Here is a 72,089-nt window from a genome sequence, read left to right as displayed (position 1 = left end):
TTCTTTAAAGCCCGAACCGCCAACAAAGCATCTAGGACACCAGCAACACCTGCCTCCTCCACACAGCTACCTCAGCTTCCACTGGCAGCACAGACCCACCACTGCCAGCACAGACCCCACCACTGCCAGCACAGACCCACCACTGCCAGCACAGACCCCACCACTACCAGCACAGACCCCACCACTGCCAGCACAAACCTCACCACTGCCAGCACAGACCCACCACTGCCAGCACAGACCCACCACTACCAGCACAGACCCCATCACTACCAGCACAGACCCAACCACTGCCAGCACAAACCCCACCACTGCCAGCACAGACCCACCACTGCCAGCACAGACCCACCACTACCAGCACAGACCCACCACTGCCAGCACAGACCCACCACTGCCAGCACAGACCCCACCACTGCCAGCACAGACCCCACCACTGCCAGCACAGACCCCACCACTGCCAGCACAGACCTCACCACTGCCAGCACAGACCCCCCCCACTACCAGCACAGACCTCACCACTGCCAGTACAGACCCCACCACTGCCAGCACAGACCCCCCCACTACCAGCACAGACCTCACCACTGCCAGTACAGACCCACCACTGCCAGCACAGATCCAGCACTGCCAGCACAGACTGCCAGCACAAACCCCACCACTGCCAGCACAGACCCCACCACTGCCAGCACAGACCCATCACTGCCAGCACAGACCTCACCACTGCCAGCACAGACCCCACCACTGCCAGCACAGACCCACCACTGCCAGCACAAACCCCACCACTACCAGCACAGACCCCACCACTGCCAGCACAGACCCATCACTGCCAGCACAGACCCCACCACTGCCAGCACAGACCCCACCACTGCCAGCACAGACCCCACCACAGCCAGCACAGCCCTCACCACAGACCCCACCAGTACCGCCCCTGCCTCCTGTGACACCCCTCCACCATTGCTGCCACCCCCTCTCTAGTAAGACAACACCGGAGTATAAGACGGACCCCATTTTTTTTTACCTTTTTTATTTCCAAATTTGGGGTGCATCTTACAATTTGGTGCATCTTATAAAATGAAAAATATGGTAATTATTATTGTACAGATAAATATATCATAAATAATTTCATAAATATTTTATTTCTAACAAATACTATTAGTATATTTAACAGAAATATTGAAATAGTTAATCTTGCCCTCTGAAATCATAAGTTACATTATCATAAAAAAAACTAAAAAAATGTTGTGTTTAATGTTTTTTTTTTGCATAGTATTTCCTTTCTTATAAGACACATTTCACTTGTACATTTATTACACGGATCCTATATTGTTTTCCTTTTGCTTAGGAAATATGCCACGATTCTTTTAACTTGTCAGTGGCTCCGTGGTTTTCCACACTCACCTTAATGTTCTTTGACACACACCTTTATAAGTTCCCATACCTCTAGGTCCACAGTTTCATATCACACTAAATCTCTTCTTTTTAATTTTACCCATACGTATTATTTATTTTCTTCATTATAGATAACATGTTTGTTTATTGTTTGTATTTCTTTTTGTATTTTTGTAACTTTGAGACAATTAACTGTATTACTCGGCATTGCACAGAGTATTAGCTGTCTCTCCCACTCTCCTAGTCTCTGTCTCTCTCGGTCTTTGTCTCTCTCTCTTTCCCTGTCTGTCTCTCTCTACCCGTTTCCCCAACGATATCCTATTACCTCACACATAAGCTTCTTATACTAAGAATGTCCTTCGTTGCCTATAGCAACCAATCACAACTGCTATTAATAGCCTGTAGCTCCCAGCTCCATTGACTTTAAGTTAAGCAGTTCTTTTGGTGAATAACTGTAAAGCGCGGGGTTACATTTTCCCCTCAAAACATAGTCTATGACGTTCCTTTAGTCACATGGGGCGTCTGTGCAAAATTTTGTGATATTAAATCTGATGGTGCAGATTCCTTTAGCGGACATACACATATACATACATACATACATACACACACACAAACACACACACATACATACACGCACACACACAGACACATGCATACATACATACACCCACAAATATCCATACACACATATACATACATACACCCACAAACATCCATACACACATATACACACAAACATACATACACATATACACACACCCATACACATATACATCCATACACAAAAACAAACATACACATACATACACACATACAGTGCCTACAAGTAGTCTTCATCCCCCTGCAGATTTAGCAGGTTTACACATTCGGAATAACTTGGCATTGTGACATTTGGACTGTAGATCAGCCTGGAAGTGTGAAATGCAGCAAAAAAGAATGTTATTTCTTTTTTTTTTTTTTTAAATTGTGAAAAGTTTATTCAGAGGGTCATTTATTATTCAACCCCTCAATCCACCAGAATTCTGTTTGGTTTCCCTAAAGTATTAAGAAGTATTTCAGGCACAAAGAACAATGAGCTTCACATGTTTGGATTAATTATCTCTTTTTCCAGCCTTTTCTGACTAATTAAGACCCTCCCCAAACTTGTGAACAGCACTCATACTTGGTCAACATGGGAAAGACAAAGGAGCATTCCAAGGCCATCAGAGACAAGATCGTGGAGGGTCACAAGGCTGGCAAGGGGTACAAAACCCTTTCCAAGGAGTTGGGCCTACCTGTCTCCACTGTTGGGAGCATCATCCGGAAGTGGAAGGCTTATGGAACTACTGTTAGCCTTCCACGGCCTGGACAGCCTTTGAAAGTTTCCACCCGTGCCGAGGCCAGGCTTGTCCGAAGAGTCAAGGCTAACCCAAGGACAACAAGGAAGGCGCTCCGGGGAGATCTCATGGCAGTGGGGACATTGGTTTCAGTCAATACCATTAGTAACGTACTCCACCGCAATGGTCTCCGTTCCAGACAAGCCCGTAAGGTACCTTTACTTTCAAAGCGTCATGTCAAGGCTCGTCTACAGTTTGCTCATGATCACTTGGAGGACTCTGAGACAGACTAGTTCAAGGTTCTCTGGTCTGATGAGTCCAAGATCGAGATCTTTGGTGCCAACCACACACGTGACGTTTGGAGACTGGATGGCACTGCATACGACCCCAAGAATACCATCCCTACAGTCAAGCATGGTGGTGGCAGCATCATGCTGTGGGGCTGTTTCTCAGCCAAGGGGCCTGGCCATCTGGTCCGCATCCATGGGAAGATGGATAGCACGGCCTACCTGGAGATTTTGGCCAAGAACCTCCGCTCCTCCATCAAGGATCTTAAGATGGGTCGTCATTTCATCTTCCAACAAGACAACGACCCAAAGCACACAGCCAAGAAAACCAAGGCCTGGTTCAAGAGGGAAAAAATCAAGGTGTTGCAGTGGCCTAGTCAGTCTCCTGACCTTAACCCAATTGAAAACTTGTGGAGGGAGCTCAAGATTAAAGTCCACATGAGACATACAAAGAACATAGATAACTTGGAGAAGATCTGCATGGAGGAGTGGGCCAAGATAACTCCAAAGACCTGTGCCGGCCTGATCAGGTCTTATAAAAGACGATTATTAGCTGTAATTGCAAACAAGGGTTATTCCACAAAATATTAAACCTAGGGGTTGAATAATATTTGACCCACACTTTTATGTTGAAAATTTATTAAAATTTAACTGAGCAACATAACTTGTTGGTTTGTAAGATTTATGCATCTGTTAATAAATCCTGCTCTTGTTTGAAGTTTGCAGGACCTAACTTATTTGCATCTTATCAAACCTGCTAAATCTGCAGGGGGTTGAATACTACTTGTAGGCACTGTACATACACATACATACACACATATATACGCATACATACACACACATACATACACACATACAGTACAGACCAAAAGTTTGGACACACTTTGTCGTTCAAAGAGTTTTCTTTATTTTCATGACTTTGAAAATTGTAGATTCACATTGAAGGCATCAAAACTATGAACTAACACATGTGGAATGAAATACTTAACTAAAAAGTGTGAAACAACTGAAAATATGTCTTATATTCTAGGTTCTACAAAGTACCCACCTTTTGCTTTGATTACTGCTTTGCACACTCAAAGCATTCTCTTGATGAGCTTCAAGAGACAGTCACCAGAAATGGTTTTCTAACAGTCTTGAAGGAGTTCCCAGAGATACTTAGCACTTGTTGGCCCTTTTGCCTTCACTCTGTGGTCCAGCTCACCCCAAACCATCTCGATTGGGTTCAGGTCTGGTGACTGTGGAGGCCAGGTCATCTGGCGTAGCATCCCATCACTCTCCTTCTTAGTCACTTAGCCCTTACACAGCCTGGAGGTGTGTTTGAGGTCATTGTCCTGTTGAAAAATAAATGATGGTCCAACTAAACACAAACCGGATGGAATAGCATGCCGCTGCAAGATGCTGTGGTAGCCATGCTGGTTCTGTATGCCTTCAATTTTGAATAAATCCCCAACAGTGTCACCAGAAAAGCACCCCCACACCATCACACCTCCTCCTCCATGCTTCACGGTGGGAACAAGGCATATAGAGTCCATCCGGTCACCATTTCTGTGATGCACAAAGACACGGTGGTTGGATCCAAAGATGTCAAATTTGGACTCATGAGACCAAAGCACAGATTTCCACTGGTCTAATGTCCATTCCTTGTGTTATTTATGCCAAACAAGTCCCTTCTGCTTGTTGCCTGTCCTTAGCAGTGGTTTCCTAGCCGCTATTTTACCATGAAGGTCTGCTGCACAAAGTCTCCTCTTAACAGTTGTTCTACCGTTGTGTCTGCTGCTAGAACTCTGTGAGGCATTGACCTGGTCTCTAATCTGAGCTGCTGTTAACTAGAGTTGAGCGGGGTTCGTGGTTCGTGGTTCTCCAGTTCGCATTTCAAGTGATTTTGGGGGCTGTTCTAGATCGAACTAGAACTCGAGCTTTTTGCTAAAAGCTCGATAGTTCTAGTTACGTTCGAGAATGGTTCTAGCAGCAAAAAATCCAGCTAATTCCTAGCTGGCTTTCCGCTGTAATAGTGTAAGTCACTCTGTGACTCACACTATTATGAAATTTCAGTGTATAGTGTGCGGGAACAGCGCATTCAGATCACTGCTGTATGGATAATGGCGATCGCCATTTTTTTTTGTTTTTCCTTGTCTTCCTTCCCTAAGCGCGCTCGTGTAGTGGGGCGGGCCAGCATGTCAGTCAATCCCAGACACACACACAGCTAAGTGGACTTTTTGCCAGAGAAGCAACGGCATCCTAAAAGTAACCGTTGGACTTCATTAGTGTCCCACTGGTGCCAAGCTATTTCCAGCACCTCGGCATTGCACCGTCAAACTCATTTTTGCTAAGCCATTATAATAGCAAACGGTGAGGAAACTTAGTGGCATCCTAAAAGTGGCTGTTGGACTTCATTAGTGTCCCACTGGTGCCAAGCAATTTCCAGCACCTCTGCATTTCACCCTCAAACTCATTTTTACTAAGCCATTATAATAGCCAACACTGAGGAAACTTAGTGGCATCCAAAAAGTGGCTGTTGGACTTCATTAGTGTCCCACAGGTGATAAGCTATTTCCAGCACCTCTGCGTTGCACCCTCAAACTCATTTTTACTAAGCTATTAGAATAGCAAACTGTGCTGCCATTTTACGGGCCATAGTTGCATTGTTGGGGATATTTATTGTTGTTTATTCTGCTGTCAATAAAGCTAGACCACCACTGCAATCTACACCACCTCTCAATTTTTACTACCACATTTTAAGTGCATAATCTTGTCTCAATCAAAATGAGTGGCAAAAAGACAGATGCTGGTGGAAAGGGGAACAAGCGTGTTGGAAAAGGAAAAAAAGTTTGTGTCCATGGGGAAGGTGGCAAAGCTCCATTAACATCTGCTGAAGATAGGTCATCTACCAGCAAAAGGAAGATGTCTACTACTTTCCGTGGACAATCCGATGTGCTCCCTTTTTTACAGACACGAACAACTGGAACAAAGGTGGATGTTGCCCAAAAAAAGAAAATGCTTGAATGGATCTCAAGTGGTCCAACAAGTGCCCTCTCCTCCACCTCAACTACCAAATCCAAAAAACACCCAGTCCTCTGAGTTGTCATCCCAATCACACTTGCTTTCTCCTAGCTCTCAAGTCTCCATCCGCCCTGCACAGTATGGTGGAACAGAGATGGCTGAGTCTGCAGAGCTGTTCAGTCACACTATAGCCTGGGAATCAGTGGTCTGCTCCCAAGCTACAGTGAGTACAGACCAGGAAATGGTCTGCAGTGATGCCCAGAACCTTTGTGACTCAGATTCAGGCCGTGAGGGACACGTTTCTGAACATAATGTTGATCCTTATTCACAAACTGTAACACCTATTGGTGTAGACAATGAGGAACATACTGATGACGATAAGACGCAGATACCAGATTGGGATGACAACTTAAATATTTGGTCAGGGCAGGAAGAGGCTCAGTCTGAGGGTGAGGGGAGTGCAAACACAACAATTGATGAGGAAGTTCTGGATCCCACCTACTGTCAACCCGCAGTCAGGCACTCGAGGAGGTCAACAGAGGTGGTGGAGGAGGATGCAACTGACGACGAAGTTACCTTGCGCCTTCCTGGACAGAGGTTGTGTACTGGTAGAACGTCTACAACTGCATCCTCAGCCACCACATTGCCGCTGAGCACTAGTCGGGGTGGCTCAGCAGGTCGCATGCCCTCTAAGCCTTGCCTAGCCTGGTCCTTTTTTGACCTAGCAAAGGAGCGCCCAAATCATGTGATCTGTAAAATTTGTCATGAATCTGTTAGTAGAGGCCAAAACCTCAGCAGTTTGACAACTTCTTCTATGAATCATCACATGAATAAATATCATATGTCCCAGTGGGAAGCTCACCGTGCTGCAATGCGGCCTAGCGGAGTGGACCATCTACCACCTTCCCCTTCCAGTGCATCTGTGCGCTCTTCATCTTCTAGGACTGTGGGGACAGCTGTCTCACCTGGTTTTCCATGCACAACTTCCACCACTGTAACCGCAACAGGCAGTTTGCTTGGTAGGTCATCAGTTGGTTTGGAAGGGGAAACAAGTGCGTGTGTACAGCTCTCTCAGACATCGATAGCACCAACATTGGATGAAGGCAACATCATGTCTACGCCTGCACTTTCCTCACAAACCTGCATTTTTCCAGGGACACCCTTCTCACCACCGTCTACACACAGCAGCCAGATCTCTGTCACTCAGATGTGGACAAATAAAAGGCCATTTCCTGCGACCTGGCTACCGAAATGCTGCCTTTCCCCCAGGTGGACACACAGGATTTTAGAGACCTTATGTCTGTCACTGTGCCCCAGTACCAGATTCCCAGTTGCCACTACTTCTCTAAGAAAGGTGTGCCTGCGCTACACCAGCATATCACAAACAACATTACCGCTTCTTGAGAAACTCTGTGTGTGAACGGGTGCATTTCAACACCGATACTTGGACCAGTAAGCATGGACAGGGACGTTACATGTCGCTGACTGGGCACTGGGTAACTATGGTGATAGATGGTGAAGGGTCTGCTGCACAAGTCTTGCCGTCCCCACGACTTGTGTGTCAATTCTCTGTCTGTCCAAGTTCCTCCACTGCTTCTGCCTCCTCAAACTCGTCTGGGACCTCTACCTCCGCCCCAATCCTGCCTGGTCAGGCCACCAGCATTGTAACTGTGCAGAACGAATCACGCACCCCTTATTACTATGCTGGCAGCAGAGCGCAACGGCATCAGGCTGTCTTTATCTTGAAATGTCTTGGAACTAAGAGTCACACAGCTGAGGAGTTGTGGGCAGCTCTGGAGACTGAGTTTGGTAAATGGTTGTCTCCACTCAACCTGCAGCCTGGTAAGGTCGTGTGCGACAATGCTGCAAACCTGAGTGCGGCCCTTCACCAGGGCAAGGTGACACATGTGCCTTGTATGGCTCACGTATTGAACCTTGTTGTCCAGCAATTTTTAACACACTATCCCGGCCTAGATGGCCTTCTGAACAGGGCATGAAAAATGTCTACTCACTTCTGACGTTCCATCGCCGCAGCTGAGCGACTTGCATTGCTCCAGAAGTCTTTCGGCCTGCTGGTTCATCGCCTGAAATGCGATGTGCTGACACGCTGGAATTCGACTCTCCAGATGTTACAGCGACTGTGGCAGCACCGCCGAGCCCTGGTGCAATACGTCATGACGTATAGCCTAAGCCAACGAGATGCAGAGGTGGGGCAGATCACCCTGATGGAGTGGTCTCAGATCAAGGACCTATGCACTCTTCTGCACAGTTTCGACATGGCGACGAATATGTTTAGCGCTGACAATGCCATTATCAGCATGACAATTCCAGTCATTTACATGCTGGAGCACACGCTAAACACTATTCGGAGTCAGGGGGTGGGACAACAGGAAGGGGAGGAACTACAGGAGGATTCATATGCGCAAGAGACAACAACATCACCAAGGTCCAGACGTTCATCATCACTAAGGCGGCAGGCATGGGACCATGGGGGACAGGGATCAACAAGGGTGCATGGTAGCAGGCGAAATGGTACGGAAGGTGCAGGAGAACATGAAGAAATGGAGGACGCACTGTCCATGGACATGGAAGACTCAGCGGAGGAGGGAGACCTTGGTTAAATTTCAGTTGATAGAGGTTGGGGGGAGATGTCAGAGGAAGAAAGAACGGTTAGCACCTCTATGCCACAAACACAGCGTGGACTTGGTCCGCATGGCTGCGCCAGACACATGAGCGCCTTCTTGCTGCACTACCTCCAACATGACCCTCGTATTGTCAAAATTAGAAGTGATGATGACTACTGGCTTGCCACACTATTAGATCCCCGGTACAAGCCCAAATTTTGTGACATAATTCCAGCCATAGAAAGAGACGCACGTATGCAGGAGTATCAGCAAAAGCTGTTACTCGATCTTAACTCGGCTTTTCCACCAAACACCCGTGCAGGTGCAGGGAGTGAATCTCCCAGTTGTAACTTGACAAACATGGGACGGTCTCGTCATCTTCAACAGTCTAACCATACCAGTAGCACCGTATCTGGTGCTGGTAACAGCAATTTTATTAAATCTTTTCATAATTTTTTTAGACCCTCCTTTGCAAGGCCACCAGAGACAACAAGTCTGACACATAGTCAACGGCTGGAGAGGATGATACAGGAGTATCTCCAAATGAACATCGATGCCATGACTTTGCAAATGAAGCCTTGCTCATTTTGGGCTTCAAATCTTGAAAAATGGCCAGAGCTCTCCAGTTACGCCTTGGAGATCTTGTCGTGTCCAGCTGCCAGCGTTGTCTCTGAACGTGTCTTCAGTGCTGCTGGGTGTGTGCTGACAGATAAGCGCACGCGTCTGACCAGTGACAATGTGGACAGACTAACGTTCATCAAAATGAACAAGTCATGGATCCACAAGGAATTTACTGCCCCTGTGTCATCCTGGGGAGAGTAAATGCTTGTGGATTTGGAATGTGCTTGATGCAAATCAAAACATCCTGTTTGCAACTGGGGCACAAGTGCTGCCACTGAAGGGGTGGGTGTCTGTGTGGCTCAATTTTTGGAAAAAAGGGAGACTCCGCTTGGAGTAACCCTTGCTTGCTGTGTTTTTAAAAGAAGCCAAGATGAACAGAGCTGGGATCAGGAAAGACTTTGCTACCTACCCCGGTGTCATCCTGGGGACGGTTAAGGATGGCGTATTTTTGAATTTGCTTGATGCAAATCTAACTGTGAAGTGTTCAACTGGGGCACAAGTGCTGCCACTGAAGGGGTGGGTGTGTGTGGCCCAATTTTTTGAAAAAAGGGAGACTCCGCTTGGAGTAACCCTTGCTTGCAATATTTCTAAAAATGACCCAAGATGAACAGATCTGGGATCAGCAAAGACTTTGCTACCTTCCCCGGTGTCATCCTGGGGACGGTTAAGGATGGCGTATTTTTCAATGTGCTTGATGCAAATCTACCTGGAAGTGTACAACTGGGGCACAAGTGCTGCCACTGAAGGGGTGTGGCCCAATTTTTGGAAAAAAGGGAGACTCCGCTTGGAGTCCCCTTGCGTTGTTTTGCATTATTTTAGAAGGGCATGCCATGCCTATATCTGTGTCTTGTCCTCCTTTTCCTCGTCAAGCTGTTTTGTTTTCGCATGAGAATTTGTTCTTGTCACTTTCCCATGTGTTTGTGTTGTGTTGTGAGTTGTTTGTCACCTTTTGGACACCTTTGATAGTGTTTTCTAGGTATTTTTATGTGTTTGTGATTGCCGCCCATTATTTCCTATGAGGTTCGCCAAACCAAACGCGGACCAGACCTTGGTTCGTCGAACCGAACTCGAGCTGAACCACGACCGCTTCGCTCATCTTCACTGTTAACCTGCGATTTCTGAGGCTGGGGACTCAGATAAACTTATCCTCCGCAGAAGAGGTGACTTTTGGTCTTCCTTTCCTGGGGCGGTCCTCATGTGAGCCAGTTTCTTTGTAGCGTTTGATGGTTTTTGCCACTGCACTTAGAGACACTTTCAAAGTTTTCCCAATTTTTCGGACTGACTGACATTCATATCTTAACGTAATGATGGCCACTTGTTTTTCTTTACTTAGCTGCTTTTTTCTTGCCATAATACAAATTCTAACAGTCTATTCAGTAGGACTATCAGCTGTGTACCCACCAGACTTCTGCATTACACAACTGATGGTCCCAACGCCATTTATAAGGCAAGAAATCCCACTTATTAAACCTGACAGGGCGCACCTGTGAAGTGAGAACCTTTTCCGGTGACTACCTCTTGAAGCTCATCAAGAGAATGCCAAGAGTGTGCAAAGCAGTAATCAAAGCAAAAGGTGGCTACTTTGAAGAACCTAGAATATAAGACATAGTTTCCATTGTTTCACACTCTTTTGTTAAGTATTTCACTTCACATGTGTTAATTCATAGTTTTGATGTCTTTAATGTGAATCTACAATTTTCAGAGCCATGAAAATAAAGAAGACTCTTTGAATGAGTCTCTACTGTACATACACAGATACATGCACACATACACACACACATACATACACACATACACACACATACATACACACATACACACACATACATACTCGTACATACACCTTTATATATTAGATCTGTCAGGTGACTTTTCTGTTATCCTGCGCATTTTGTAGAATTTCACAAGATTATATATAGCTTCCAATTATAATGTGATCACGTACATGTGTGATTTATTCTGAGGAAGGAGACGTTATCTCTGAAACGCGTAATAAAAATATTAACCATTACTGGTGACTGCTTCCTTATGACAGCGCGGGAGTCCACTTCTATTCTATCGCTGACGCTATGTTGTGATAATCAGATGGAACTCTAATCTCATCTGACTGTGGCCCGATGTTTTCCAGGGATCCATAGACCTGCATTGCCGATTTTGATCTAATATTTGAATCAAAATTGGACAAGTCGATGATTTTGTCCTCAGACCGCTCAGACTTGTGCACAGTTGCATAGAGTAACTCGCTGTCCATGAGAACTAAGATGAATACTTCTGTTGAGTGTATAAATTCTAAGAAGGATAAAGAGGAATTGCATTAAAAGTGACAGTTACAAGGTCACCAAAGAACAAAACTAGACAAGGATTACGATACCACAAACAGGAAGTATTTGAAAAACAGATGTATAACATGGAAAGCAGAACAACAGAAATGATTGCTAAATGGTCAAGGTTAGAATTTCAGATTCATGTACAGATTGTTGGGCAGACACCCTTATGGCTCTCTCACACAACTGTATTTTTCATCCAAGTGCGATCCAACAAAACATCAGATCACGATAGGACCAACGATATACTATGGGACCACGCACGTGTCCAATATTTTACTCAGATTGACGTGGTCTGAGGAAAACATTGGAGCATGTCCAAATTTGATCCGATATTCGGCTTGCACTTGGCCATGCAAGTCAACCATCGAAATTATCAGACTGCTCTCAGATGACACAATGGAGAAGCTGGAGAAAGTTTGTTCCCATCTTCTCCTCAATTGTGCTCCAATTCTCCTGTTCAAAGGAATGAGATCACGCTATGCTGACACTCGGATCAAAGTTTGATCAGATTATTGACCTGATTGTGTCTCGTGAGAGAATCTAAGGTCATTTGATCTTGTCCTTAAAGTGACAAATGATCAGATCTTACAAAGATGATACAACCACTCTGGAACAACAAGTCACACAAGAGGTTGTGACGCCCCTGGACTATTCAGGGTGTCACAGGGAACTGCACCTCTTTCTCTCCTATACAGGACTAAACCCCCCATGATTCTGGGATTCTAACCTCAAAGTGTTGCTTCCACCAGCATTCAAATCCTAGCCACACCTTACACCACACCCTGTCAGGCACACCAGTGGGTTGCTAAGCTGGAATAGGGCCATCCACCTAGGGCTCAGGGAGGCTGGCGGGAGAGACCTAGTTAGTTGAGTGGTAGCTCTCAAAGGGAGAGGAGCTGGGAGTAGGAGCTCCCCAGAGTTCTGTAGTGGCCCTCAAAGAGTGAGGGGCCGAGGGAGTTGGACCTCCCTGTAGTGACCGAGGCTAGGTCGAAGACGGTGGTCTGGGACCGGAGGAGTCGGAGACCCGGTCACAGGGTATTGAGGCTGGGTACCTAGGCTCAGTCTTGGAGGACAGTCAGCAGCCCAAAGCCTAATAACCAGTTCGGGACCGAAAGCACGGCGGAGTACTGGACTCTAGATCAGGGAGTAGCTTCACGCAACCTGATAATTAACCTGGGAGGATAGTGTCTTCAGAAGCTATCCCCACGAGCTCAGAGATCGAAGGCATAAACACAATGAGGGGGATAGGGCTTTCCAGCTTATGCGACCAAATGAAATCTCAAGTGTCAGCCATCAGGGAGCGGGACCCCAACAGCTTCAGGCTGAGGGGTCACAAAGAATGTTCTGAACACGGTGCACGGAGGAAGGTCAGGGCCACTTAGAAACACCTGAGGGGACGGATCCCAGACGAGCTCCCTTCAGCGGCAGCGGTACACAGAAACTGTTTCACCCAGGTGTCAGTATCTGCTTACTGACTACACCATCCCAAAACCTCCACTATCCAGAGTCCCGGGGCCTCCACTACCTGTTGAGGGAACGTCATCTGGCTGTCCCACTCCATCTTCCCTGGGTACTCCCATTGGCAGTGGCGGTACTCCCTTTACCGCACACCACAAACTCTAAATCCCCTGTAATACCCCCTTCACATTTGAATTGCCGTAGGACTCCGGGTCCGGAGACCCACAAGCCGCAGCGAACCCGAATATGAGCAGCTCGGCTGCTTTCCAGGGACGGCACAAAGTGATAGAAGCTGAAATAACAAGGCAAACATCTATGTTGCTGATAATTTCAGAATAAATGCAGAAAGTATTCTACAAGGAGTCATCATGTGCACCAATAAAAACAGACATGGAGTATATATGGAACAATTAGAACGGTTTTCTCCAACTTCGGTCCTCAGACCCCACCAGCAGATCATGTTTTCAAGATTTCATTAGTATTGCACAGGTAATGGAATTATCCCATGCATAATGCTAAGCTAATCCTGGAAACATGATCAGTTGGTGGCTCTTGAGGACTGAAGTTAGAAAACACTATGCTAGAGTATACAACAGCTGCAGGCTTATACTGGTGATTATCTTGAGGAGAGCACAATCAGGGATGTGTTCATTTGTAGAGTTTGTTAATACTGTGCTGTGACTTCTTCACTTTGTCTAATTCTGTCTTTGTAATCTTCCATATTGTTATGACAGAGAGGGGAGCCGGCACGATCTGAAAGTGGCACGCATCATATAAAAAGTGAAAATTCATAGATTTATTCCTACTGTACTATAATAAAAAATGAGATTTTTAGCAAACAATTGATCAATTCTTTGAGCCACCCCAGCCACGTCATGGCAAATCTCAATAGGGGAGTTCTACTCTATATTATGTATTTCATGTGCCATGCGGCCTCCTAGGTAAACTAAAAGCAGAACCATATTACAGCACACATACTTGTAACCTGTATATAGCCGCTTCCATGTTGCAAAAGAGGAAATAATGGAAAAAGAGCAGCGCATGTCCCAGCATGTGGAGCAAGCTCTACACATACCAGGACTTTATTAGAACTGACCCTCCCAGTGGCAGACAGCAACCAAAGGGGTGAGGCAACTGAATGTGAACAGCTACCAACAGGAGGAATATATTGCAAACCAAAATCAGAGGCGCATGGTATCAGCCACCAGAGAAATGTTACATAACTACAACCAAACAGAGAGAGAGTGGAGCCAGCACGATCTGGGCTGCCCTTCATCCACAATTGCCTCTTTTGCAACATAGAAGCGGCTATATACAGGTTACAGGTATGTGTGCTCCATTATGGTTCTGCTTTTAATTTTATCTAGGAGGCCGAATGGCACATGAAATACATAATATAGAGAAGGGCCCACCTATAGAGATTTGACGTGACATGGCAGGGGTGGCTCAAAGAATTGATCAATTATTTGCTAAAAATCTCTTTTTTATTATAGTACAGTTGGAATAAATCCGTGAATTTGCACTTTTATATGATGCATGCCACTCTAAGCTCGTGCTGGCTCCCCTTTTTCCATATTGTTATTGTACCGCCCCGTGCTCAGCGGCATACAAGCCGCTCAGATCCGGCCCTTCTGGTAGGTGGCTGGAGGGTCTCCGGACCCAGGGGGCCTCACGGTCACTTTAAATGTAAAGGGAAGGTGATGGGATGGTAGGTGTAGGACGTAGATGTACGGGCTGGGCCGTACGGAGTTCATGACACCACCCACGGTGTGTGGTGATATTGGACACCACCGCTGCAGTTACGGGGCACCCGGGGGAGATGTTGTGCAGCAAGTTGTTAACCCCTCTATGGGCAGGGATGGTGGCCCCGGGACCGGTTGGCGCTTGGCGGTGCAGGGAGATGGGCGACGATTAGTAAACACACGAGTCTCTGGTAAACCAAGGTGATGATGGTCGGTGCCCGCAGCCGGCTGCACTCTGGTTCCCCCACCGGGCTGGTGGTCTCTGTCTTTCTCCTGCACCTTTTTAGAACGGTGGACTGCCTGTGCTTGCAACTCCAGGAGTCCGCTCCCGGCTTGTGACTGCCTAAGGAGCCCTTGCCCACAGACGCTGGCCTGTGGGATCTCTGAGCCGTGGCGGTGGCCTTTTATCCCCCTCGTTGGGATGTTGTCTTCAGTTGGGACTTTGGGTGGGCCAGGCCTCAATCAGTTAATTAGCTATTCCCCAGTGGTTTCTGGACCTAGCTTCAGGGTCTGAGTACCCCCCTTTGTGCTCTGGTTTCCGGGTCGGTTCCCCGGGTTGGTACCAGCGGGCCACTACCCTGTCCCGGTCCACCTCAGTTCCACCGAGCCGTCTTCCCGGCTCCTGCAGACGAGACCACCATCTGCCTCTCAGTCAAAAGGCACCAAGGCTCCAATTCTGGCACCTGTCATCTTGCCTCAGGCCTTGTCACAGGCCTGGCCTCCACTTTCCTCTCAAACTGCTCTCTCTACTTTCCCACCTCAGGCTCTCTAGACTCCTTGGTGGGCGCCTTCCAACCGCCTGGTTCCGCCCCCTGGTGTGTCCATCAAACCCTGAGGGGGTGACTAAGGTGTAAGTGTTTGGCTGTGTGTTACCTGTGAGGGAACGGTGTTGTGCGGGGCCCTATTTGGGACTACCTGGCCCGGCCAGGGTGTCACATTATGATGGAGATATAAGTTATATATCTCACATCAAACAGTTATTTCATGATTATCTGTGCAGAGCATCTCGAAGACTTTGAGATGCTCTGCAGCACTTACAGATCTCACAGTGTTTATACACAAAGTGCCCAATCAATATTATTTCCCCACATTAGTGGTAGAGCTTCAAAATCATCATTAGAGGGGATCTCTAGGAACAGATTTGAATATAGAAATAACGCAGATTCCTTTTCCTTATGACCACAAACTACATTCAGGGCCCAAGTTACCCCTCGCGCCGTGTGAAATAAGGTTTGAGTAAGATACATCAAACCAATAAAGCTACAGAAATAGATTATTAAAAAAAATCAATTTTTATTCAACAAAATTTATATATAAAAAATGTATAAAAAATTAATTTCAGGTAATACCACATTATAACAACCAGGAACGTAGACTGAATATAAATATAAATATAAATCGTGGTGGTTTAGAATAACTGTGATCCGTAATATGTAGCAAAATACCAAATTATAAATGTATAAAAAGTATATTAAAACTTTGCAAAATGCTCAATGCTAATAGCAATAAAAAGCAATATATATGTGCAAGTTGTAAGGTGTACAGTGCCAGTAACAGAATAATCGGTAATAAAGTGAGTAAAGAACAAAAAGCAATCAACCTAAATCAATAAACAATAATCATAGTGCTTCAAAACTGTATATCATTTCTTCATCCGAACATGAATTTCTGAGGGGATAATTACAGTTTCTAAAATTAAGAAAAGAAGAAGTTAAAATCATATTTTAATAACACTATAAAAAGAAAAAACCTCACCCACCCATAAAAATAATTGTCATCGCATCTATTTTACAAGAAAGCTCCAAAACCCATAGTTTCATTCAACCCCTGTGGACTTAATGAACCCAATCTAAAAATCCATTGACTTTTTACTCGTGCTAATGCTTTTGACAAATCACCTCCTCTAAATCCTAGGTCCACTGTGTCAATTCCCCTGAATTTTAGGGAGTACGGATTGCAATTATGTTCTTTTTTGAAATGTCGGGCTAATGTTTTAAGTTGGGACTCATCATCACACGTTTTCGCCTTTTCAATATCACGACAGTGTTCTCGTATCCTAACTTTCAGTTCTCTTATCGTTAGTCCTATCTATACCTTATTGCAAGGACATGAAGCATGATAAATGGTTCCCTTAGTTGAACATGTGATATGTTTTCGAATTTCAAAAATTCGTGTACCATCAAAATTGGGGAAAGTTTTGGTCTTAAGTGTATTTGCCCATGCTTTGCAAAGGCCACATGGAAAGAAACCAGATGTTAGAGGTTTATTCACATTGTTTTTAGGATTTTGAAAATGGCTGTGTCACCAAGATTGGGACCTCTCTTAGCCACAATAGATGGTCTTATAGGCAATATTTTCTTCAGTAAAGGGTCAGATCGAAGGATATCCAAATGTTTTGTAAAAATTCTGGTCATTGGTTGCCACTGATCATGAAAGTTAGTTATGAAGCGTACCTGATTGTTATCCTCATCCCTGTTTTCTTATTAGTATTGTATAGTAGTTGGTTCCTGGGCGTTCTCATTGCTCTCCTATATCTTCTCTTGATCCATCTTTTGCTATATCCTCTGTCCAGCAGTCGACAAGACAATTCCTGTGATTTATGAAAAAATTGAGGTTCATCAGAGCATATTCTTTTTACTCTTAAGAATTGTCCTATCGGTATACCCTTGATGGTATTTTGAGGGTGAGAAGAATTTGCATGTAGCAGGGAGTTAGTTGCTGTTTCTTTCCTAAATACTGTTGTTGATAGTCTCCCAGTTGGCATAACATCAATCAAAATATCTAAAAATTCAATTTTTGGACCAAACTTGTATGGAAGCTTATTATTTTGATTGTTTTCGTTCAGACTATCCATCAAAGTATGTAATTCATAAATTGGTCCATCCCAGATAAAAAGGATATCATCTATATATCAAATCCAATTGTGTACATTTTTAATACCTGGGATATCACTGTCAAAGAAGATTGTTCTTTCCCATGCCCCCATAAACAAATTAGCGTAGGACGGGGCGCATGATGCCCCCATAGCGGTCCCTTGAATTTGTTTATAAATATTTTGATCAAAGGTAAAGACATTGTGTGTCAAGATGAATTCCAGCAGGATCAGGATGAGTCTAGCCATTGATTTATCCACATTACTGTAAAAGGAATGACAGGCTGGCGAGTGACGTCGCACGCGTGCGCGGTAGTCGTCTTTGCCTGTGGTATAGAGGATGTAGTAAAAAGTGTTTAGAGTGACATCGCGCGCCTGCGCGGTCGGCTTTTCAGCATGTGAAACTGGGATGGAAGAGAAGGAGAGGTGGATAGGATATAATGGTGCAGAAAAGGTGCCCTGTATAAACGCAGACGCCACATCTGTACTAGAGGAATATAGCAGTGACTAAAACGGAGAAAGGTAAGGACAGGGGAATAAAGGAGGAGTGAAAAGAGAAAGTTATAGCTGATAGTATTGTAGTAGGTGACAAAGGGAAAGAGAGCAGGAATGTCGTACCAGTCTTACCCATCAGGACAGGATATGGGAAAAAGGGGGAGGAGATGAGGAATGGAGATCCAATTTATTGTAGGTCATTTATTCATGTCTGTTAGAAAAAATAAAATATGTTAGACACATAATCATATGGACCAATCCATTTCTCTGTTGAGACCAAAGGGAGTTAATGTACGGAGTGTATATATCCAGAAACTCTCTCTCTGTTTCAGAAACTGGATATGGTTGCCACCTCGTCTTGGGCGATCTACTCTCTCTAGGACTTGGAAACGCAATTGAGATACTGAATGTCGGGCCTCTTGAAAGTGATATGGTAGTGGGAGCCACGTTTTATTACAGCGTATTGTGGATTTATGGCTTGCGATTCTATCTCGTACATGTTGTGTGGTTTCCCCTACATAAAGTAGACCACAGGGACATTTAACAACATAAATGACAAAATTGGTGTCACAGGTATAAAAATCTTTTATGGGATAGAGTTTACCTGTCCTGGGATGAGTGACAGAACTGCCTTTAATCACGTTAGAGCAGGCAGCACAACTATGGCAAGGAAAGGTTCCTGTGCGTTTTGTGCCTAGAGAAGTTTGGAAAGGAGTACGGTGGATGGGGCCGAAGTCGGCTCTGATTAGGTGGTCTCGTAAATTCGATGATCGTTTCATGCACATGAGAGGAGGGGGATCAAAAGGGCCAATCTCCGGGATGAGCCTTCTTCAGAAGGGGCCAATGTTTTTTTTATAATATGTTGTACCTTGGGAACTATAGTGTGATATTTATGAACAAATGGGATACGTTGCGTTTGTGATTGTGATGTAACAGAACTTTTCACAGGGTTTAAGAACTCATTCTACTTCATGTTTAAGTAGGCTGGGGGATACAGTCTTTCCTGAAATTTTTCAGACATGGTGTTGAGTCGTGTAGGTAGGGTATCCTTATCCGTAACGATACGGCGTACCTTTGTGAATTGGGATTGGGGTAAGCTATTCTTGATGGACCTTGGATGACAGCTGTCAAAGGAAAGGAGTCCATTGTAGTCAGTAGGTTTAGTATAAATATCGGAGCTAAGTTGGCCCTGTTGATTTTTGGAAATCCTAGTGTCCAAGAATACTATTTCCATTTGGCTGTAAGTAAATGTAAAGGAGAGTTCATCCCTGATGGAGTTAAGATCATGAATGAAGGTTTCTAAGTTATCAGTGTCACTGTTCCAGATAAAGAAAATATCGTCTATGTAACGATACCAACAGACAATATTGGGAGAAAAGGGGATGGGGGTATACATGTGTTGTCTTGAAGGTGTTCATGTAAAGATTAGCATACGCCGGGGCCACATTGGACCCCACTGCGGTCCCGCGGGTCCGGAGAAAATATTCGTCACTGAAAAGGAAGAAGTTCTCCCTTAGAACTATATTAAGCAGTTGTAAGCATAAATCTCTAGTGTCATCATTAAGGTCGGAGCCCTCAAGTGTGGTTTTTACTGCCTCAATGCCGATATCATAAACGATGGATGTGTAGAGGCTATTTACGTCCATTGTGGCCAAAATGCTATTAGGAGGTATGAAATTGAATATGAGTGAGATTGAGAGACAGGCACTTCAGTCTATCCGCAATAATACCAATATAATTATCAAACCGGCTGATAAAGGGGGTGGAAAAGTAGTCATGAACAAGTCTTATCTAGATGAAATTAAAAGGCAATTATCGAACTCAAATACTTACATTAAAATACCTACAGATCCTACCCCTAGAATTCAGCGCTCAATCCAAAACATACTTTCTCATTATGCAACCAAGAAAACCATAGACACTAAAACCGTCTCATTTCTCACCAATCCTCATCCGATCACTCCTGTTTTTTATGTTCTCCCCAAAATCCACAAATCATTGCAGAACCCCCCTGGACAACCCATTGTAGCCTTGACAGATTCGGTACTAACACCCTCATCCATTTTCCTTGAAAAACTTCTCACACCTTTGGCCAAACAAACTAAATCCTTTATTCTGGACACTGGGGATTTTCTCCACAAGATTAAAAACCTCAATTTCATACCTCCTAATAGCATTTTTGCCTCAATGGATGTAAATAGCCTCTACACGTCCATCGTTCATGATATCGGCATTGAGGCAGTAAAAACCACACTTGAGGGCTCCGACCTTAATGATGACAATAGAGATTTATGCTTACAACTGCTTAATATAGTTCTAAGGAAGAACTTCTTCCTTTTCGGTGACGAATATTTTCTCCAGACCCGCGGGACCGCAATGGGGTCCAATGTGGCCCCGGCGTATGCTAATCTTTACATGAACACGTTCGAGACAACACATGTATACCCCCATCCCCTTTTCTCCAATATTGTCTGTTGGTATCGTTTCATCGTCATTATTTTCTTTATCTGGAACAGTGACACTGATAACTTAGAAACCTTCATTCATGATCTTAACTCCATCAGGGATGAACTCTCCTTTACATTTACTTGAAAATAGTATTCGGAAATAGTATTCTTGGATACTGGGATCTCCAAAAATCAACAGGGCCAACTTAGCTCCGATATTTATACTAAACCCACTGACTACAATGGACTCCTTTCCTTTGACTGCTGTCATCCAAGGTCCATCAAGAATAGCTTACCCCGATCACAATTCACAAGGGTACGCCGTATCGTTACGGAAAGGATACCCTACCCACACGACTCAACACCATGTCTGAAAAATTTCAGGAAAGACTGTATCCCCCCAGCCTACTTTAACATGAAGTAGAATGAGTTCTTAATCCCTGTGAAAGTTCGGTTACATCACAATCACAAGCACAACATATCCCATTTGTTCATAAATATCACCCTATAGTTCCCAAGGTACAACATATTATAAAAAAACATTGTCCCCTTCTGAAGAAGGCTCATCCCGGAGATTGGCCCTTTTGATCCTCCTCTCATGTGCATGAAACGATCATTGAATTTACGAGACCACCTAATCAGAGCCGACTTCGGCCCCATCCACTGTACTCCTTTCCAAACTTTTCAAGGCACAAAACGCACAGGAACCTTTCCTTGCCTTAGTTGTGCTGCCTGCTCTAACGTGATTAAAGGCAGTTCTGTCACTCATCCCAGGACAGGTAAACTCTATCCCATAAAAGATTTTTACACCTGTGACACCAATTTTGTCATTTATGTTGTTAAATGTCCCTGTGGTCTACTTTATGTAGGGGAAACCACTCAACACGTACGAGATAGAATCGCCAGCCATAAATCCACAATACGCTGTAATAAAACGTGGCTCCCGCTACCATACCACTTTAAAGAGGCCCGACATTCAGTATCTCAATTGCGTTTCCAAGTCCTAGAGAGAATAGATCGCCCAAGACGAGGTGGTAACCATTATCCAGTTTCTGAAACAGAGAGAGAGTTTCTGGATATATACACTCCGTACATTAACTCCCTTTGGTCTCAACAGAGAAATGGATTGGTCCATATGATTATGTGTCTAACATATTTTTTTTTCTAACAGACATGAATAAATGACCTACAAAAAATTGGATCTCCATTCCTCATCTCCTCCTCCCCTTTCCCATATCCCGTCCTGATGGGTAAGACTGGTACGGCATTCCTGCTCTCTTTCCCTTCCTCACCTACTCCAATACTATCAGCTATAACTTCCTTTATTCCCCTGTCCTTACCTTTCTCCTTTTTAGTTACTGCTATATTCCTCTAGTACAGATGTGGCGTCTGCGTTTATACAGGGCACCTTTTCTGCACCATTATATCCTATCCACCTCTCCTTCTCTTCCATCCCAGTTTCACATGCTGAAAAGCCGACCGCGCAGGCGCGCGATGTCACTCTAAGGACTTTTTACTACATCCTCTATACCACAGGCGAAGACGACTACCGCGCATGCGTGCGACGTCGCTCGCCAGCCTGTCATTCCTTTTCACCGCCCCCTTCATTCTATTCCCCCTCTTTCTCATCTCAGAACATTTAGATGCCGACGTCCTCTTATACTCCACCCACTGCATTCCCTACAACAGAGACGGTGATGACAGCCGCGCATGTGCACGACGCTGTCCACCGATCTTCAATTCCTTCCATTACTACTAGTATTGGGAGATCGCTGCGCACGTGCGAGACGTCATTTGCCAGCCTGTCATTCCATTTCACCGCCCCCTTCATTCTATTCCCCCTCCTTCTCATCTCAGAATATTTAGATGTCGACATCATCTTATACTCCACCCACTGCATTCCCTACAACAGAGACGGTGATGACAGCCGCGCATGTGCACGACGCTGTCCACCGATCTTCAACTCCTTCTATTACTACTAGTATTGGTAGATCGCTGCGCACGTGCGCTACGTCACCCTTCCCAGATACACATGACCCTGTCTCACAGTGTCAGTTAGTGTAATGTCACCATAGAATCCTGGCACAGCTAACTGCGCCTACGTTCTAGGCCAATGTGATTACTTCCTATCTCTATAACCTCAAGGGGCGTTACCACACTTGTTCGTGACATCATACTCCTCCCAGCATGCAGCACATGTAAAGCCACATGCTACAGCTGATTAGCAGCCTTCACACACAGCTAAGGCACGGCAGTGCCAGCATCCACATAGGCTCTGGTAAGTCTATACTCTCTGGAGTTTTTTCCTTTTCTGCCTGACTGGACTTTTCTACATGATTTACTTTTCATTCCATGCAGACTACATGCCATTGTCATACAGGACCCTATTGTCTAATTGTTCCACCCAAACCTATAGCCACAGGTAAAACACCCACTCACTATTTAAATTGTCATTTTCTTTTTTTTTTTTTCTTTTTTCGCTCTCTTTTTTTTCTTTTGTTTTTTCTTATTCACATTCTTTTTTCTTCAGCTATTTTCTTTGGAACTACGAACCATCGGGGACAGGTATAATACCTGAATTCATTGTCTCTAAACACTCCTTCCCTACCGATACTAACTGTTGTGCACATATCTCTCAGTATATGCTGATACCAGCTCTCTACCCCCCCTTTTTCCACTCTCCAGCCCCTATTTTTCCCAATGTTTCATGTTTAATGATAGTTACTCTGGACGTGACATACGGCTTATATATATGTATGTTTATTTGTATATGTACAGTTAGGTCCAGAAATATTTGGACAGTGACACAAGTTTTGTTATTTTAGCTGTTTACAAAAACATCTTCAGAAATACAATTATATATATAATATGGGCTGAAAGTGCACACTCCCAGCTGCAATATGAGAGTTTTCACATCCAAATCGGAGAAAGGGTTTAGGAATCATAGCTCTGTAATGCATAGCCTCCTCTTTTTCAAGGGACCAAAAGTAATTGGACAAGGGACTCTAAGGGCTGCAATTAACTCTGAAGGTGTCTCCCTCGTTAACCTGTAATCAATGAAGTAGTTAAAAGGTCTGGGGTGGATTACAGGTGTGTGGTTTTGCATTTGGAAGTTGTTGCTGTGACCAGACAACATGCGGTCTAAGGAACTCTTAATTGAGGTGAAGCAGAACATCCTGAGGCTGAAAAAAAAGAAAAAATCCATCAGAGAGATAGCAGACATGCTTGGAGTAGCACAATCAACAGTCGGGTACATTCTGAGAAAAAAGGAATTGACTGGTGAGCTTGGGAACTCAAAAAGGCCTGGGCGTCCACGGATGACAACAGTGGTGGATGATCGCCGCATACTTTCTTTGGTGAAGAAGAACCCATTTCACAGCATCAACTGAAGTCCAGAACACTCTCAGTGAAGTAGGTGTATCTGTCTCTAAGTCAACAGTAAAGAGAAGACTCCATGAAAGTATCAGATCTTAACCCAATTAAGCATGCATTTCACTTGCTCAAATCCAGACTTAAAACGGAAAGACCCACAAACAAGCAAGACCTGAAGGCTGCGGCTGTAAAGGCCTGGAAAAGCATTAAGAAGGAGGAAACCCAGCGTTTGGTGATGTCCATGGGTTCCAGACTTAAGGCAGTGATTGCCTCCAAAGGATTCGCAACAAAATATTGAAAATAAAAATGTTTTGTTTGGGTTTGGTTTATTTGTCCAATTACTTTTGACCTCCTAAAATGTGGAGTGTTTGTAAAGAAATGTGACAATTCCTACAATTTCTATCAGATATTTTTAGTCAAACCTTCAAATTAAACGTTACAATCTGCACTTGAATTCTGCTGTAGAGGTTTCATTTCAAATCCACTGTGGTGGCATGCAGAGCCCAACTCGCCAAAATTGTGTCACTGTCCAAAGATTTCTGGACCTAATGTATAGTCCCTCTAAAAAATCCCGTATCTCTACTATGGACAAGAGCTGTATCTGTGTTCTTCCCTAGTTGATTGTAAAGAAATGTGATTCCTTCTTTATGTAATTATTTTCGTTTATTATTTGCATCTCATTTCTCATAGTTAACTCTGTGAATAAGGCCATAGGCCGAAACGTCAGAGATTACTTGTTTACCCCAAAGAAGTTCTATTCCTTTGCTTGGCTTTTTTGATTCTGAATAAAATCATCATTTATTGACATTTGAGTGTGCAATGTAACTATATATGTACTTGTGTGGGACCTTCCCCATCACTAGCACCTCATCCCCCAATTAGTGTGCACGCCTTTCTTTCTATCATACCCCTGATGGGGACAGATATGTAACTAGAATGTAATACATATTTATATCTTTATACAATCTATTTATTTTCTGTTTGCAATTCACTGTCTGAGTCTTGTGGTGCCTCGACACTTTTTTCATTACTATCCCTTGCAGTTTATTGTTTTTATTATGATCTTTAATAAAAATGTTATATTTTACTATTGCATTGTCTTTGGCTACATTTTCTATTGATTTTGTTAGATCTGGCAGTGTGTCTGTTCCTTTCTGCAGAGCATCTTGCCTTTGGAGATGCTCTGCAGCACTTACAAATCTGGCAGTGTGTCCATTCCTTGTGCAGAGCATTTTGCCTTTGGAGATGCTGTCGCGGGCGGGGAAGGACACCGCTGCGCTGCGCTCGCTAACACTCGGATCCGGTGCTGCTGCGATGGCTGCTCGGAGGCTCGAGCGGTGGGCCAGATCCGGGGACTCGAGTGGCGCTCCTCTCCCGTGAGTGAAAGGGGGGGTAGTTTGGTTTGGGGATTTGGTCCGTGACGCCACCCACGGGTTGTGGTGAGGTTGGACACCACCACTGCTGGTGACAGGGATCCCGGGAGCGATGGCAGGGAGCAGCTGGGATGTTGTTTTCCCCCTCCGTGGGTAGGGGTTGGTGGTCCCGGGGCCCGGTGAGATGATGGGGAGGCAGGGTTGGATGGGTGCAGGGTCGCTTGGACTGTGCAGCGCGGTGCCAGATGGCACGGTTGTACTCACTCAGCCACAAATGTATGCAAAGTCTCTGGTAAACCAAACGGCTGGATGGACGGGTCCCGCAGCCAGCTGCTGTGGCTTCTCCTGGACGGTTAGTGGTGGCTGCCTTTCCCTGCACCTTTGTGTATATTCGGTCCCGATGGATTCCCACCGGTAACCTGCTCCCCAGCGTATATATGTGCCGGAGGAGCCCTTTTGCCCGCAGGCTCTTGCCCTTGGAACTCAAGCTGTGGCAGTAGCTGTATTTCCTTCTGTTGGTTGGACGGTTGCCTTCAATCGGGTCTTGGCTGTTAGGAAACCCCTGGGGTTCCGGTCACTGACGGATTTGACCTCTAATGGCGACTCCAAGCCTGGTCGGGGTCCGTAGGCCCTGCCTGTGTGTGCTGGCTTCACTTCGCTCCCCGGTTCGGTACCGGCGGGCCACCGCCCGTCCCTGGTCCTACGGTTTCGTGTTGATCCGCCTCTCCTGCAGACGGCCACCACCGTCTGCCAACCTTGTTCTTGGTGCCCGGGCCACACACCCGGACCCGGTCAGTCTGCTCCTCTACTACCACCTCACTCTTCTCCTGACTCCTACTCACTGCACTTCCCTAACTGATCTGAACTGACTTCCTTTTCTCGCCTCCAGGACTGTGAACTCCTCAGTGGGTGGGGCCTACCACCTGGCTCCACCCCACCTGGTGTGGACATCAGCCCCTGGAGGGAGGCAACAAGAATTTTATGTCTGGCTGATGTGCCTGTCTCAGGGTGGGGTGTATGTTGTAGTACCTGTGACGAGGTGGCTAGTCCGGGGCGCCACAATGCTCTGAATCACTTACAGATCTCACAGTGTGTCCATTCCTTGTGCAGAGCATATCGCCTTTGGAGATGCTCTGCGGCACTTACAGATCTGGCAGTGTGTCTATTCCTTGTGCACACCATCTTGCTTTGGAGATGCTCTGCGGCACTTACACATCTGGCAGTGTGTCCATTCCTTGTGCAGAGCATCTTGCCTTTGGGGATGCTCTGCGGCACTTACAGATCTGGCAGTGTGTCTATTCCTTTCTGCAGAGCTTCTTGCCTTTGGAGATGCTCTGCGGCACTTACAGCTCTGGCAGTGTGTCTATTCCTCGTGCACACCATCTTGCTTTGGAGATGCTCTGCGGCACTTACACATCTGGCAGTGTGTCCATTCCTTGTGCAGAGCATCTTGCCTTTGGGGATGGTCTGCGGCACTTACAGATCTGGCAGTGTGTCCATACCTTGTGCAGAGCATCTTGCCTTTGGAGATGTTCTGTAGCCCTTACTGATCTGGTAGTGTATCCATTTTTTGTGCAGACCATCTTGCCTTTGGAGATGCTCTGCGGCACTTACTGGTCTCACAGTGTGTATTCCTTGTGCAGAGTATCTTGCCTTTGGAGATGCTCTGTGGCACTGACAAATCTGGCAGTGTGTCTATTCCTTTGTGCAGAGCATCTTGCCTTTAGAGATCTTCTGCGGCACTTATAGATCTGTTAGTGTGTCCATTCCTTGTGCAGAGCATCTTGTCTTTGGAGATGCTCTTCAGCGCTTACAGGTCTGACAGTGTTTCTATTCCTTTGTGCAGAGCATCTTGCTTTTGGAGATGCTCTGCGGCGCCATTCCTAGATAATGAACGAGAAGCTTGGTTACTACAAAGGAGTCCAGGATGGTTCTAGGAGGTGCTGGTTACTCAGTTGTTCCATCTTCCGGGTAATTGCTCCGGTTTCTTTACTAGCAGTGCTCCCCCAGAACTCTGCCGGTTGTATCCTCTGGTTGTGCTGTAGCGTGTGGGTCTGCTTGTATTCTGATCATGGTATTCTGACTCCAGAAACGACGAAAATCAGGAACGACGAACAACCTGCATCCAGGAATGTGACCGAATTTATGAAAATGAGCGACGTGTCAATGAGCAATGATAAGGTGAGTATTTTTGCTCATTCACAGTCGTTCGGGGGTGTCACACGGTACGACATCTCTAACGATTCCGGATGTGCGTCACTAACAATGTGACCCCGACGACATATCGTTAGATATATCGTAGCATGTAACACCGCCTTAAGTTTGGTGGGATACTGAGTCTCACATCGCCACGGCCAAATTGCGCCTCCTCTTGCCCTTTTGTAGTCCTGCACATACTTCCCTTCTGCCTCTGGTTCCCAGAGCCTGTGCACACTACACAGGTCCCAAGGAGCATGCTTAGGGCGTGCATGCGTGCTTTATCTCTTAGAGGGCCAGATCACTAATTTCTGGAAGTGTCTCCTAGCCTATGGCTGGGAGGCACTAGGTCCTTAAGGCATCTTCCCACTAGGGGAGGTGCCTGATCAACATGGTCAGTTAGTCATTTTATGTTCTTCTAGCTAGCTAGTCATTGGGTCCCGTTTAATCCTATGCCGTTATCTGTACCAGTTCCCACTTTCCTGTACCTATAACACATTACTTTCTGTATCCTTTGTACCTTCTGGTCCCTGCCATCTATTCTGCATCAGCCATCCCAGCTCCAATAGAGACCCTGCCTATCCATACCTGCCCTGGAGCTCAGCTGCCACAGTCATGGACACAGTCATGGCACCTGGTGTCTACTGACATCCAAGCCCATCCTCATCATCTGAGACTTTGTAGGTGCTTAGTTAAGTCTCTCCCATGTCAGGGTAAGATCGGATCACCCTACGGTCCAGTGGGTCCACTCCCCCTCATCGCCTCTACACCGGTGAGCGTTACACTGTAAAAGCAAGTAGATAAATTTAAATAGTGTAGAGGATGTTTACTGTGAAAAAAAATGAGAAAAAAGCTTCTTCACAACTTTCTGAAGCCAATAAGCTAAGTATTGTTCCCTTTCTTTTGGTAAATATTTATTTCTTCTGATATTGTCCACATCCTTTGACTTCAGAATTCCCGGTAACCCCGCCGCATTACATGATTATTTTTTTTATTAGAACGCTTTTGTTTAGAATATCACATTCCAGAGGTTAACTCTTTCGTCCATGTTCCGAATTTTGTAAACCCAACTAATATAAGCAATAACTTTATTGCCAAGTTACAGAGAGTGGAAGGGTGTAAGCTGTAACTTTCGTTTCTTGAAGAAGGGGGGGGAATCTTTTTTGAGAAATGATGAAAACACATCTATGTCCCACCCCGTACAAAAAGCAATATATTCAGTGTTTCACGAAAAGTTTCCATTTCACAATAGAACTTGCTTTCAAGAACAGAACCATGACTTCCCTGATTGGAATTTTGAGCCTCCTTTCAACTTTTGCAGCAACAAGTAAGTCTTCTGAAAAACTGTAACGATTGTAGTATTGGTTGTTTAATTTTTATTTGGTTTAGCTTTATGGAAAATAATACTGTAATATAAACCTGATTATTACTTTTTCAGCTAATATTTTTTATTTGCAAACACATCCTATTTATGAGGACATGTAAACATCTGTGTCATCTACTTCTTAAATAAAGAACTTGTTGGCACATAGAATAGAAAGTGATTAATATATTGTGAATGACTTTTACTTATCTTACTCTCTCTTGTGTGACCTGTGTGTTTCTGCATCCTCATCATGCTCCGGCAGCAGTATGGTTAATATGTTGTGAATGACTTTTACTTAGGTTACTCTCTCTCGTGTGACCTGTGTGTTTCTGCGTCCTCATCATGCTCCGGCAGCAGTATGATTAATATGTTGTGAATGACTTTTCCTTAGGTTACTCTCTCTGATGTGACCTGTGTGTTTCTGCATCCTCATCATGCTCCAGCAGCAGTATGATTAATATGTTCTGAATTACTTCTCCTTAGGTTACTCTCTCACATGTAACCAGTGTGTTTCTGCATCCTCATCATGCTCCGGCAGCAGTATGATTAATATGTTCTGAATTACTTCTCCTTAGGTTACTCTCTCACATGTAACCAGTTTGTTTCTGCATCCTCATCATGCTCCGGCAGCAGTATGATTAATATGTTGTGAATGAGTTTTACTTAGGTTACTCTCTCTCGTGTGACCTGTGTGTTTCTGCATCCTCATCATGTTGTGAATGACTTTTCCTTAGGTTACTCTCTCTCGTGTGACCTGTGTGTTTCTGCATCCTCATCATGCTCCGGCAGCAGTTTGATTAATATGTTGTGAATGACTTTTACTTAGGTTACTCTCTCTCGTGTTACTTGTTTGTTTCTGCATCTTCATCATGCTCCGGCAGCAGTATGATTAATATGTGGTGTATGACTTCTCTTTAGGTTACGCTCTCACGTGCTCCGAGTGCGTTTCTACATCCTCATCATGCTCTGGCAGAATTGTGGTTTGTCCGTCAGGCTTAGTGTGTGGATCCGCATACAGCAGAACCTTGGCTGGTAAGATACAAAATAAATAAGGATGATCAAATACTTTGATTATTTGGCTTTGCAGATATTTTCCAAATACCTCGCCGCTATTCGCGAATATTCGATGTGCAATGTAATTCTATGGGAAACCCGAATAACAACTATTCAGTACTATTCGGGCTTCCCATAGACTTACATTGCGCAATGAATAGTCGAATAGCGGCGAGGTATTCTGAAAATATTCACGAAGCCGAATATTTGAGGTATTCGTTCATCCCCTCTAATCTTTGCTTTTAAGGGTATCTGTTCTATGAAATTAAATGCAACTACTGTATAAATTTCACAGTCTCGATTCATCATTTGTACCTGTTTTTTTGTCTAGTTTTGAATATTTTGTGCCTTTTTATTATGTTTGCATGCAATTTGCTCCTTTTTTGAATTCTATTTTATGTGCTCGCCTATTTTTTGTTGTTTGTTTTCTGCTTTGTGGAAGTAGATTAACAATTCCAGATCCTTCTGCCTCATTTATCAATACTGAATTTTCAAAAAGTCACATAATTTGGTGCAAAGTCAATCTTTCTTGTATTTTCCAGTAAGCCATACTTTTTTTTTTCACAAAGTTACAACTTTGATCAGTTTGGCAACAAAAAAAGCAACAAATACCAAATTATAAAAAAGTAAATATTGAATCTTTGTGATATATATATATATATATATATATATATATATATATATATTTATTATTATTATTATTATTTATTTATAGAGCACCATTGATTCCATGGTGCTGTACATGAGAAGGGGGTTACATACAAAATACATATACAAGTTACAGTAGACAGACTAGTACAGAGGGAAGAGGGCCCTGCCCTTGCGGGCTTACATTCTATAGGATTATGGGGAGGAGACAGTAGGTGGGGTGTAGGTGGGGCGGCAGCTCCGCACGGTGGTGGGGCGGCAGCTCCGCACGGTGGTGGGGCGGCAGCTCCGCACGGTGGTGGGGCGGCAGCTCCGCACGGTGGTATATTAGTAACTTTCTCATAATCTTTGTTTTATTTTGTATATTGTTACATTTACGTAAACATTTCTAGATATATTTTATGGCTTAAAACTATTTGGAGAACTAAAAAGAATCATAGCTGACAATTTGTTAAAACTGTATCTGGACTGAGCAGTTTGCAGTTCAACTTGATACAATTTTCATAGAGAAATAGGGGAACATTGTATATAAAGTAATGTGCACAATTGCAACCAAAACATCAATATCCCCATAATGTGTAGATTCCCAATCACAGGATCAACTCCTGCTAAACCATATAATATATGTGTTAAAGAACACACAATGGAGTACAAATAATCCAAAATATTTTTGTGTGGTGGCCTTTGAAAAAGGTACCCGAAACGTACGTCGGGCTTGGACCGCGAATCATCTCCCTACCAGTCACAGTCCCTGGGTATGTACTTATGCCTATGTAGGTTTGCCTCCCCATTTATTGTACACCTTAGGTGCTGTCAGTGCCAGCATATAGAGGGAAGGGCTTTACCTATCTGGTTTCCCGGACTATATACTGTGGGGGATTAATGTAAATGTCTTGTGGGAAGCTTATGTGAGACATATAGAACAAATGTTGGACACTTATGCACTTTACCTTCTTTTGACTATGGCATGAACATTATGTAACCCTCTTCCGATTTCGGTCCCCACTTAGTGAGGTATTTTCTCCTTATGTCCTTTAATTTGTTACAGGGTATCTTAAGTAGACTTTGGTATACTCCTTTTTATGATGTGATTGCTTAATAAAATATTTTGGATTATTTATAGTTTGCAGTTCAACTTGTATTCAGTGACATATTTAAGGGATGGGGTCAACCCAACCATGGCATGTGCCTCAGGTGTCTTGTTTAGGGCAATTACATTAGATACAGGGGTAGGCTTGTAAACTAAAATATTGACCATGATGAAAATACCTGGCTATAATTGTGTGTGCACAATGGATACAATATAGAAAAGAGCCTGGACACCATAAATATTTATGATACTTGGGATAACTTCCATTGATTACATAATTCGGATGTCTTCTCCGTCTTTAGGTTTGAAAAGAAACCATTCATTTCTTCGTAAGACTGACTTATTTCTTTTTGGGTGGGAGGTGGCTGAGGTTTCTTATCTTTTAGTTGCAGAACAGGGAGTAGAATGTTGGCTGCAGCCCCATTAACACTAGAAGTCCCAGAAATGTCGAGCTCCCCCCTGAAGTCCTGAAAGAGGGTCAAATGACCCTTAGTCCAAACTGAATAGAACTAATTAGAAACTAAATGGCTCAACTCAATGGGAAAACAACAACCTCCTGTGGTTCGACAGTAATGGCCTTAATTACAGAACAAAAGACGGTGATTATAGGATGTTAGCTAAAATCCTTCAGGTCATTCGACCCGTCTCTGGGTTCCAAAGGTAGAAATGTTAAATGACCCCTCTCTGGGACTTCTAGTGTTAAGGGGGATGTAATTTATGAGTTTAATGAAAAATACTCCGAAGAACAGACTGTTAATTCATCATGGGCATCAGCACGGGCAGTGATGCTGAGCACTGAATCGCATGCTCAGAAGGGCGTGCTAACATGCTATGCGGGTAGACTAGTGTCTTGAAATGTTCGGCTCTGCAAAAACGTGCTGGCATGGCATCGTCAGACTGTTCACACCACAGAACAGAATCTGACAAGCAAAACCTGAGGCTGGATTCTGGATTTTTCAGCCAGAGCCGGGCGTCGGCTGGTTCAGGTTCACTGGTCTTCAGCTCTGCAGGAGTTATTCCTGCACACTTGTGAGCAGGACTTAAGAGCTCAGGTTCCTAATTGCCACATGCAGCTGTGTCCTTCCTATTTAAGGCCCCCTTCAAAAAGTCCGTGAAAAAAACGAACCGTTTTTTCACAGACGTATTAAAGGGGTGGTTTGCTCCCCATGTTCCATGTTTGTGGCACATGCGTGTTCTTCGTGTGTTATACGTAATAATACACGGAGAACGGAAAGTCCCGCCTTACCTGATTCTTCCGTAGCTTTCTGTGGTGCTGAATGACAGTGTCCGGCACAGGCCACGCCCCGCTGACGCTGCTTCCGGCCCCCAGTGAAGAAGATGCGTTGTTCAAATTCACTGGAGGTCGGATGCAGGTGACAGCCGCGACAGAGACTGCAGGTATGGTGGAGGTGAGAGTTTGTGTTTTTTTTTTTTTTTTTTTTTATTTTTATAATGACGCATGTGTTTCTCCGGCGCGTGTCACGTGGGACCGCATCCACACTACATCCGTGTCTTACAGGTGTGGGCCGTGTGACACCAGTGCTGCCGGAGAAAAACGGACATGCCTCCGTTTGGAGCACAAGGGCACACGTCTGCTCCACACGGAGGCACGGGCCAATGGCTGAACACGTGCGTGCACATATACCCATTGATTTTAATGGGTAAACGTGTGCCCGTGTCTCCGGTACATGCAGAAATGGACCTAGCATGTACCGGAGGCACGGACGTGTGAAGGGGGCCTAAAGCACTGCTTTCTTCCGGTACTTGCCGATAATATCTACCACATAAGCTACAGTGATCCCGGTCTTGGTTGTTATCCTGTTTATGGTGATCCGTAATGTGCTTTAGGATAGCTGTAAATTTAGGTTGATATTTTTTTTTTATTTATTTGTAAAAATATGAGAAATTTAGCGAAAAATTTGCAATTTACAAACTTTTAATTTTTATGCTCTTAAATTCGAGAGTTATGTCACAGGAAATAGTTAATAAATAGGGATGATCGAATATCACAAATATTCGGCTTCGTGAATATCCGACAAATAGGTTGCCGCTATGCAAATATTTGATGCACAATGTAAGTCTATGGGAAGCCTATAGCAACTATCCGGGTTTCCCATAGACTTACATTGCGCATCGAATATTCGCAAATAGTCGAATAGTGCTGACCTATTCGGCGAATATGGGCATAGCCGAATATTCGACGTATTCGATCATCGCTATTAATAAATAACATTTCCCACATGTCGACTTCACATCAGTGCAAGTTATGAAACAAAATTTTGTTTGTTATGAAGTTAGAAGGGTTCAAAGTTCATTGTTGTGCAATTTCTCCAGAATATGCTGATACCTGACACATGATGGAAAACTACTGTCTGGGCCAGGGGTGGGATTCAGCCAGTCCTGTCCGGTTCTGGAGAACCAGTTGTTAAAATAGCAGCCGGTTCCCTGAAGCGGCAAGAAACAGCTGCGGTGATCCGGTTCCCTGTATTCATTTGTGTTAGTGTCTTTAAGACTCTAACACAAATGAATCCCCGTACCTCCTCGCCACACTTTCGGGTTCAGTGCAGCCTGTCTGCTCCCTGACCCGGTGTGCAGCGACGCGCTGATGCTGCAGAGAGGTCACGGCAGCGTGGGGAGGTAGCTGCTCCTCCTGCCATCTGTTAACGTCAGTGTGTCTGCTGAGTGCCACGGAGGACGGGAGATACAGGAGAAGCTGCCGGTGCCTGGAGCAGGTAAGCGCTCAGTGAGCCGAAGATGCAGGGGTGCAGGAAGATGAGCCGCATTAAGATGGCAGCTATATGGGGAGAGGAAGCCATATATGATGGGAGCTATATGTGGCTATATGGGGAGAGGCCACATAAGATGGGAGCTATATGGGAAAAGGAGCCATATGGGACAGGATTTGCAGGGGAAAAGGAGCACATGGGATGAGATCTGCTGGGGAAAGAGGCCATGATGGGATGGGATCTGCAGGGGGGAAAGAGGCCATATTTGGATGGGATCTATAGGGGGAAAGGAGCCACATGGGATGAGATCTGTATGGGGAAGGTCATCCATTCCAATTTTAGCAGGGCTCCTTTAGTAATAATTTTTAAAAACTGTAGAAAAACAGTTTAATACAATATGACTGTCAGTGACTGGAACAACTGGTGCTGGACAGGAGGGTGAAGGTATAGGAAGGGAAGGAGATTTTACTTTAAATTACTTGTATTTTTTGGTTGAGGAAAGTGCGTGAAAATGGGTGTGGCTAACAGAATGGGTGTGGTTACAGAATGAGTGTGGTTTTCAAATGGGCGGGGTTTACAGAGAACCTGTTGTTAAAAATTTGAATCCCACCCCTGGTCTGGGCAGCACACGGCAGGGCTTGGAAAGAAAGATTGCACCATTTGACTTTTTGAACTCAAATTTGTCTAGAATCTATAGCAGACACCATGTCACATTTGCAGAGCCCTTGATGTTCCTAAACAGTGGAAACCCCCACAAGTGACCATATTTTGCACACTAAGCCCCCTCAAGGAACTTGTCTAGATGTGTGGCGAGCACCTTGAACCCCCAGTTGCTTCACAGAATTTTATAATGTTTGTTCATGAAAATAAAAATCCTATTTTTCACAAATATTTTAACCCCAAATTTTGCTGTTATGGTTTGTTGGTGCCATGTCACAAAATAAAGTAGGTCAAAATTGCACAAAAAGTTTGTTACACAGTTTCTGCTGAACATGGCAATACTCAACATGTGGCTGTACAGTACTGCTAAGCCACACTGCGAGACTCAGGATGGAAAGAGCGCAATTTGACTCGGATTACAAATTTTAATACAATAGCTTTTGGGCTCCATATACAGAGCCCTTAAGTGCTAGAAGAGCAGAATCCCTCTCAAATGCCTCGTTTTGAAAATTACACCCCTAAAGGAATTTGTCTGGTGTAGCAATGATTTTGACTCCATGGATATTTTTCAGAAACAAACAGCAATGCTTGTTGCTGAGTAAAAATTGCAAATCAGCCCAGTACATTGTAGTGCCCAGTACATTGTAGTGCCAATAAATTGTGCCCAGGTCATGCTTTTGGAGACATGCACCCCATAAATTAACCAGGCTCCACTAACTACAGAAATGCCAAACATGTGGATTCTAAATATAGTTTAGGCACAGTATGGGACTCAGAATTTGGATTTGGAAGCACAGATTTTGCTGAATTTATTTTTTTGGGGTGGAGCCATAACACTTTTACAGAGCCTATGGTCTACCGGTAATGTAGAAAGACCCTATATTTCTATTAACATGACGGATCTGAGTAAGGACTAGTTTATTTGCGGGTTGAATGCTGTTTGGTGGCAGTTTGGGGTACAGAACATTTTGGATCAGTTCACATTTATCCTGCGCTCTATGCTGAGCACTTACTCCAGGGTTTCCATCTGCATCTCGGAATTACGTGATTCAGGTGGATTCATTCAGTAATGACGCAGCAGAGTTACTCCAGAATTCATTTGGTCTCAGTTCAGTGGTGTCCATTTTTCTGAGATGCAAAAAAATGATGTTGACTGCACTTTTGTGCACATCTAAAAAGAGGTGTACAAAGATGGACCACAGGCCAGACGGGAGTTTGAAGTGACTCCTCGGCCTCATTACATTGAATCCACTTTAGAAATCTTGTCTGAATCACATTTTTAAGAGATTTAGATATTATTCCTGGTTTAATCCCCCAATGTAGAGCGCAGTATAAATGTGAGCCGCCAGATACTACAATCTTTGGGAGACAGAATAAACAAATCATCAGCAGTTAAAGAATTGTCTTTATTACTATTTTTTATGCCATTCATCTTGCAGTATAAGTGATAGGGCAGCTTTATTCCTCCGATCAGTACGATTATAGCAATACCTGATTTATATAAGTTATTTTTTATGTATGGCTACTATCACATTTAAAAACGCTTTTTTACAAAAGAAAAATTTTTGCATCACCAAATTTTGAAAGCTATAGTTTTTTTTGTTTTTTTTTGTTTTTTTTAATTTTTATGTTGACAGTTACGTGAGGGCTAAGTAGTAGTTTTTATTGATACCATTTTGGGCAACAAACATATTTTGATCGCGTTATATTCTATTATGTGATGCATATCAAGAAGAAACAGCAATTCAGGAATTGTTTTTTTATTTTTTGGTTGTTTTTTTTTACACTGTTCACTGTGTCGTAAATGTGATAAGTCAGTTTTTATCTTAAAGCACACTAATCACCAGGATTTTCGTATATACCTAAAGCCAGTGCTATACTGACACTATCCGGCTGATTCTATACATACAGTGCTATACTGGCACTATCAGGCAGATTCTATACATACAGTGCTATACTGGCACTATCAGGCTGATTCTATACATACAGTGCTATACTGGCACTATCAGGCTGATTCTATACATACAGTGCTATACTGGCGCTATCAGGCTGAGTCTATACATACAATGCTATACGGGCACCATCAGGCTGATTCTATACATACAGTGCTATACTGGCACTATCAGGCAGATTCTATACATACAGTCTATACTGGCACTATCAGGCTGAGTCTATACATACAGTGCTATACTGGCACTATCAGGCTGATTCTATACATACAGTGCTATACTGGCACTATCAGGCTGATTCTATACATACAGTGCTATACTGGCACTATCAGGCTGAGTCTATACATACAGTGCTATACTGGTGCTATCAGGCTGATTCTATACATACAGTGCTATACTGGCACTATCAGGCAGATTCTATACATACAGTGCTATACTGGCACTATCAGGCAGATTCTATACATACAGTGCTATACTTGCACTATCAGGCTGATTCTATACATACAGTGCTATACTGGCACTATCAGGCTGATTCTATACATACAGTGCTACACTGGCACTATCAGGCAGATTCTATACATACAGTGCTATACTTGCACTATCAGGCAGATTCTATACATAGAGTGCTATACTGGCGCTATCAGGCTGATTCTATACATACAGTGCTATACTGGCACTATCAGGCTGAGTCTATACACACAGTGCTATACTGGCACTATCATGCTGATTCTATACATACAGTGCTATACTGGCACTATCAGGCTGATTGTATACATACAGTGCTATACTGGCACTATCAGGCTGATTCTATACATACAGTGCTATACTGGCGCTATCAGGCTGAGTCTGTACATACCTGTAGTGCTCAGCTCAGGTGTTTAGGTTTTAAAATCCAAGAAAGTAAAGTTTATAAAATCAGCAGCTTCTTGAGTGACAGCAGCTGTAGATCAGGTATCTGGAGGGGGGATTCATAGTTATCCACTCCTCCTGGTAGAATTAGCATAAGTATTATGCAATCAACCTAGCAGAGTTTTTGAGGTCATACCCATGTGACCAGAAGAGGCGGGGCCTCAGCTAACAGAAAAATAATGTTTCTTCCTGGTATCAGCTATGTTAGCTGAGGCCACGCCCCTTCTGTTCCCATGGGTATGACCTCACACAGGTCCTGCTAGGTCATCTGTACAATACTTATGCTAATTATAACAGGGGGTGGGGATAAGTATGAAACCCTCTCCCAGATATTATCTGATACTCAGCTGCTGTCACTCAACAAGCAGCTAATTTTATAACCTTTACTTTCTTGGATTTCAAAACCTAAACATCCGAGCTGACCACTACAGGTATGTATAGACTCAGCCTGATAGTGCCAGTATAGCTCTGCATGTATAGAATCAGCCTGATAACGCCAGTATAGCGCTGTATGTATAGACTCAGCCTGATAGTGCCAGTATAGCACTGTATGTATAGACTCAGCCTGATAGTGCCAGTATTGCACTGTATGTATAGACTCAGCCTGATAGTGCCAGTATAGCACTGTATGTATAGACTCAGCCTGATAGTGCCAGTATAGCACTGTATGTATAGACTCAGCCTGATAGTGCCAGTACAGCACTATGTATAGAATCAGACTGATGGTGCCAGTACAGCACTGTATGTATAGAATCTGCCTGATAGTGCCAGTATAGCACTGTATGTATAGACTCAGCCTGATAGTGCCAGTACAGCACTGTATGTATAGAATCAGACTGATGGTGCCAGTACAGCACTGTATGTATAGAATCTGCCTGATAGTGCCAGTATAGCACTGTATGTATAGAATCAGTCTGATAGTGCCACTATAGCACTGTATGTATAGAATCAGTCTGATAGTGCCAGTATAGCACTGTATGTATAGAATCAGCCTGATAGTGCCACTATAGCACTGTATGTATAGAATCAGCCTGATAGTGCCAGTATAGCACTGTATGTATAGAATCAGCCTGATAGTGCCAGTGTAGCACTGTATGTATAGAATCAGCCTGATAGTGCCAGTATAGCGCTGTATGTATAGACTCAGCCTCATAGTGCCAGTATAGCACTGTATGTATAGAATCAGCCTGATAGCGCCAGTATAGCACTGTATGTATAGAATCAGACTGATAGTGCCAGTATAGCACTGTATGTATAGACTCAGCCTGATAGCGCCAGTATAGCACTGTATGTATAGACTCAGCCTGATAGTGCCAGTATAGCAGTGTATGTATAGACTCAGCCTGATAGTGCCAGTATAGCACTGTATGTATAGAATCAGCCTGATAGTGCCAGTATAGCACTGTATGTATAGAATCAGCCTGATAGTGCCAGTATAGCACTGTATGTATAGAATCAGCCTGATAGTGCCAGTATAGCACTGTATGTATAGAATCAGCCTGATAGCGCCAGTATAGCACTGTATGTATAGAATCAGCCTGATAGTGCCAGTATAGCACTGTATGTATAGAATCAGCCTGATAGTGCCAGTATAGTACTGTATGTATAGAATCAGCCTGATAGCGCCAGTATAGCACTGTATGTATAGACTCAGCCTGATAGTGCCAGTATAGCACTGTATGTATAGACTCAGCCTGATAGTGCCAGTATAGCACTGTATGTATAGAATCAGCCTGACAGTGCCAGTATAGCACTGTATATATAGAATCAGCCTGATAATGCCAGTATAGCACTGTGTGTATAGACTCAGCCTGATAGTGCCAGTATAGCACTGTATGTATAGAATCAGCCTGATAATGCCAGTATAGCACTGTATGTGTAGACTCAGCCTGATAGTGCCAGTATAGCACTGTATGTATAGAATCAGCCTGATAGTGCCAGTATAGCACTGTATGTATAGAATCAGCCTGATAGTGCCAGTATAGCACTGTATGTATAGAATCAGCCTGATAGTGCCAGTATAGCACTGTATGTATAGACTCAGCCTGATAGTGCCAGTATAGCACTGTATGTATAGAATCAGCCTGATAGTGCCAGTATAGCACTGTATGTATAGAATCAGCCTGATAGTGCCAGTATAGCACTGTATGTATAGAATCAGCCTGATAGTGCCAGTATAGCACTGTATGTATAGAATCAGCCTGATAGTGCCAGTATAGCACTGTATGTATAGAGTCAGCCTGATAGTGCCAGTATAGCACTGTATGTATAGAATCAGCCTGATAGTGCCAGTATAGCACTGTATGTATAGAATCAGCCTGATAGTGCCAGTATAGCGCTGTATGTATAGAATCAGCCTGATAGTGCCAGTATAGCACTGTATGTATAGACTCGACCTGATAGTGCCAGTATAGCACTGTATGTATAGAATCAGCCTGATAGTGCCAGTATAGCGCTGTATGTATAGAATCAGCCTGATAGTGCCAGTATAGCACTGGCTTTTGCTTATATACAAAAATCCTTGTGATTGGTTCCCTTTTAAGGTCAGTATTATTACAGAGATACCACATTTATCTTGGTTTTTTTTTCTTTCTTTTGCCTCTTTTATGCCAGAAAAACAATTTTCTAGAAATATAAATAGTTTTTACTTTGCTGTATTCGGAGTGCTATACCTTTTTGTATTTTTTTTCACTGATGGAGCCGTATGGTAGCTTGTTTTTTGTGGGACAAATCCCGTTTTCAGTTATTCGATTTTTATTTAATTACAACCTTTTTCTCATGTTTTATTCTACTTTTTGTCAACAGTATTACGAAAACACATTTTTTTGCCATGTTTTTCTTTTTTTTATTTATTTTTTTTTACAATGTTAACTAAGTGGTTAACTAGGGTGACAGTTTTATATAGCAGGTTTTTCTGGACTCATGGACTCAACAGTACCAAATGCATAAACTTAGATATATATACATATATATATATATATATATATATATAATATATATAATTTCTATATATCTATCTGTGTGTGTGTGTGTCTGTGTGTATGTCCGCTAAAGGAATCTGCATAGTCCCATCTATCACAAAATTTTGCACAGATGCCCCATGTGACTCAGGAAACGTCGTAGACTATGTTTTGACAGGAAAATTTAAAGAAATGGATAAAGAGTCGGCTGGGGAGAGAAGCAGACAGACAGACATTGGGAGAGAGGCAGACAGAGACAGTTATATCCTTTTTTTTTTTTCCTTTAGTCTTTGAATGGGACACTAAGGGGTACTTTGCACGCTGCGACATCGCTACTGCGATATCGTCGGGGTCAAATCGAAAGTGACGCACATCCGGCGCCGGTAACGATGTCATAATGTGTAAAGCCTAGATGCGCTGATAAACGATCGCAAAGCGTCGAAAATCAGTGATCTGTGTAGCTTCGGTCATTTTCATAATGTCGCACCAATAGGAGATACGATGTTGTTCCTCATTCCTGCGGCAGCACACATCGCTGTGTGTGAAGCCGCAGGAGCGAGGAACATCTCCTTACCTGCCTCCACCGGCTATGCGGAATGAAGGAGGTGGGCGGGATGTTACGTCCCCGCTCATCTTCGCCCCTCCGCTTCTATTGGCCGCCGCATGACCCGCCCCCTTAGGAAGGAGGTGGGTCGCCGGACAGGGCGACGCTGCAGGGCAGGTAAGTGCATGTGAAGCTGCCATAGCGATAATGTTCGCTGAGGCAGCTATCACAAGATATCGCATGTGCAACGGGGGGGGGGGGCGGGGACAGCTAGCGATGTCACAGCGTGCAAAGTACCCCTTACTTTTATTACTCTGATTGCTGGTATAATGATGCAATGCACCAGCAATATAGCCTGTGTAAAAGCACAAACAGGGAATGTGTGAAGCCCCACAGGTGTAGTGTCGGTGCATTACCTTCAGGGACTCCACGCAGCTGGATCTGGTCACAGGTAGATCTTCTTCTTGTCGTGACGCCACTCTCAGTATTGCGGCCAGTAGGGACCGCCACTGCAGGTTGAGGGTCGCCTGGGGCTGATGGTATGTGCAGTTAGTTGGAATAGCCTCCTGAGAGTGAGGCAAGCCCCAGGGCCCGATGTAGGTGCGTAGTACCACAAGGCGCAGAATAACTCCACACAGGCAGAATGTCTTTCAGGGTTTTTACTCACTTCAGGTGGCAGGGTGAGTAACCCGGGCGTAGCTGGGATGAACCAGGTGGGAACCAGGTATCCTTCAGGCTGACTTTATGAGGGTGACTACCAACTCGCCTTCCTTAGCCCTTGGTGGTTTGGGGTGACCCCGACTTTGAGTCCCTATGGGGGTCACCCAGGGAAGATGCTGCAGCCTCTCTCCCCTTCGTTCGCCGTGTGCTTGTCGCCTGGGCCAGATCACTCCAGCTTCTTGCCTCCTGTGAGCTATGGGCCCTAACTGTGGCTACGTGGCTGCGGCTTTTTGTGGTGTTGTGGCGTGGGCTTTGAGAGCCCCACACCGGCAGGTTTAGCAAAAGAAAGCTGGATCTATCTCCGCTTCGGGATCTGCCGCCCGTTTGGGCCTGGTACTCTCCAGCAGTCTCCTTACTTCCCACTCCGTTGCTCTCTCTCTAGCTGAAGATGGATTTCGGGTAGCACTCCTAGTTGACCGTTCTCCCCCGTCAGTAGCCACTGCGCGGGCGCTGTTAGACAGCAACAGCCCCACAGGTCTGCTCCTCACTGAGCCCTATGGAGTTCTGCTCTAACTGACTCACTGCCCCTCCTCTCCTGTTCTTGCCTACGCCACCTAGCAACCAGATTCTCTTACCACACCCCTTGAGAGGAGATGGAGGCTTTTGGCCCCCTCCACTATTCCAGTGAAGGTCAAGGCTTTTCCCCCTCCTGGGATCCCCAGGGGTCCTCTCATGGGTACATGTGTGAGACCTGATCACTATGCGCCTGTGTTCCACACCCCGGTCAGCCTTCTGGATTACCTGTATTGTACTGTCCCCAGCATGGGTGCAGTACTCAGTGGTGCCTGACCAGGTCAGGGGCGCCACATTCCCCCTTAGTTATCACCAGCACGTCCTCGGGCTGCAAGACAACATTTTAAAATGCATAAAACAGTAAAAACATGGTAAAACATTTAAAACCACCAGGTACCATACATCACCACCCTCCACCCACAAGTCCGTTAACCCACCCAAAACCCTTTCACGTTGGCCGCGGCTTCAGCCACTTCTGGCAGGATGTAGAGGCGGCTTACTTGGGCTGGTGGTTTTCAGGGTATACCTGGCCTGGTGGATCCGCGCCTTCAGCCTCTTCTGGCAGGATGCAGAGGCGGCCTCCACAGTTGGTGCTGACCAGGTACCCTCTTTGTGGTGGAGAGCCAGGCCCCATAAACAGGCATGCTCTCTGGTTGCAGGTGAGCCAAGGCCCTATATACGGACGGGCTCCTCCTGGTTGCAGACGAGCAAAGCCCCTAAACAGGCTGACTTTAGTGGTGGTGGTGCCTTTTTGGTGTAACTATTTACACTGCGAGAGTTTGTGGCTATAGCCAGTTCATAGCCTTAAGGTTTATGGTTTTCTCACAATAGTTTTTGTGGGCACATTACTTGAACTTGAGAACGTTGCAAAACAAAACTTTTCGAAACTTTAACTTTCTAACTGCTGAACTTCTTACTTTCCTTTACTCCTCCATTTCACCAGGGCTTGGGCCTGTAGGGCTGCGGCACCTGTTGCTTTCTTGGCCTCTTTCTTCATCTGTTGTTGTCTCATCTGCAAGTTCCTTGTCTCTGCTTTCTCTATCTTCATCTGTTTCCTTTGCTGCATCTGTTTCTTTATCTCTGTCTTTTCTTTCTTCTTTGGAACATGGTGCTACATCAAGCGCATACAATCCTCTTTCGCCTTCATGCATAGTGAATTGCACTGTATTTCCCATCTTTAAGTTTCTGCCAGGGTGTCCTCTAGGCAGATGAGCGTTCACATCTCTTCTGTTGACAAATATCCCTTCTTTGATACCAGGGGCTACAATGAATCCATATCCACTTCTCAAATTGAAATCCTCCACTACTCCTCTGCAAAGGGGTCCTCTGACCTGTGCTTGGGCTCTTCTCAGGAACCTTTTTTCTTGTAGGTCTCTGGCCGTGACTTCTCTCTGCTCCGGAGACTGTGGTGCAGGGGACAGCGTTGTTCTGTTGCGACGCCTTGTCTTGCGGGCTGGGTTTTGCTGGGCTGTTACTTCAATGCCTGCAGGGCCCCAGGTAAGGTTTCTGGGCTGGTCTTCATCAGCAGACGGTGTCAAGTCCTCCTCATCCCAACGGGAATAGGGTAACATCTCCGGCTCTGAGTATTGCTCCACTGCCGGTGGCTCCGGAGTCAGCTCCTCAGCTGCCTGGCCTCCTCTCCCCCTTAGTTCTTCTTGGCACTCCTTTGGTGGCAGTGCTGGGGATGGGCTTTCTTCAGCTGGTCTGGGCGGTGGACTCTCTGGCGCGGCTGCAGGGGTTGCCTGAATCTCCTTGGGGGTATGCGGAGGGAGCAGATACCGATCCACCATCTCTTGTGGGAACTGGGCCTTTAGGTCAGCCTTCAGCTTCCAGTATTCGGGGTCCTCTCCTATCAGGGTCTTCCTAGCAGGGACCTCTTTGGACTGGGGAGCGGTGTCTGCTCTGGCCTTGCAGGCCGGGGTAAACGGTGATGCAATCTCTTTGCGGGCCGCGCCCTGTATGGCGGCGGCCTGGTCTTGGCGGGCCGCGCCCTGTTTGGCGGCGGCCTGGTCTTGGCGGGCCGCGCCCGGCATGGCGGCGGCCTGGTCTTGGCGGGCCGCGCCCGGCATGGCGGCGGCCTGGTCTTGGCGGGCCGCGCCCGGCATGGCGGCGGCCTGGTCTTGGCGGGCCGCGCCTGGCATGGCGGCGGCCTGGATCGGCGTCGCTGTCGCGATGGAATCGGTGCAGGCTGGGCTGGGCGTCGCTGCAGGGACCGGGTCTTGGTGAGCCGAGCAGGGCATCGCTGCGGCGGCCGGGGCTTGGCGGGCCGCGCCTGGCGTGGCTGCGGCCTGGTTCAGCACCTCACTTGCGGCGCGGACGAGCGTTGCTGCGGCGGTGGGGTCTCGGCGGGCCGGGCCTAGCAGGGCGGCGGCCTGGGTCAGCGTTACGCCAGCGGCGCGGATGAGGGTCGCGGTGGCAGCCGGTTCTTTGCAGGCCGGACTGGGCGTTGCTGCAGGGACCGGGTCTTGGTGGGCCGAGCAGGGCATCGCTGCGGCCGCTGGGACTTGGAAGGCCGCACCTGGCGTGGCGGCGGCCTGCTTCAGCGTCGCCGCACCGGACGCCTCTTCGGGGACCGCGGGCGTGGCAGCAGGGGTCGGGGCACTGGCGCTGGCCGGGGCATCACTCGACTCACCCACCGGTGGCAGCATCGGGGTCTGCGTCATCGCCGTCCTGTCTGGCACTCGGCGCGCGGCTCTCCTTTCATAGGCCCGAACCGCCGCGGTCATCTCCAGCATTTCCATTCGATCTTCCCGGATCTGCTCCACAACCCGGGTCTCCAGTCGGTCGCAGAACTGGGCCAGCTCCCGATACCACCAGGCAGCGGAGCCCGGTTCTGGATTTCTGCGGTCAGACGCCATTTCTTCTGCGCCCTCTTCTGCACGACTCTCCAGCTGTGGACTCGCCGTTGCCTCCGATAGCAAGCTGTTCAGTTTCTGCTCTGCCTCTTTCAGCAGCTCCTCTCCCAGCAGCAGGCTTCTGGCTCCCTTTCTGTCCCGACGTCTCTGGACGCTTCCACTCTCATAGCTGGCAAGGTCAGAACTCTGCAGGGGATCTCTGGGTAGCCACACCCCTTCGTGGGCGGTAACTTCTTCCAGCGCGGGCTGCTGTTGTTTTTCAGCGCGCTTTTCATGGTGGCAATATGGCGGCGCTTCCAATTTTCCAAGCGGACCGCCCAGGCACATGGTCACCTGTCTGAACAGGTCTAGTCCTTATCCTGTTCGTGACGCCAGATGTGAAGCCCCACAGGTGTAGTGTCGGTGCATTACCTTCAGGGACTCCACGCAGCTGGATCTGGTCACAGGTAGGAGATCTTCTTCTTGTCGTGACGCCACTCTCAGTATTGCGGCCAGTAGGGACCGCCACTGCAGGTTGAGGGTCGCCTGGGGCTGATGGTATGTGCAGTTAGTTGGAATAGCCTCCTGAGAGTGAGGCAAGCCCCAGGGCCCGATGTAGGTGCGTAGTACCACAAGGCGCAGAATAACTCCACACAGGCAGAATGTCTTTCAGGGTTTTTACTCACTTCAGGTGGCAGGGTGAGTAACCCGGGCGTAGCTGGGATGAACCAGGTGGGAACCAGGTATCCTTCAGGCTGACTTTATGAGGGTGACTACCAACTCGCCTTCCTTAGCCCTTGGTGGTTTGGGGTGACCCCGACTTTGAGTCCCTATGGGGGTCACCCAGGGAAGATGCTGCAGCCTCTCTCCCCTTCGTTCGCCGTGTGCTTGTCGCCTGGGCCAGATCACTCCAGCTTCTTGCCTCCTGTGAGCTATGGGCCCTAACTGTGGCTACGTGGCTGCGGCTTTTTGTGGTGTTGTGGCGTGGGCTTTGAGAGCCCCACACCGGCAGGTTTAGCAAAAGAAAGCTGGATCTATCTCCGCTTCGGGATCTGCCGCCCGTTTGGGCCTGGTACTCTCCAGCAGTCTCCTTACTTCCCACTCCGTTGCTCTCTCTCTAGCTGAAGATGGATTTCGGGTAGCACTCCTAGTTGACCGTTCTCCCCCGTCAGTAGCCACTGCGCGGGCGCTGTTAGACAGCAACAGCCCCACAGGTCTGCTCCTCACTGAGCCCTATGGAGTTCTGCTCTAACTGACTCACTGCCCCTCCTCTCCTGTTCTTGCCTACGCCACCTAGCAACCAGATTCTCTTACCACACCCCTTGAGAGGAGATGGAGGCTTTTGGCCCCCTCCACTATTCCAGTGAAGGTCAAGGCTTTTCCCCCTCCTGGGATCCCCAGGGGTCCTCTCATGGGTACATGTGTGAGACCTGATCACTATGCGCCTGTGTTCCACACCCCGGTCAGCCTTCTGGATTACCTGTATTGTACTGTCCCCAGCATGGGTGCAGTACTCAGTGGTGCCTGACCAGGTCAGGGGCGCCACAAATGCAGCAGCCATTTGTAATGGAGAATATGAATAACTAAAATATTTTACAGCTCACACTATAGCAATGGAGAAAGGGAGAGAAATGTATAACACATTGAATAAACTTTGCAGATAGCGTGTGACAGAACAGCACTTAAGACCAGTTACAATCCATTTACCTACAGCTAAATATTGGGAGGTTACTTTCACGATACTAAGGCTTCATTCACACCAATTTTTTTCACCTTCAAGAAAAATGGACCATGTTTAATGAGTGAATTTCAAAAGTGTCATCAGGATTCTATCAGAGCTTGATTCGAATTTGAAGAGTTTCAGTGTTACACACATACTATACATTTTATATATATATATATATATATATATATATATATATATATATATATATGTGTGTATGTGTAAAAATAATGTATAATTATATATATATGTATTTTTTTCCTTTCTACCAGTCCATAACATCGTTGGATCAAATGCAACTGCTGTCCAATTTTTGCACAAGCCCATAGACTTGCATTGTCGATTTTTTTTTTTGATTTTTTTTTTTTGATCCATTATTTGGAAATGACTCCACTGAAAATCATAAAAATAGAAAATACCTCATTCACTATTATAGGTACAAATGTTATCTGGGAAAAACTTAGATGGCACTTGTACACAAAAAAAACAACATCCAAATAAACCCTAAAGCAGGCTATACACGCTACGATATCATTAATGATTTATCATCGGGATCACGCCGTTAGTGACGCACATCCGGCGTCATTAATGATATCGCAGCGTGTGACACTTTTGTGCGACCTAAAACGATCGCAAAAGTGGCCAAAATCGTTTGCCGCGGAGAGGTCGTCCTAAAACAAAAAATCGTTTAACGCTCATTAGCGATCTTGTTCCTCGTTCCTGCGGCAGCATACATCGCTACGTGTGACACCGCAGGAGCGAGGAACATCTCCTTACCTCCATCCACCGGCTAGGCAGAAGGAAGAAGGTGGGCGGGATCTTTACGTCCCGCTCATCTCCGCCCCTCCGCTTCTATTGGACGCCTACCATGTGACGTTGCTGTGACGCCGCATGAGCCGCCCCCTTAGAAAGGAGGCGGATCGCCAGCCAGAGTGACGTCGCAGAGCAGGTAAGTCTGTGTGACGGGGGTGCGCGATTTTGTGCGTGGAGGACAGCGATATGCCCATGTCGCACAAAAGATGGGGGCAGGTACGCACGCTAGCGATATCGGCAATGATATCGTAGCGTGTAAAGCCCGCTTAACACTTTGTTTGAATTAAACAGCTTGGAAGGGGTTGAGCGAGTACCTAACTATTAGTACTCGCTATACTCAAAACGAGTACTGTCTAATATGCGCGTAATCATTCCGAATAGCGAGTGTCATGCAAGTCAATGGGGAAAAAAATCGCGAAGTAATGAGTTACCGGAATGCCGCACTATTCATGGGAGTAGCGAATAGTGCAGAATACGGGTTACTCGTTACATTGCGAGTTTTTCCCCATTGACTTTCATTGCACACACTATTCAGAATGAATACGCACGTAGTAAACAGGACACGTTATCAATGTAGCGAATGCGAAGAGTTGGGTACTCGCTCAACGCTAGTTGGATACAGTCCTGCAAAACCTCAGGGTTGTGCACAAATCTTTTTAGTACATTTTGAGTACTTTGCTGTGAGTTAAATTTTTGGGAAAAATTCTGTTACGCTGTTGAAATTGAATTATGAAACCCTCGCTCATCTCTGTTATGTTTTCTATGTAGGTGGAAGAACAATTGAATCCTTTGTCAGGTCGTGCACACCTACAAGCAAATGTCATCAAAAGGGCAGCATAAGCACAGAGCATGGAATAATCAAGATGGTGACCGCATGTTGTGACACTGATAACTGCACTCCTCAGATGCCTCCTTGTAAGTATCCATCACTGGGGTTTGGTTGTTGCTCTAGATATTTATTCTGATTGCCGTATTTGTATTATGGGTATATTTTTGTTCTCTATCAAGAGAGGAGCTTTTTGACGTAATTGACTTAATCTGGATCCATGTTTGGAGAACTGATTTACCAGGATGGACCTGTTTATTCAACCCTACCGAGTGCATTACAATGTTGCTTTGCTGCAAAGGTGCTGATTTGGGTTAAGGAGAACCCTACATCACGGATCCTATTGTCCCGCTGTACTCATATGACCTGGAGTAGTACAGCATAGTTACCACTAGGTGGCAGAAGAGTTGTCAGTGAGCTAATATCACGCTGTACTAAGAGATGACCTGAAGTAGTACAGCATAGTCACCACTAGGTGGCAGCAGAGTAGTCAGTAATCTACTATAACGCTGTACTAAGAGATGACCTGAAGTAGTACAGCATAGTCACCACTAGGTGGCAGCAGAGTAGTCAGTGAGCTAATATCAATCTGTACTAAGAGATGACCTGAAGTAGTACAGCATAGTCACCACTAGGTGGCAGCAGAGTAGTCAGTAATCTAATATCACGCTGTACTAAGAGATGACCTGGAGTAGTACAGCATAGTCACCACTAGGTGACAGCAGAGTTGTCAGTGAGCTAATATCACCCTGTACTAAGAGATGACCTGGAGTAGTACAGCATAGTCACCACTAGGTGGCAGCAGAGTTGTCAGTGAGCTAATATCAATCTGTACTGAGATAACCTGAAGTAGTACAGCACAGTCACCACTAGGTGGCAGCAGAGTAGTCAGTAATCTAATATCACGCTGTACTAAGAGATGACCTGGAGTAGTACAGCATAGTCATCACTAGGTGGCAGTAGAGTAGACAGTGAGCTAATATCACGCTGTATTAGGAGATGAACTGGAGTAGTACAGAATAGTCCCCACTAGGTGGCAGCAGAGTAGTCAGTAATCTAATATAACGCTGTACTAAGAGATGACGTGGAGTAGTACAGCAGTCACCAATAGGTGGCAGCAGAGTTGTCAGTGAGCTAAAATCACTCTGTACTAAGAGATGACCTGGAGTAGTACAGCACAGTCACCACTAGGTGGCAGCAGAGTTGTCAGTGAGCTAATATCACGCTGTATTAAGAGATGACCTGGAGTAGTACAGCATAGTCCCCACTAGGTGGCAGCAGAGTAGTCAGTAATCTAATATAACGCTGTACTAAGAGATGACAAAGAGTCGTACAGCACAGTCACCAATAGGTGGCAGCAGAGTTGTCAGTGAGCTAATATCACTCTGTACTAAGAGATGACCTGGAGTAGTACAGCACAGTCACCACTAGGTGGCAGCAGAGTTGTCAGTGAGCTAATATCACGCTGTATTAAGAGATGACCTGGAGTAGTACAGCATAGTCACCACTAGGTGGCAGCAGAGTTGTCAGGGAGCTAATATCATGATGTACTAAGAGATGACCTGGAGTAGTACAGCATAGTAACCACTAGGTGGCAGCAGAGTTGTCAGTAAGCTAATATCACGCTATACTAAGAGATGACCTGGAGTAGTACAGCATAGTAACCACTGGGTGGCAGCAGAGTTGTCAGTAAGCTAATATCACGCTATACTAAGAGATGACCTGGAGTAGTACAGCATAGTCACCACTAGGTGGCAGCAGAGTTGTCAGTGAGCTAAAATCATGATGTACTAAGAGATGACCTGGAGTAGTACAGCATAGTAGCCACTAGGTGGCAGCAGAGTTGTCAGTGAGCTAATATCAATCTGTACTAAGAGATGACCTGGAGTAGTACAGCATAGTCACCACTAGGTGGCAACAGAGTAGTCAGTCAGCTAATATCACGCTGTACTAAGAGATGACCTGAAGTAATACAGCACAGTCACCACTAGGTGGCAGCAGAATTGTTAGTGAGCTAATATCACGCTGTATTAAGAGATGACCTGGAGTAGTACAGCATAATCACCACTAGGTGGCAGCAGAGTTGTCAGTGAGCTAAAATCATGATGTACTAAGAGATGACCTGGAGTAGTACAGCATAATCACCACTAGGTGGCAGCAGAGTTGTCAGTGAGCTAATATTATGCTGTACTAAGAGATGACCTGGAGTAGTACAGCATAGTCACCACTAGGTGGCAGCAGAGTTGTCAGTGAGCTAATATCAATCTGTGCTAAGAGATGACCTGGAGTAGTACAGCATAGTCACCACTAGGTGGCAGCAGAGTAGTCAGTGAGCTAATATCACGCTGTATTAAGAGATGACCTGGAGTAGTACAGCATAATCACCACTAGGTGGCAGCAGAGTTGTCAGTGAGCTAATATCAATCTGTACTGAGATAACCTGAAGTTTTACAGCATAGTCACCACTAGGTGGCAGCAGAGTAGTCAGTAATCTAATATAACTCTGTACTAAGAGATGACCTGGAGTAGTACAGCATAGTCACCACTAGGTGGCAGCAGAGTAGTCAGTGAGCTAATATCACTCTGTAATAAGAGATGACCTGTAGTAGTACAGCATAGTCACCACTAGGTGACAGCAGAGTAGTCAGTGAGCTAATATCACGCTGTACTAAGAGATGACCTGGAGTAGTACAGCATAGTCACCACTAGGTGGCAGCAGAGTAGTCAGTGAACTAATATCACTCTGTAATAAGAGATGACCTGTAGTAGTACAGCATAGTCCCCACTAGGTGGCAGCAGAGTAGTCAGTGAGCTAATATCACGCTGTACTAAGAGACGACCTGAAGTAGTACAGCATAGTCCCCACTAGGTGGCAACAGAGTAGTCAGTAATCTAATATAACGCTGTACTAAGAGATGACCTGGAGTAGTACAGCATAGTCACCACTAGGTGGCAGCAGAGTAGTCAGTGAGCTAATAGCACTCTGTACTAAGAGATGACCTGGAGTAGTACAGCACAGTCACCAATAGGTGGCAGCAGAGTAGTCAGTGAGCTAATAGCACTCTGTACTAAGAGATGACCTGGAGTAGTACAGCATAGTCACCACTAGGTGGCAGCAGAGTTGTCAGTGAGCTAATATAAATCTGTACTGAGATAACCTGAAGTAGTACAGCATAGTCACCACTAGGTGGCAGCAGAGTAGTCAGTGAGCTAATAGCACTCTGTACTAAAAGATGACCTGGAGTAGTACAGCATAGTCACCACTAGGTGGCAGCAGAGTAGTCAGTGAGCTAATATCACGCTGTATTAAGAGATGACCTGGAGTAGTACAGCATAATCACCACTAGGTGGCAGCAGAGTTGTCAGTGAGCTAATATCAATCTGTACTGAGATAACCTGAAGTTTTACAGCATAGTCACCACTAGGTGGCAGCAGAGTAGTCAGTAATCTAATATAACTCTGTACTAAGAGATGACCTGGAGTAGTACAGCATAGTCACCACTAGGTGGCAGCAGAGTAGTCAGTGAGCTAATATCACTCTGTAATAAGAGATGACCTGTAGTAGTACAGCATAGTCACCACTAGGTGACAGCAGAGTAGTCAGTGAGCTAATATCACGCTGTACTAAGAGATGACCTGGAGTAGTACAGCATAGTCACCACTAGGTGGCAGCAGAGTAGTCAGTGAACTAATATCACTCTGTAATAAGAGATGACCTGTAGTAGTACAGCATAGTCCCCACTAGGTGGCAGCAGAGTAGTCAGTGAGCTAATATCACGCTGTACTAAGAGACGACCTGAAGTAGTACAGCATAGTCCCCACTAGGTGGCAACAGAGTAGTCAGTAATCTAATATAACGCTGTACTAAGAGATGACCTGGAGTAGTACAGCATAGTCACCACTAGGTGGCAGCAGAGTAGTCAGTGAGCTAATAGCACTCTGTACTAAGAGATGACCTGGAGTAGTACAGCACAGTCACCAATAGGTGGCAGCAGAGTAGTCAGTGAGCTAATAGCACTCTGTACTAAGAGATGACCTGGAGTAGTACAGCATAGTCACCACTAGGTGGCAGCAGAGTTGTCAGTGAGCTAATATAAATCTGTACTGAGATAACCTGAAGTAGTACAGCATAGTCACCACTAGGTGGCAGCAGAGTAGTCAGTGAGCTAATAGCACTCTGTACTAAAAGATGACCTGGAGTAGTACAGCATAGTCACCACTAGGTGGCAGCAGAGTAGTCAGTGAGCTAATATCACTCTGTAATAAGAGATGACCTGTAGTAGTACAGCATAGTCCCCACTAGGTGGCAGCAGAGTAGTCAGTGAGCTAATATCACGCTGTACTAAGAGATGACCTGGAGTAGTACAGCATAGTCACCACTAGGTGGCAGCAGAGTAGTCAGTGAGCTAATATCACTCTGTAATAAGAGATGACCTGTAGTAGTACAGCATAGTCCCCACTAGGTGGCAGCAGAGTAGTCAGTGAGCTAATATCACGCTGTACTAAGAGATGACCTGGAGTAGTACAGCATAGTCACCACTAGGTGGCAGCAGAGTAGTCAGTAATCTAATATAACGCTGTACTAAGAGATGACCTGGAGTAGTACAGCACAGTCACCACTAGGTGGCAGCAGAGTAGTCAGTGAGCTAATATCACTCTGTAATAAGAGATGACCTGGAGTAGTACAGCATAGTCACCACTAGGTGGCAGCAGAGTAGTCAGTGAGCTAATATCACTCTGTAATAAGAGATGACCTGTAGTAGTACAGCATAGTCACCACTAGGTGACAGCAGAGTAGTCAGTGAGCTAATATCACGCTGTACTAAGAGACGACCTGAAGTAGTACAGCATAGTCCCCACTAGGTGGCAACAGAGTAGTCAGTAATCTAATATAACGCTGTACTAAGAGATGACCTGGAGTAGTACAGCATAGTCACCACTAGGTGGCAGCAGAGTAGTCAGTGAACTAATATCACTCTGTAATAAGAGATGACCTGTAGTAGTACAGCATAGTCCCCACTAGGTGGCAGCAGAGTAGTCAGTGAGCTAATATCACGCTGTACTAAGAGACGACCTGAAGTAGTACAGCATAGTCCCCACTAGGTGGCAACAGAGTAGTCAGTAATCTAATATAACGCTGTACTAAGAGATGACCTGGAGTAGTACAGCATAGTCACCACTAGGTGGCAGCAGAGTAGTCAGTGAGCTAATAGCACTCTGTACTAAGAGATGACCTGGAGTAGTACAGCACAGTCACCAATAGGTGGCAGCAGAGTAGTCAGTGAGCTAATAGCACTCTGTACTAAGAGATGACCTGGAGTAGTACAGCATAGTCACCACTAGGTGGCAGCAGAGTTGTCAGTGAGCTAATATAAATCTGTACTGAGATAACCTGAAGTAGTACAGCATAGTCACCACTAGGTGGCAGCAGAGTAGTCAGTGAGCTAATAGCACTCTGTACTAAAAGATGACCTGGAGTAGTACAGCATAGTCACCACTAGGTGGCAGCAGAGTAGTCAGTGAGCTAATATCACTCTGTAATAAGAGATGACCTGTAGTAGTACAGCATAGTCCCCACTAGGTGGCAGCAGAGTAGTCAGTGAGCTAATATCACGCTGTACTAAGAGATGACCTGGAGTAGTACAGCATAGTCACCACTAGGTGGCAGCAGAGTAGTCAGTGAGCTAATATCACTCTGTAATAAGAGATGACCTGTAGTAGTACAGCATAGTCCCCACTAGGTGGCAGCAGAGTAGTCAGTGAGCTAATATCACTCTGTAATAAGAGATGACCTGGAGTAGTACAGCATAGTCACCACTAGGTGGCAGCAGAGTTGTCAGTGAGCTAATATTATGCTGTACTAAGAGATGACCTGGAGTAGTACAGCATAGTCACCACTAGGTGGCAGCATAGTAGTCAGTGAGCTTATAGCACTCTGTACTAAGAGATGACCTGGAGTAGTACAGCATAGTCACCACTAGGTGGCAGCAGAGTAGTCAGTGAGCTAATATCACTCTGTAATAAGAGATGACCTGGAGTAGTACAGCATAGTCACCACTAGGTGGCAGCAGAGTTGTCAGTGAGCTAATATAAATCTGTACTGAGATAACCTGAAGTAGTACAGCATAGTCACCACTAGGTGGCAGCAGAGTAGTCAGTGAGCTAATAGCACTCTGTACTAAAAGATGACCTGGAGTAGTACAGCATAGTCACCACTAGGTGGCAGCAGAGTAGTCAGTGAGCTAATATCACTCTGTAATAAGAGATGACCTGTAGTAGTACAGCATAGTCCCCACTAGGTGGCAGCAGAGTAGTCAGTGAGCTAATATCACGCTGTACTAAGAGATGACCTGGAGTAGTACAGCATAGTCACCACTAGGTGGCAGCAGAGTAGTCAGTGAGCTAATATCACTCTGTAATAAGAGATGACCTGTAGTAGTACAGCATAGTCCCCACTAGGTGGCAGCAGAATAGTCAGTGAGCTAATATCACGCTGTACTAAGAGATGACCTGGAGTAGTACAGCATAGTCACCACTAGGTGGCAGCAGAGTAGTCAGTGAGCTAATATCACTCTGTAATAAGAGATGACCTGTAGTAGTACAGCATAGTCCCCACTAGGTGGCAGCAGAGTAGTCAGTGAGCTAATATCACTCTGTAATAAGAGATGACCTGGAGTAGTACAGCATAGTCACCACTAGGTGGCAGCAGAGTTGTCAGTGAGCTAATATTATGCTGTACTAAGAGATGACCTGGAGTAGTACAGCATAGTCACAACTAGGTGGCAGCAGAGTAGTCAGTGAGCTAATATCACGCTGTACTAAGAGATGACCTGAAGTAGTACAGCACAGTCACCACTAGGTGGCAGCAGAGTTGTCAGTGAGCTAATATCACGCTGTATTAAGAGATGACCTGGAGTAGTACAGCATAGTCACCACTAGGTGGCAGCAGAGTAGTCAGTGAGCTAATATCACTCTGTAATAAGAGATGACCTGTAGTAGTACAGCATAGTCCCCACTAGGTGGCAGCAGAGTAGTCAGTGAGCTATTATCACGCTGTACTAAGAGATGACCTGAAGTAGTACAGCATAGTCCCCACTAGGTGGCAGCAGAGTAGTCAGTAATCTAATATAACGCTGTACTAAGAGATGATCTGGAGTAGTACAGCACAGTCACCACTAGGTGGCAGCAGAGTTGTCAGTGAGGTAATATCACCCTGTACTAAGAGATGACCTGGAGTAGTACAGCATAGTCACCACTAGGTGAAAGCAGAGTAGTCAGTGAGCTAATAGCACTCTGTACTAAGAGATGACCTGGAGTAGTACAGCACAGTCACCAATAGGTGGCAGCAGAGTAGTCAGTGAGCTAATAGCACTCTGTACTAAGAGATGACCTGGAGTAGTACAACACAGTCACCACTAGGTGGCAGCAGAGTTGTCAGTGAGCTAATATCAATCTGTACTGAGATAACCTGAAGTAGTACAGCATAGTCACCACTAGGTGGCAGCAGAGTTGTCAGTGCGCTAATAGCACTCTGTACTAAGAGATGACCTGGAGTAGTACAGCATAGTCACCACTAGGTGGCAGCAGAGTAGACAGTGAGCTAATATCACTCTGTAATAAGAGATGACCTGTAGTAGTACAGCATAGTCCCCACTAGGTGGCAGCAGAGTAGTCAGTGAGCTAATATGACGCTGTACTAAGAGATGACCTGGAGTAGTACAGCATAGTCACCACTAGGTGGCAGCAGAATTGTCAGTGAGCTAATATCACGCTGTATTAAGAGATGACCTGGAGTAGTACAGCATAGTCACCACTAGGTGGCAGCAGAGTTGTCAGTGAGCTAATATTATGCTGTACTAAGAGATGACCTGGAGTAGTACAGCATAGTCACCACTAGATGGCAGCAGAGTAGTCAGTGAGCTAATCTCACGCTGTACTAAGAGATGACCTGAAGTAGTACAGCACAGTCACCACTAGGTGGCAGCAGAGTTGTCAGTGAACTAATATCACGCTGTATTAAGAGATGACCTGCAGTAGTACAGCATAGTCACCACTAGATGGCAGCAGAGTTGTCAGTGAGCTAATATCATGATGTACTAAGAGATGACCTGGAGTAGTACAGCATAGTCACCACTAGGTGGCAGCAGAGTAGTCAGTGAGCTAATATCACGCTGTACTAAGAGATGACCTGAAGTAGTACAGCATAGTCACCACTAGGTGGCAGCAGAATTGTTAGTGAGCTAATATCACGCTGTATTAAGAGATAACCTGGAGTAGTACAGTATAGTCACCACTAGGTGGCAGCAGAGTTGTCAGTAAGCTAATATCATGCTGTACTAAGAGATGACCTGAAGTAGTACAGCACAGTCACCACTAGGTGGCAGCAGAGTTGTCAGTGAGCTAATATCACGCTATACTAAGAGATGACCTGGAGTAGTACAGCATAGTCACCACTAGGTGCCAGCAGAGTTGTCAGTGAGCTAATATCACTCTGTACTAAGAGATGATCTGAAGTAGTACAGCTTAGTCACCACTAGGTGGCAGCAGAGTAGTCAGTGAGCTAATATCACTGTAGTAAGAGATGACCTGGAGTAGTACAGCATAGTCACCACTAGGTGGCAGCAGAGTTGTCAGTGAGCTAATATCACTCTGTACTAAGAGATGACCTGGAGTAGTACAGCATAGTCACCACTAGGTGGCAGCAGAGTAGTCAGTGAAATAATATCATGCTGTATTAAGAGATGACCTGAAGTAGTACAGCATAGTCACCACTAGGTGGCAGCAGAGTAGTCAGTGAGCTAATATTATGCTGTACTAAGAGATGACCTGGAGTAGTACAGCATAGTCACCACTAGGTGGCAGCAGAGTTGTCAGTAATCTAATATAACGCTGTACTAAGAGATGACCTGGAGTAGTACAGCATAGTCACCACTAGGTGGCAGCAGAGTAGTCAGTAATCTAATATAATGCTGTACTAAAGGCGCTGTCACACACAGAGATAAATCTGCGGCAGATCTGTGGTTGCAGTGAAATTGTGGACAATCAGTGCCAGGTTTGTGGCTGTGTACAAATGGAACAATATGTCCATGATTTCACTGCAACCACAGATCTGCCAAAGATTTATCTCTGCATGTAAAGTGGCCTTAAGAGATGACCTGGAGTAGTACAGCATAGTCACCACTAGGTGGCAGCAGAGTAGTCAGTGAGCTAATATCACTCTGTAATAAGAGATGACCTGTAGTAGTACAGCATAGTCCCCACTAGGTGGCAGCAGAGTAGTCAGTGAGCTAATATCACTCTGTAATAAGAGATGACCTGGAGTAGTACAGCATAGTCACCACTAGGTGGCAGCAGAGTTGTCAGTGAGCTAATATTATGCTGTACTAAGAGATGACCTGGAGTAGTACAGCATAGTCACCACTAGGTGGCAGCAGAGTAGTCAGTGAGCTAATATCACGCTGTACTAAGAGATGACCTGAAGTAGTACAGCACAGTCACCACTAGGTGGCAGCAGAGTTGTCAGTGAGCTAATATCACGCTGTATTAAGAGATGACCTGGAGTAGTACAGCATAGTCACCACTAGGTGGCAGCAGAGTAGTCAGTGAGCTAATATCACTCTGTAATAAGAGATGACCTGTAGTAGTACAGCATAGTCCCCACTAGGTGGCAGCAGAGTAGTCAGTGAGCTATTATCACGCTGTACTAAGAGATGACCTGAAGTAGTACAGCATAGTCCCCACTAGGTGGCAGCAGAGTAGTCAGTAATCTAATATAACGCTGTACTAAGAGATGATCTGGAGTAGTACAGCACAGTCACCACTAGGTGGCAGCAGAGTTGTCAGTGAGGTAATATCACCCTGTACTAAGAGATGACCTGGAGTAGTACAGCATAGTCACCACTAGGTGAAAGCAGAGTAGTCAGTGAGCTAATAGCACTCTGTACTAAGAGATGACCTGGAGTAGTACAGCACAGTCACCAATAGGTGGCAGCAGAGTAGTCAGTGAGCTAATAGCACTCTGTACTAAGAGATGACCTGGAGTAGTACAACACAGTCACCACTAGGTGGCAGCAGAGTTGTCAGTGAGCTAATATCAATCTGTACTGAGATAACCTGAAGTAGTACAGCATAGTCACCACTAGGTGGCAGCAGAGTTGTCAGTGCGCTAATAGCACTCTGTACTAAGAGATGACCTGGAGTAGTACAGCATAGTCACCACTAGGTGGCAGCAGAGTAGACAGTGAGCTAATATCACTCTGTAATAAGAGATGACCTGTAGTAGTACAGCATAGTCCCCACTAGGTGGCAGCAGAGTAGTCAGTGAGCTAATATGACGCTGTACTAAGAGATGACCTGGAGTAGTACAGCATAGTCACCACTAGGTGGCAGCAGAATTGTCAGTGAGCTAATATCACGCTGTATTAAGAGATGACCTGGAGTAGTACAGCATAGTCACCACTAGGTGGCAGCAGAGTTGTCAGTGAGCTAATATTATGCTGTACTAAGAGATGACCTGGAGTAGTACAGCATAGTCACCACTAGATGGCAGCAGAGTAGTCAGTGAGCTAATCTCACGCTGTACTAAGAGATGACCTGAAGTAGTACAGCACAGTCACCACTAGGTGGCAGCAGAGTTGTCAGTGAACTAATATCACGCTGTATTAAGAGATGACCTGCAGTAGTACAGCATAGTCACCACTAGATGGCAGCAGAGTTGTCAGTGAGCTAATATCATGATGTACTAAGAGATGACCTGGAGTAGTACAGCATAGTCACCACTAGGTGGCAGCAGAGTAGTCAGTGAGCTAATATCACGCTGTACTAAGAGATGACCTGAAGTAGTACAGCATAGTCACCACTAGGTGGCAGCAGAATTGTTAGTGAGCTAATATCACGCTGTATTAAGAGATAACCTGGAGTAGTACAGTATAGTCACCACTAGGTGGCAGCAGAGTTGTCAGTAAGCTAATATCATGCTGTACTAAGAGATGACCTGAAGTAGTACAGCACAGTCACCACTAGGTGGCAGCAGAGTTGTCAGTGAGCTAATATCACGCTATACTAAGAGATGACCTGGAGTAGTACAGCATAGTCACCACTAGGTGCCAGCAGAGTTGTCAGTGAGCTAATATCACTCTGTACTAAGAGATGATCTGAAGTAGTACAGCTTAGTCACCACTAGGTGGCAGCAGAGTAGTCAGTGAGCTAATATCACTGTAGTAAGAGATGACCTGGAGTAGTACAGCATAGTCACCACTAGGTGGCAGCAGAGTTGTCAGTGAGCTAATATCACTCTGTACTAAGAGATGACCTGGAGTAGTACAGCATAGTCACCACTAGGTGGCAGCAGAGTAGTCAGTGAAATAATATCATGCTGTATTAAGAGATGACCTGAAGTAGTACAGCATAGTCACCACTAGGTGGCAGCAGAGTAGTCAGTGAGCTAATATTATGCTGTACTAAGAGATGACCTGGAGTAGTACAGCATAGTCACCACTAGGTGGCAGCAGAGTTGTCAGTAATCTAATATAACGCTGTACTAAGAGATGACCTGGAGTAGTACAGCATAGTCACCACTAGGTGGCAGCAGAGTAGTCAGTAATCTAATATAATGCTGTACTAAAGGCGCTGTCACACACAGAGATAAATCTGCGGCAGATCTGTGGTTGCAGTGAAATTGTGGACAATCAGTGCCAGGTTTGTGGCTGTGTACAAATGGAACAATATGTCCATGATTTCACTGCAACCACAGATCTGCCAAAGATTTATCTCTGCATGTAAAGTGGCCTTAAGAGATGACCTGGAGTAGTACAGCATAGTCACCACTAGGTGGCAGCAGAGTAGTCAGTGAGCTAATATCACGCTGTACTAAGAGATGACCTGGAGTAGTACAGCACAGTCACCACTAGGTGGCAGCAGAGTTGTCAGTGAGCTAATATCACCCTGTACTAAGAGATGACCTGTAGTACAGCATAGTCACCACTAGGTGGCAGCAGAGTTGTCAGTGAGCTAATATCAATCTGTACTAAGAGATGACCTGGAGTAGTACAGCATAGTCACCACTAGGTGGCAGCAGAGTAGTCAGTGAGCAAATATCACGCTGTACTAAGAGATGACCTGAAGTAATACAGCACAGTCACCACTAGGTGGCAGCAGAGTTGTCAGTAAGCTAATATCACGCTATACTAAGAGATGACCTGGAGTAGTACAGCATAGTCACCACTAGGTGCCAGCGGAGTTGTCAGTGAGCTAATATCATGCTGTACTAAAAGATGACCTGAAGTAGTACAGCATAGTCACCACTAGGTGGCAGCAGAGTTGTCAGTGAGCTAATATCACTCTGTACTAAGAGATGACCTGGAGTAGTACAGCATATTCACCACTAGGTGGCAGCAGAGTAGTCAGTGAGCTAATATCACTCTGTACTAAGAGATGACCTGAAGTAGTACAGCATAGTCACCACTAGGTGGCAGCAGAGTAGTCAGTGAGCTAATATCACCCTGTACTAAGAGATGACCTGTAGTACAGCATAGTCACCACTAGGTGGCAGCAGAGTTGTCAGTGAGCTAATATCAATCTGTACTAAGAGATGACCTGGAGTAGTACAGCATAGTCACCACTAGGTGGCAGCAGAGTAGTCAGTGAGCAAATATCACGCTGTACTAAGAGATGACCTGAAGTAATACAGCACAGTCACCACTAGGTGGCAGCAGAGTTGTCAGTAAGCTAATATCACGCTATACTAAGAGATGACCTGGAGTAGTACAGCATAGTCACCACTAGGTGCCAGCGGAGTTGTCAGTGAGCTAATATCATGCTGTACTAAAAGATGACCTGAAGTAGTACAGCATAGTCACCACTAGGTGGCAGCAGAGTTGTCAGTGAGCTAATATCACGCTATACTAAGAGATGACCTGGAGTAGTACAGCATATTCACCACTAGGTGGCAGCAGAGTAGTCAGTGAGCTAATATCACTCTGTACTAAGAGATGACATGGAGTAGTACAGCATAGTCACCACTAGGTGGCAGCAGAGTTGTCAGTGAGATAATATCACTCTGTACTAAGAGATGACCTGAAGTAGTACAGCATATTCACCACTAGGTGGCAGCAGAGTAGTCAGTGAGCTAATATCACTCTGTACTAAGAGATGACATGGAGTAGTACAACATAGTCACCACTAGGTGGCAGCAGAGTTGTCAGTAATCTAATATAACGCTGTACTAAGAGATGACCTGGAGTAGTACAGCATAGTCACCACTAGGTGGCAGCAGAGTTGTCAGTGAGATAATATCACTCTGTACTAAGAGATGACCTGAAGTAGTACAGCATAGTCACCACTAGGTGGCAGCAGAGTAGTCAGTATTCTAATATCACGCTGTACTAAGAGATGACCTGAAGTAGTACAGCATAGTCACCACTAGGTGGCAGCAGAGTTGTCAGTGAGATAATATCACTCTGTACTAAGAAATGACCTGGAGTAGTACAGCATAGTCACCACTAGGTGGCAGCAGAGTTGTCAGTGAGCTAATATCATGCTGTACTAAGAGATGATCTGGAGTAGTACAGCATAGTCACCACTAGGTGGCAGCAGAGTTGTCAGTGAGATAATATCACTCTGTACTAAGAGATGACCTGAAGTAGTACAGCATAGTCACCACTAGGTGGCAGCAGAGTTGTCAGTGAGCTAATATCATGCTGTACTAAGAGATGATCTGGAGTAGTACAGCATAGTCACCACTAGGTGGCAGCAGAGTTGTCAATGAGATAATATCACTCTGTACTAAGAGATGACCTGAAGTAGTACAGCATAGTCACCACTAGGTGGCAGCAGAGTTGTCAGTGAACCCAGTCAGCAATGGGACAACAAGTCAATGTACAAGGGGTAAACAAACTCAGAGTTAGAAGCAATCCGAGGGTCAGGAGTCGAACGGTGGTGGAGAAGGCCGAAGGGAGAGACAGAACAAAGTCAGGGACAGGAGCGTAAGTCAAGTACCGGGAAGTCCAAATAGCAAACAGAGGTAAGACAAGAAGGACATGGCCGGGAGCGGACAGACATCCACAGGTTAGGCAGGATAGGTTATATGGTAGGACAGATCGGGTTACTCACAAGAACCAGCTACACACGCTACTACACATAGACTATTACTGGCACCGTACTGGAGGTGCAGTGCCAAGATACAGAGTCCAGGAAACCGGAATGAGGCAGGGAGGAATTTACCCCCTAATATGACCAGGCCAGAGCTGGGAAACCACCGCGACAAATCCCGGCCTGCATCATGACACCTATTGTTTGTTGCCGTTATGCAGCCACAATTATTTTTAGAATGTTTTAGAATTTTTTACAAAATAAGTTTAATAAGTGACATGTCGACTGGCCGAGTTTCCCAAGTTGAGTGCCTGCAGTTAGTGGACGGTAATTTTCCCTTACTGAGACACCACTCAAGATCTCTGGACCAAACTAACTAATTGTGTAAATGTTACTAAACATGTTTTCACCCTCACATTTTTTGTGAATTTGGTAAAAAAATCTAATTTTTAACAAAAAAAATTCATTGAATTCTCACAACATGTTCGGAAAATCTTCACAAGGATATAGTGCATATCACAACCACAGGGTGGCCACCTATAGGGACAAATAGCATAAATCCTCTCTCAACAGAGTTTTGTGAAATTTTGCATTGTTCCACGTATCTCGAGATATCTTAAGCCGAGACCAAGAAAAAGGTAGGATGATAGTTCTTTACAAGATCATACGTGAAAAATGATACTGTTTAAAAATGTATCAAAAAAGTCTTCTTTTAAGTTCTTCTGTTTGGATTTAGTTCCAGTACAAAGCTATGACCACAATGGACTGGTCTGTCGAACCTGCTTGTCCGCTGACTCTACGTGGTGTTACACTCAAGACACAATGCAATGTACCGGGGAAGAGAATATGTGTCTTCTCCAAACAACAAAATTACGAGGTACTAAATATTATTTATTTTTTCTTTTGTAATTCATTGTAACTGTTTCCCACTCCATGATGTAAACAAGTGACAAAAGTATTGAACACGTCATCAATTTTCTAAATATATATGATTCTGCAAATGCTATTGGCATAAAATTCTCACTAAATGTTGGTTACAACCTATCCAATCAACACAGGCAAAAAAAAAAAAATCAAACCATAGATATGTATAAATTAAGTTATGTATAATAATGATAATGACACAGGACAGAAGTATTGAACACATGAAGAAAGTGAGGTGTAAAAATCCATGGAAAGTCATGACACTGGCTGAAATCTTGGTGATTAAAAAGCAATCCTGCCACTGAGTGAAAACTAAAATTAGCTGATGGGCTATAAAAAGGTCTTTCATTACCAAGCTGCCCAACAAGAAACATCTCCTGATCGGTAAAACCAGTGAGCTGTTTTGAGACCTTCAAAACCTTATTGTTGCAAAATGTACTAATGGTTACAGAAGAATTTCAAAACTATTGAAGACTCCAATGAGCACTGTTGCAACCATAATCCGGGAGTGGAAAGGCCATGATTTCACCATAACCCATAAAAGGAGTAAAAAAGCATTTTCAGACGAGTTGTCCAAGAGCCAAGGATCACCTGTGAAGAGCTACAGAAAGATCTGTATCAGAAGGTTCAATGGTTTCAAATAAAACAAGAAGGAATGCACTCAACCCCCATGGATTGTATGTCTGGCGCCCCTGAGTATTGGGTCGCCAGAGGGTACTGCACCTCATTTAAGGGCAGTATTTGTCCCGGGTAAGAAGGAGGTCAGTACTGGTACCACATTACACATTTACATGCAGTTAGTTAGTTGCCCTTCCACTGGGACCCAGCTAGGGTAGGGTCTTTAAGGATGGCCGCCTTTACGGGGCCTTCCACCCACTAGACCAGAGGTCTGGGGGGAGGAGCAACACACTGCGGAGTGAGGAGCAACACACACTTATGGAGTCGACCCGGGGCACAGCTCGGGGAAGGACGTCGAGCTGGGACCTTGGTCCTAAGCACGCAACAGCAACAGAAAAGGAATAGGAGATTACCGGTGGAACCTGTGGGACACAGGAGTTTACACAGTCACTGAGGGAGAGCTTGGTAGCTCCCTCAAGACAGACGCAGACAGGGTACAGAGCCCTGTGGTGGTGAATACTTCATGTTTCGTCATCAAAATCATTGGGTGAGGGAATTGCAGGTCCCTTTGGCCACCACCAGTACTCGGGGCACAGCAGCAGATAGAGCCAGGAGTTGAGATCTTGATCCAGCCCATCATGGACTCGCGCTGCCTGCTACACGGGACAGAAGCTTAACCCAAAGCCAGAATTGCTGTAGCACTACAGATCACAGGGATTCAAAAACAGCAATACGCAGCAAGGAAGGGCCTACAGTCCACAACATCGGTGCTGCGCTTTGAACTATTCGGGATCGACCGTAGCCCATCACAGCACTCCAAGGGTGACAATACAGTGAGTAAAGAGAACTTGGACTGCAGCCGGTGTGTCGTGCCATCACCCCGCGCTCCAGCGCCATCGCCTACTACTACTACTACTACAACCATCATCATTCTTCCTGGAGCCAAGCTCTATCTGTGCGTTACCATCTGCCCCGGGAGAAAGAGACCCTCCATAGCTGCATTCCACAGGTGGAGTCACGGGACAACTACCCCCAACATCTCCCCTTTATCCTTTGTGGACACCTCGGGGCCACGAAGCCAGGCCAGGCCGCTGTGACATTCCCAAGACCTCCATCACCAGCCCGGTGATGAGTAAAACCTCGTCCCCGTGGGGTGCTTCATATGCCCGTTCAGCATGCAGGATATCATTGCTGATCAAAAAGCAGGTTCAAATGCATTTAAAGTTTGCTTTCCAACATTTAGAGAAACCTGTGAAATAAAGGGACATCTTTGGATGTCATAATACACACCATGTTTGGAGGCCTAAAGGTATCACCCCAAAAACACCAAAAACAATGAAGTCTGGAGGTGGGAACATCGTGGTGTGGGGCTGTTTTCAGCATATCAATTATGCTGAAAACTATTAATCAAAATGTAAAAAAATCATAGCAAGTTAAGTCAGCTTACAACACAAAAAAACAACTGTCAGGCAGCTATATGGACAAACGAAAATAAAAAGGAGATAGGCTTTATACAATGATGTCATCGTTTTTTATTTTTTTTAAGAAGTAACATAGTAAAAAAAATAATATTTGTCTGTTTTTTTTCATATATGTAATAAACTAAAGTGTCATATTGCCAGATTATTTGCTGCACAATTAAAGGGGTTGTCCACTACTGCGAAAGCCCCTTCTGATTCCACATGTTTCCTTCCGGTAAAATAAAAGCATATAATAACCTTTGCAGCCAACATAGTTCCAGCAGTGATGGTCATTTCATTACCAGGGCTCATGATGTTGACATCATGCGAGTCCCTCATCCAATCAGAGCCTTCGGACAAATGGGACCATGAACAGGAAGTGAGTGCTGTGGCTGCAGCTCACTTCCTGTTGATTTGGTCCGGTTTCCTGAAGGAGGGGAGACAGATGCTAGTGCTGATTGGATACAGGGCTTGCGTGAATCACATGAGCCCTGGTAATGTGAGCACCGGCACTGCTGGAACAGTACCAGTACGGGAGGTGAGTATAGCCTTTTTTTTTACATGGGGGAAATTTGAAATCAGATGGGGTTGTCCTAGTAGTGGGTAACCCCTTTAACATCATAAAAATGAAACCAAAGGAATAACAGGAAAACTGCATTTTTGCACTATTTCACTTCACCTGGAATATTGTTCCTATTTTCCCATGTAATATAATGCTACAATTCATCCCACAAAACAACAAGCCTGAACGTTTATATTGACGGAAAAATAAAAAAAACAGTAAGGAAAAGAAATAACAAAATGATATGAAAATTGGCTGCAAATCGATTCACATTGAATTAATTGAATTGGGTAATTGATTAACCCCTTAACACCTGTCCAATTTTTCCATTTTTCATTTGTTTTGTTTTTTTCTCCCCTTCTTTTGAGAGCCGTAACTTTTTTTTATTTTTCCATCAATCTTGCCATATGAGGGCTTGTTTTTTGCAAGATGAGTTGTACTTTTAAATGAAATCATAAGTATTACCATATAGTCTATTGTAAAATGGCCAAAAAATTCCAAGTGCGGACAAATTGCAAAAAAAGTGCAATTGCATGATTGTTTTTGGGATATTTTATTCACCATGTTCACTATATGGTAATACTGATGTATCGGAGTGATGCCTCAAGTCAGTACGAGTTTGTGGACCCCAAACATGTATAGGTTTACTTTTATATAAGGGGGTTAAAGAAATTCAGAAATTTTTCCCAAAAAAGTGGTGCAATTTTTGCGCCATTTTCCACGACCAATAGTGTTTTTTTTCAGGATATGGGGTTCATTAATAGCTTATTTTATGTCTCAAACTGACGTATTTAATGGTACCATTTTTGCGCAGATGCTACCTTTTTGATCGCCTGTTGTTGCATTTTGCACAATTTGTCACAACCAAAAAAACGTAATTTTGGCGTTTGGAATTTTTTTGCCACTACGCCATTTACCAATCAAATTCATTCATTTTATATTTTAATAGATCGGGCATTTCTAAATGGGGTAATACTAAAAGTGTGTATTTTTTTTTCATTTTTTAACCCTTTAATTTCAATAGGGCAAATGGGGGTGATTTGAACTGTTAGATTTTTAAAAAAAAAAATAAAAAAAACCTTTTTTTATTTTACTAGTTCCCCATGGGGATTATAAAGATCAGCAGTCTGATCACTTATTCATTTCTCCTGATCAGAGCTGCACAGCTCAGACCAGAAGAAATGCTTGCCTTCTGTTATAGATAGCGCTCTGTCGGCTGTAATAGAAAGTGAGTTATAATAGCAACAGGAGTCATCACATGCCATTGAGCTACCATGGCAATCATCGGCTTCCCGTGATCACGGGCTTCTGATGGTAGCAAATAAGTGCAAGTTTCCCGCTACGGCGCTTTAATTTGTACTGTCACATTTTGATAGTGCAATTTAAGATTGGATCTCAGGCACACGTCTGCTTTAAAAATCAGCAGACATGTGCGGGGGATCTCTGCTCTCTCACCGCAGCAGCTAGCGCTGATCACCACTTCATTATTTAGGACATACCGGTACATCCTCGGTCGTGAAGGGGTTTTATTAGTATACCAAATAAACTTCCTTTCCTAAAACTTTGATGGGTAAACAAATTTGTTTTTAACAGTTCCATTTTTAATTTGCAGGATAATTCATCAAATGGTAGCTACAACATAAATAGGTTATATAAAATAACCAAACACCAGTAATAGGCCCAATAAATTTTAATGTTATTAATAAACTAAAATCAAGATTAAAAAACATCAATTGAATAATACAAAACCGACAATAAATTAGGCTGGTATTAAATAGATTACTAGCTGCTTTTCAAATAAAGTGCATATAATGGACACTTGCTGATGAAGAGAAGCGAAACATACGTAGGAGCGAGGAGGTCGCACAGAGTACAGTCTTGTTGGGTAAGCAGGAACTGGATTGCTATTGTCTGCTTAGAATTTTTTTGTATTTGCATTTTATTAGAGACAAGGTATGGACACTTTATATAGAATACAGTATATCTATTGAGGAATTGTGAGGTTTTATGAAATGTTAGCTGTAGTGTAATTGTTCTCTGTGGTCAAAAAAGCTAATTTTTATGTTCTTGTATTTAACTGTGATTTGTTGTTGTTGTTGTTATTATTAATAATAATAAATTATTATGTTTATATTATTAATAATAATAAATAAACTTATTATTATACATCATAATAAATATTCATCATAATACTAAAAATAATAATAAAAATGAATCATCATAATAATAATAATAAAAATAATAATAATAATCATAATTATCAAGTTCCTTTTGTTTTTTTTGCAGGAAAAGTCTCTTCTTCTGTAGCCATTCGAGGATGCGCAACAAAATCCATCTGTGATCTTGAAAGCCAGTCTCAGAGTCTCGGAGACATATCAATGGAAGTGAAGTTTTCCTGCACCAGTGGAGCCACAAGCGTACACAAAGTCGTCGTCAGTCCGGCCATTGCGTGTCTTCTACTACTAAAATTGTCCTTGTAACAAATGTTTTCTGACAAGAATCCTTGGAAGAGTGAGGCTAAAAGAAATGACAATGGCGTACAGGAAGGAATATTGTTTTCTATATTGTTCTCTAATTTTTCTTTTTAATAAACCTAGGCTGGTTAAAATGCAAATGGAGTAATCTAACATTATTTTGTTGTACACATTTTGCTTCTCATGATATCGTATTTTTCGGACTATAAGACACACTTTTTCCCCCAAATGTTGGGGGAAAGTGGGGGGTGCGTCTTATAGTCTGAATGTGGCTGCGGGGAATTAAGGTCCTGCGGTGAAGCGGCTCATCGGTGGCATGAGCAGGCTGTAGCAGCCTGCCGTGACCACGTGGGCCGGCTCATTTGATATGCACGCCCATCTTCCCGCCCATCATCTCTCAGCGCTGAAGTCTGCGCTGACAGGAGGGCGGGAGGATGGGCGGGGGGTGCGCGCATAATTAACAGCCGGCCCGCATGTTCACCCCTGGCAACTACAGCCTGGAGTGATCACATGCGGCTGTATTCACTGCTCCCTACACATCATCATCCGTACGGGGTGCAGTGAATCCGTATGCTCACCAGTCACCGTTGTCTGTAGCATTGCGATCTTCTACTGTCTGCCGGCCAGCTGATCTGTGTAGAGCGGTGAGGGCAGTGGTGACGTCATCGCTGTGCGCACCGCTAGTCTCCACACAGGTCAGCTGACAGGAGGACGAGCGATGCTGCAGACAACGGTGACGGGTCCACACTCTAGCAGCGCTGCTGCCGGCACTGACTGGAGAAGGAGCGATGATGCATGGAGCAAGGAAAGGTGAGTATAAACGTTTATTTATTTTTTTGTGTGCCACAGGATACAGGCCATTTAGCAGGATAGGGGTATATAGCAGGATGGGGCCATATAGCAGGATGGATGGGGCAATATAGCAGGATGGATGGGGGTATATAGCAGGATGGATGGGGGTATATAGCAGGATGGATGGGGGTAATATAGCAGGATTGATGGGGGTAATATAGCAAGATGGATAGCGGTAATATAGCAGGATCGATGGGGGTATATAGCAGGATGGATGTGGTATATAACAGGATGGATGGGGGTAATATAGCAAGATGGATGGGGGTAATATATCAGGATGGATGGGGGTAATATATCAGGATGGATGGGGTATATAGCAGGATGGATGGGGGCATATAACAGGATGGATGGGAGTATATAACAGGATGGATGGTGGTATATAATGGGATGGATGGGGGTATATAGCGGGATGGATGGGAGTATATAGCAGGATGGATGGGGTTTTTAGCAGGATGAATGGGGGTATATAACAGGATGGATGGGGGTATATAGATGGATGGGGGTATATAGATGGATGAGGGTGTATAGCAGGATGGCAATATATAGCAGGATAAGGGCATATACCAGGATGGCGCTATGTAGCAGGATGGGGGCTATACCATGATGGTGATATATAGCAGGATGGGAATATATACCATGATGGCGGTATATAGCAGGATGGGAATATATACCAGGATGGGGTACATATATACAAGGATGGGGGATCATATACTAGGCAGGAGGATCATTTCCAGAATAGGGTACCTTAGTTAGGGAATTTGGGACATTACCCCCATAACAGTGTCAGCAGCAGATCCTCGCCCCATAACAGTGTGTCATGACCATATTTTTTGCTTAAAATTTTATTTTCCTATTTTCCTCCTCCTAAAACCAGGGTGCGTCTTATAGCCCGGTGCGTCTTATAGTCCGAAAAATACGGTAGTAATTTTACGTTTGCTTACTTTTTACTTACGTCAGAAATTCAATACTTTTTTTTCAGAGCATTCCCCATACTTCCACAATTTTTGGCTTGAACTGATGTAATAAATTATATACATAGATTTATCAATAAATCTATATGACACAGGAAATTTTGCCGTGCATGTGTCCATTACTTTTAATTGTGCTACATATATAACAATCATTTCCAATAGATGGCGCTGTTGATACTTCAAAATGGCACTATTTTTTTTTTTTTTTTTATTTTTTTTAAGTGAAATAAATACTACATCTATACCATAATACTTTGTTAATAGTCACTGGTGTTATTCACATGAGGCTGGGGCTACACACTGATTTTGACTATGAAATGGATTGTGCTGCCAAAGATCTCTCCATGGCAGTGTAATATATGTGAATGGAAAAAGATTCTGCCCAGCGCAAGGAGGAGAGATACACCGTCAGTAAATTTCCAGGTAATTCATTTTCGCTTGGTTCCAGTTAATAAATGGTCATATAGACATATGAGCATATCAAGCCATAACCCCCAGAGGAAAAATGACGTACAGCGACGCGTTTCGGCTACTGTGGTGTAGCCTTTGTCAACTGGCTTTACTTAGTAATGTGAGTCCTTTATATATCCATGTATGAAAGTCCTTCAAGTAAGGTGCAGATCCTTGATGAATTCCTCCAATTTAACCCATGGTCATCCGAGGGGCTCCTGAAGTCCACATTTGTAAACATGTCAAATCATTTGGGGAAAAAAAGGATTAAATACGCATACGCATTCCAAGTCAATTTTTACTGAACAGTGAAAAAATATATTTTATCCTCATATCAACACATTCATGTCACCAAATGATAATAAAACACAAGAGGATCAAAACAGAAATGATTCTGATTATAAAAAATATGTGCACTTTTATTATTAACATTCGGTTTCAGAATACAATAAATATGCATGTACTTCTCATATTTATACACAACGATCCATAAAGTTCAAGTACTCACCAATAGAGATGAGCAAACTTGAGGTTCGGTGTTCATGCCAAACACAGACATTACCAAAAAACAGAGTCCGGGTTCGGAGTTTTGATGCTTTAAGAATGCAAACCACTGGCACGAGCATCATTGTGCTTGGGTACGCTTGGTGCTCAGCCCAGTGCGAGCCACTTGTTGTGTTTGAAAAGCTCGCACTAGGGGTAACAACAGTATGATCGGATGTAGTGTGCACCAAACAAAAAAATGGGAAAACCTCGCCCACCTACCCCGGAAGTGATTTGTTTATGGTTGGCTGCATGTGGGCGGAGACCCAAACTTACCAATTAGGGATTTCCATTGGG

General features: G+C 44.8%; 1 protein-coding gene across 2 annotated transcripts; it reads left to right on the top strand.

The window, feature by feature from the left end:
* The first annotated feature begins 22,834 nt into the window (after positions 1-22,834).
* On the top strand, positions 22,835-69,116 carry LOC142256187 (phospholipase A2 inhibitor 25 kDa subunit-like). Of its 2 annotated transcripts, XM_075327741.1 has the most exons (7): positions 22,934-22,997; positions 23,106-23,140; positions 28,769-28,843; positions 29,801-29,914; positions 48,793-48,939; positions 63,675-63,815; positions 68,789-69,116. In XM_075327741.1, exons 1-7 carry the CDS (start codon positions 22,939-22,941, stop codon positions 68,980-68,982), a joined length of 765 nt encoding a protein of 254 aa, XP_075183856.1. In that variant the 5' UTR covers positions 22,934-22,938; the 3' UTR covers positions 68,983-69,116. The 2 variants fall into 2 exon arrangements, with proteins under 2 accessions (XP_075183857.1, XP_075183856.1); XM_075327742.1 differs by lacking the exons at positions 22,934-22,997; positions 23,106-23,140 and adding an exon at positions 22,835-22,853.
* The last annotated feature ends 2,973 nt before the right edge of the window (positions 69,117-72,089 follow it).

This window comes from Anomaloglossus baeobatrachus, chromosome 11 (assembly GCF_048569485.1).
Source record: "Anomaloglossus baeobatrachus isolate aAnoBae1 chromosome 11, aAnoBae1.hap1, whole genome shotgun sequence".
NCBI lineage: Eukaryota > Metazoa > Chordata > Amphibia > Anura > Aromobatidae > Anomaloglossus > Anomaloglossus baeobatrachus.
The sequence above is the reverse complement of the archived record's forward strand: the minus strand, read 5'-3'. Positions and strand labels throughout refer to the sequence as shown.

Bases quoted from the DNA above. Each gene is read 5' to 3' on its own strand.
- LOC142256187 (XM_075327741.1), top strand. From the start codon at position 22,939: ATGCCATTGTCATACAGGACCCTATTGTCTAATTGTTCCACCCAAACC. The intron at 22,998-23,105 runs GTAAAACACCCA...TTTTTTCTTCAG, and splicing joins ACCCAAACCTATAGCCACAG to CTATTTTCTTTGGAACTACG. The intron at 28,844-29,800 runs GTAAGTCTTCTG...ACTTCTCTTTAG, and splicing joins TTCAACTTTTGCAGCAACAA to GTTACGCTCTCACGTGCTCC.